The 71,787-nt window shown below is 42.5% G+C and overlaps 2 protein-coding genes across 8 annotated transcripts; one reads left to right on the top strand and one right to left on the bottom strand.

The window, feature by feature from the left end:
* Positions 1-15,694: 15,694 nt before the first annotated feature.
* FAM199X (family with sequence similarity 199, X-linked) lies at positions 15,695-39,716 on the bottom strand. Of its 7 annotated transcripts, none has more exons than XR_005704334.2 (8): positions 39,529-39,716; positions 31,869-32,088; positions 28,038-28,187; positions 27,556-27,717; positions 23,259-23,519; positions 20,759-20,934; positions 18,248-18,323; positions 15,695-18,077 (listed from the first exon to the last, which is right to left on the bottom strand). XR_005704334.2 is itself a non-coding variant. In XM_040089130.2 (6 exons), the coding sequence occupies exons 1-6, from the start codon at positions 39,714-39,716 to the stop codon at positions 20,764-20,766; spliced, it is 1,152 nt and encodes a 383-aa protein (XP_039945064.1). In that variant the 3' UTR covers positions 15,695-20,763. The 7 variants fall into 7 exon arrangements, 1 of the variants encoding a protein (XP_039945064.1); XR_005704335.2 differs by having other exon boundaries at positions 15,695-18,074; XR_005704330.2 differs by having other exon boundaries at positions 15,695-17,819; positions 17,929-20,934.
* A 158-nt stretch (positions 39,717-39,874) lies between these two features.
* COMMD5 (COMM domain containing 5) lies at positions 39,875-65,900 on the top strand. Its single transcript, XM_040089182.1, is given in 8 exon segments — positions 39,875-40,016; positions 44,205-44,353; positions 45,458-45,486; positions 50,589-50,639; positions 58,692-58,787; positions 61,859-61,934; positions 65,800-65,869; positions 65,872-65,900. Coding segments are annotated over 8 exon segments (642 nt in total).
* Positions 65,901-71,787: the final 5,887 nt, after the last annotated feature.

Below are 71,787 nucleotides of genomic sequence, written 5' to 3'. Positions count from 1 at the left end.
GGTTGATGAAATAACAAAGATTTGGCAATCAGCTCCTGTAGCGGATAAGAAAAATCTTATAGCATAAGGGCCTTATAGGCCTCTGATCACTTCTGTTCCTTTCTTGTGTTCGGTTGTATCCCCGCTCCGGGTGGGCACCACCACACTTTCTGTCACTTTTGCTCACAGAGAAGAACTCTGGGAAAGCTTCGCTAGCAGGATAGTAAAAAACAAGTTATATAACCTAGAAAACAAGTTGTTGTGTTGGTTTAACACAGCCTGTTTTTTTTTTTTTTTGGTGGGGGCGGGGAAGCCACAGAGGCACCTTCTGAGAGAAGGTGCTCGAAGCTTCTACTATGCCTAGCCGAGCCAATCTCTGATGGCTCTGAAGACGGATATGCTGCTGGCCCAATTAGAGAAGCTGGTCATGCCTCTGTGATGACAAATTTAAGAAAGGAAAAAAATCCTGCACAGCTCTTCCGAGGGGTAGGGAGGCATCGCAGCTGGGACCATCCCACAGCATGGTGAGCAATTCCCTGATATGGAGCCCAAACGAAATCAACCTTTCAGTGCTGCAAAACCCTATAAGAACTATTCAATTGATAGGACTTGAGAACAAAAGAACCTATAGACAAAGATTTTCTTCTGAGTCAGAGAAAAGGAAAAGGTGAGGACACGTGAGGAGAACATGGTGACACTAAGGTCAGTGAAAGGAAGGAGGGGGAGGAGGTGCTCAAAATGTTGGACCTGAGATTCTTCTGCAAGCTGTGATGAAGACTATAATACAACAAACTGTCTCCCTGTAATTTATAAAGTCCATGGGGGGAAGCAGAGATCTACTCACAGCCCATGAGAAAAGATGCTCATGCTGGAGTGGGTGGATGCGGAAAAACTGTAATCTGGTGGGTTCCAGAGATAGAGCCCTTGCTTCCAAACTAGAGCAGCTTATCCTTAAAAGAATACACCCCATGAACTAAAATGACTCATGCCTTGGCAGTTTTGGGAGGACCGTTTGCCCGTGGGAGGGACTCACGTTACAGCAGGTTGGACAGGACTGCTACTCATGAAAATTAGAACCATGCTAGAAAAGTTCACACAGAAATGTCTCCCGTGGGAAGGACCCCACAGCATAGCAGAAGAGACTCCTCTCCCTAAGTGAACCGAGGAAAGATCTTGAGTGAAAAACTGACCAAAACTCTCATGCCCTGTCTCCCTGCACTGTCAGTGGGAAGGAAGGAGGGTCTGGAGGGGAGAAAGAAAGGTGTTCTAAAGGTTTATTTTAGTTCTCATTATCCTCTTTTAATTATGTTAATGAATTTTTTTCTTTATACATTTTAAGTTTAAGCCTGTTTTTCCTTTAGTGTTTTCTCCTAATCATTATCTCATGAGCCCTTCAGTTCTTCTTTCCCCCTCCTCTGCTCAACTATAGCAGAAGAGAATGAGCAATTGGGTTTTTTTCGTGGGTGCCTGGCTTTTAGCGAGTGTCAAACCACAACAGTTGTATAACCAAGTATGGTCACCTCGTGTTTTGGGTTCAGATTGGTCAAGGGTACATGTGAACACTGCATGATCAGAAAGCTGATTGGCTAGAAGTACACGTCAACAGCAACACCTGCAGTGGCAGGCAGTCAGTGCATATTGTTATCTTGTCACAAGAATGTAAATAGATAAGAACTTAGCATCTGAATACAGCATAAAATGGCCTAGATTCTTGCAATAAATTATTCTCTTTGGAACAAGAACCAACAGGGTTCATGTTTCATTGCTACAAGCTCCAACAGTGGTGAATACGGTCTATAGTTATTATAGCCCTGATGGTTTAATCATCCAGAACTAACCTTCCTGTACCTGAACAGAGATGCAGCAGGGTGCAGAGGCTGGGACACTCACCTGGGATTTGAAAGACTAATTCTACTTCTGACTCTGCCCCTGAACCTCCACGTGTCTTAGGCAAGACACTTCTCCATTTGCCACACTCTGCCCTGTCTGCAGAGCACAATGTCCTCAGGGAGAGGAGCACCAGTCACCCTGCTGTTTTGCACAGCACAAAGAAGTGACAAACACAACCCTCCAGCACAGCCCCAAAGGGAGTAACCAAGGTCTTACTGGACAAATAAATTTGTCAAGTTGATTTTTCCGGGTTATTTTACCTTTTTTCTGCTTTATACACATACATTCCTTTCATTGTATTCCCTCTTAATTGCATATCTTTACCAAAATCATCTTGGTTTTGGCCTCTCTTGGCTTTTCTCTTTTGTCTTGGGCCTGGTGACACCAGGTGACTTTATGATGCTTGTATCCCCAATTGTCTGTTCTGTTTGTGCTGTATATTGAATTCTGTGCCTTTAAGAGTGGTTCTAAGAGCAAGGAGAAGTGTGGAGTTTGTTTTGAGAAAACTGCCGGACTCCTCCACATTCTTCTTCGGACGGGGTGTTCGGCAGAGGCTTGGAGACACTGCAGGACAGAGATTTTTTTGCTTTTAGTTAGTTTTAGCTAGCTAGGGCAGAAAAGTTCCCAGGACTGTTTTTTTCTCGGGACTGTTTAAACCTGCTCTGGACAGAAAACCTAGGGGAGCACTGGGGCTTGCACCTGCAGCCCACCGGGGCCTGGACCTCGGCATTTTCCAGCAATGCCAGAGGGACTGGGACTGATAAAAGACTGAGAGAGCCGATCTACATCCACAGCAAGGCCTTGGGCCAGCTCCCTGCAAAGGGGGAGGGGGAAGAGCAGGCCCAGCTTGATGTTATCTGTCTCTCTCTCTGGCCAAAGGGAGAAGGACTGACCTGCAGGAAATCAGGGGTTTTTATATGGGTGCTGCCCAAAGTCGCAATTGACATTTTCAGTGGTCAAAGCAGATGCCAGTATTCCAACTAACCTTCTGATAGGTCCCTGTCCTTTCTAAAGCAATTCCCAGGTCCTGACCAGGAAATACATTCCACATTTCTCTATAACTAAAAACTAAACTGTCAACCTATGACACCTCTCTAAAATGAAAAGAGAAATTATCCAGGAATAAAATTGTTCCTATAACAGGAAGTGAAATGACTGCAGCTACCCAAACACAGCTTTGCTCTGCATCCTAGGGTCAAGTTGAATCTCCAGCCACCAAGAACGCTGCTTTATAACAAATTTTTCAGGGCATTCTGTGCTGAGCTTTTTTCCAGAGCATCTCTTTTTGTTCATTTGGCTGGTGTCACTTCCCTCTCAGGGAACTTTTTCAGTACATCAAAATATTTATCAGTGCTGAATGCTCTGTGAAGTAGAAGTGGGAAGATTCTCTTCAGTGGAAGATATTTAAAATATTTCTCTTTCCAAGTAGCTTTGTGAATACAGGGAAGGAATGCATAACTTAAGCACAAGGAGTTACTGACCCAGAAGTGATTAGCATTAGTGTAAAGCTTTCAGACCCTTTTTCATCTTATTGATTCTAAGCAGAATAAATCCAAAAATGATAATAGGGCTCAATTTAAATTACCTACAGCAAGTGCTGATTTTCAGCTCTCATCAGACAATCATGCTGTTCAATCAGCTCCATTCTGCATGTACAAAGCAAATTAATGTGTATAAAACAGTTGTAACTCAGGCCAGCTTTCAACAAAAGAATCTTTTACGTAGCACACAACTGCCTTTTATCGACATGCTTTTAATTGAACTTATAATGCTATACCCATATTCCACCTAATTATAGCAGAAAATTCATATATCTTTCAAAATACTGATTATACCTTTTCCTTTGTAAAGTTCCCAGAAACTTTACCAGTGTAGGGAATGGTATTCTCAGTTAAGCTCAGATTTGTTTAGAAACAATGAAAGGGCACACTAAGGCAAATCCTGAGCCTATGGCAGCCAAACAATGTCTCAAGGACAATTACACTGGTGCACTGAAACTGCAAGGCCAGCTCCTCACTCCTTGAATCCAGTCTGTAAACGTGCCTCCCAAAGCCAGGGAGAGAGCATTGCATATGAGGCATTGATAGAGAAGCCTCCAGTCTGTAAGAATTCTTTCTTTAGCAATTTGTTTCTGTTTCAAAAGGCATCTTTTGTGTATCTCACTTTCTTTACTTGTGTTGCTGAGTTTACCAGGGAACAGGTAGACAGGATACTACTTCTTTAAAGGGAGAATTCCTGGGACAACTGAAGCAGCAATGGCAGGAAACAGAATTAAAGATGGACTCTGGAAAATACTTCTGGGTCAATCCAAGACATTTGGCCTGTGGAATTATCTTTCAGAGGGCAGCAGTGCCAGTGATGGGGGAGATTCCTTGCACTTGTCTCTGCCATTTCAAGCAGGATGGCTTAGAGAGAGCTAGTGGGGGACTCTACAGAGATGAAGAAGGACAGAGCACGGGCCTTTTCTTTCCATTTCAATATCACCAAGTCCAGACTTTGCTGTGGGTAGGAAAAATCCTGTTGTTAACTTCCACAGCCTTTGCAATAAAGCCTCAAGCTAAGACAACAGCACATGTTCTTCTTTAAGAATTATGCATGCCATACCATGGTTACCAGCAGCAAAGAGCAAATAAAATCAAGGCTAAAATCAGCTAAACTGTTGACATTGATTTTAACATGGGTAGAAATCTGTCACTAGAGGACACGAAAAGAATCATACTCACGCAGTCAAGTTCAGAGCAAAAAGAAGGGCAGTTTATTTTCAACCTCGATTTATATAGATCCTGGACAATGACCAGGGATTGGAGAATGAGGTTGACACCTCTCCGACCCCACTGGTCAAACTAGAAGTCCATCAATTGTCCCTCCTCCAAGAAGGAATGTGAAAAAAATCACTTTGTTTATGTTAAAGTCCGTGAGAAAACTCCACTACAAAAATGCAAACATCAGAAGGCTGAAAGGAATAGAACAGAACTCCACCTCAAGGATATACATTGCAATTACTCAATTTTATTGCCAAGCTCTTCTGACAGGTCTGGTCTGCGTTGACACTACACATGGGACTCCCATTTAACATTTTGCTTTAAACATTTTTCTATTAACCAGTCACCCCAAACACAGATTAAGGTGGAGGACATGAATGCAGCCACTCTTAGGTGCACATAGATACAGCAAGTACCTAGGAACACCACGCAGAAAGGCAGGTTCTTCAGAAGAACACAAATGCTCCTCCTGATCAATATGTACAAAAGAAACCTGTAGTATAAATTATTCAGCTACACTTCCCACCACACAAACACACTTGCCTGGCACTCAGATGAGCAGGTGGAGCATGGCAGCCAGTGCTCCCACTCAGGGCAACAGCTCTCTTACAGGAGTGACCTTCTCTTCCTCTTTCTTCACTTCTCCTTTTCTCAGGAGTTTGTCAGGTACTGCAATTAAAAGACTGTGAGCACTAGTGGAGTTAAAGTAAATAGATGTTTAATCTCTCTGGTGAAATATTTAAAAAGTGTACCCAGATGCATTAACTGAAGATTTCACTAATTCAAATAAATCAAGTTAAAATTACAGACTAGACTGGCTATTGTCAATTTTCTGAAAACCTTTCAATTCAAAAAACCAAATGGAAATGGTAAGTTAATTTGTCCTTAGCTTTTTGACTGGGAGCAGAGCTGACATTGATGTGGCGAAAGACATTAGTATTTAACTACTTGAAGAAATTCACATTACCAGTGTCCTTTTAAATTGCTGTACTTATGTTTGCCATATAAGTTGCTATTAGCAACTCTAAAAAAAACCCCAAATAACAATCACCCCTTATATTACAGTCTTGAACGTAGCAAAGGTGTATTGTACTAAATTCTTTGGAGCTTTCTTCACTCAATATTTGAAATATAATTAAAATGCTATCCCTGGAAAAGAACTATTTCTTCTAACCTGTATATATCACTCACTGTAAAAACAGACTTTATAAACTAATATAGCTGACAAGTAATCTCCAAGTTTTATATCATAAAGTGTGGTGGTCCGTGGACCATCCACACAGGACAATTCACTCCCTTGGAGAGTGCGCAGCCCCTAGGCTGCATCAGTTAGCAGTGACTCCCCTTTGGGAAGCCCCATTGAGAGTTTTCCTTGTGGCTCAAGGTGAGAAAAAATACTTCAACCCATGAGCCTTTGCAGTTCTATGTTGTTTCATACCCCACTGGTTATACCCCTTGCTCTCGGTTTTTATCCCTCCTGATTGGTTATTTTTGGATCCTTCCCCTGATTGGTCCCTTTCCCAATTCCTTTCCCTGCTGGCCAAGTTGTGAAGCCCTGCCCCTGGCTACCCTATATAATCCCTCTACCCCAGGACCATTTGGCTCTTTTCCGCTCCAGACCTTGTGAAATAAAGAAGCTCTCCTGGAGATCGGAAAGACCCCTGTGGTGGTGTGAGAATTGTTTTATTAAGTTATTAAGTTATTTTTGTAAGATTTTTAAGTTATTTTTATAATGGTTTAGTTCACTGTATACCCCTGTGTTCTGCATTGGTTTTCCCTTCTGCATTGGTTGTTTTGTCTACTGTAAAACCAGACGTTTTCTGTCATTCATCCCTTCCCTGCACCTGTCGCTGTCAATCCCCCCCCCTCCTCGTGGTCGCCTGCCTGTCACTCAGAGACCCTTCCCTGGCTTCTAGAAAACTCCAGGAAGGGTGCTGAGTGATAGGCTGGGGCCCGGGAGACCCCCTCCCATCATTTTGTGGTTGGTCCCCAGTTCCATGGTTCACACCCCCGGTTAACCCCCCGATTCCTGTGACTGGCTGACCGGTTGTCGCCACCCCCGTTTCCACCCACCCTTAAAACCTGTCGCACGCCTGGCCTCAGGGTCTCTCCTGGGCAGCAGGTTGCAGCGTGCAGAGCCCCGCGCTTCCTCTGCCGCAATAAACCTACATTACATCCTGCTCGGGAGAGTCCGCCTTTCATTCAGCTGCCGAGGTCGCGTACGTCATCAACGTGCCCGTCGCTGAGGGTGAGATCCAAGCTCCCACAGAGAGGAAGCGGCGCGCTTCGTCCGCTGCTCCGATCATACCACGTTGCCACAGTGAAACTCTGAGCTAGCCTGTGGACGCGCGGGTCAGCGCGAATTGGACACGGTGACAGCGGTTGGCGCCCAGCTCGGGGCCCTCACCCTCAGGACACGAGGCGGACCCCGCAGCACGGATTTAGGCTGTCGGACAGCCGAAGAAATCTTTGGACGCTCCGCTACCCCTGGCTGCAGCGGCTCTCACCACGCTCCCGGGGGAGAAGTGGTCAACCCGGAGCACCCACCGGGTCCATTTCAGGCAGTTGATACTGACAACCCCAGGTTTCGTCTTGTTCCAGGAGGGGGTAAGTTTCTCTTCGTGAGGGCACTTACTTTTTGGGAAGGGTGCTTCGGGAAGAAGACCCTATTTCGGAAAGAGATCCCCCAGGAGTGGGGGGGATTTCAAGCCGCGCGGCTCGGGGGGGTGGTGGTTTGCCTCATTCCCCCGTGGGAACCTTCCTCGGAACTCTTTTACTTTCTCTTTCGTTTTTAAAATTTTAAGTTAAAAGCAGTAGTCGGGCGGGCGGCGATTCCCGAGAGTTTTAGAACACTGCATTTTAATTTCATCGCGGCTCCCCGGGACTGGTTTTGGGAAAAATTACCCGGTTTTAGGAGGTTTAATCCGCGGTTTGTTTTAAGTTTCATTTTGATTTTGCCTGGGTGTTAGTCGGTGAGCGGCAGAAACTAATTGTGAGAGACATGGGTGGTAGCCTCTCAGCCGCTCAGAAAGGATTGTATTATAGTTTTAATTCTGTTCTTCAATTTGCCCAGTTAAAAATTTCAAAAGGCGAGCTCAAAAGGTTTGTCAGGTGGGTGTTCCTGCACTTTCCTCATACGTCTCCAGAGCAAATTTACAGCTCCAAATTTTGGCAAGCTGTGATTAATAAAATTAATAATTTGGCTCTCTCAGGGGACAAACATGCTTCAAAATTTCTTAATTTGGCTTTGCAGCTTTCAGCTGCTGCTACAAAAATGAATAAGAAGGTGCAGAAACAGCCAGCCCCAAGACAAACTGCTCCCTGTTCTCCTTGTCCCCCTGCCCTTTCTCCTCGTCCCCAGAAGGGAGTCCTTAAGGGAGCAGCAGGGGTTCAGCCTGCCAGCTCAGGGCCCTTAAGGACCCCCCGATCCCCCCGCCCGGGCAGTCCTAGCCAGACTGCTAGGGGCTTCTCGGACAGCCCTGGCCAGGCTGCTCGAGAATTCCACCCTTCCCCATTTTCCCCAGTTAACAGACCCCGAGTTCGATTTAGTTTAGCTGAGGATTCCATATCACAAAATGGCGTCCCTACCCCTTATCCCCAAGATGGAGGAGACCGCATGGCACAGTCCTCCCCATCCCCCTATCCTCCTTCCTTCAATCCCTTTCTTCCCGCCCTTGATAAGCCCAACCCCTTCCTCTCCTCGGCCCCTCCTATCCCCCAAAAGACTCTGCCCATGCCTCCACCCTCTTCAAGGACTCTACCCTCAGCTCCTCCCAGCTACTCCTCCCACAGGAACGCCCACATGACATCATTGAGTTCCCAAACCACACCCCCTGCCAGAAGACCTGCCTCCTGGGCTTCTGGTTCCCACGCTCCCCCTGCTGGTTCCCACGCTCCCCCTTCCGGTTCCCACGGTCTGGGCCCAGAGGGGGCGGGGCCAGGGCCTGAGCCTGCAGGGATGCATCAGCCTTCCCCTGTTCCCTCAGTGTCCCCAGTTGTCTATAAGGTCTCCCGAGGAGGGCACAATGTTCGAGCAGTCCACCACCCATTTTCTCAGGCCACCATCAGAGACCTCTGCAAGGCTCATCGGGATTATGGGCGGGACAGCCCCTATTTTAGGGGCTTGCTCCGCTCTGATCTCGAAGCTGCTGTTGTCATCCCAGCTGACCTTAGGCAGCTGTTCTCCTGCCTCCTGGACTCCACTGAGTTCAAGCTATGGGAGGCAGCATGGAGACAGCTGCTTAGGGAGGCCTTGCCGAGTCTCTTCGCAGATCCAGAGACTGCAATTGATGAAAATGGGAATGCCCTCACCCTGGAACACCTCATGGGTGAGGGAAGGTGGACGGATCTGACAGACCAAGCGTCGAGCATCCCAACCAAAGCCCTGCAGACCATCAGGGAGCATGCGGTCACAGCCTTCTTCAGCATGGTGCCAGATGGCCCCATCATTCCATATTATAAGATCGTGCAGGGGACCAAAGAGGCTTTTACTAAGTTTGTGGAGCGGCTCACCCGAGCAATTGAAGTCCAAGTATCAGAAGTGGCCGTGAGAGAAGGGATCCTAAGGGAGATGGTGTTCGCAAATGCGAACAATTTGTGCAGGACTGCAATTCTTAGTTTCCCCTTGGACCCTCCTCCGACCCTTCAAGACATGCTTCGGGTGTGCCAACTCAAGGTCCCCTACATGCAGGGTAATGACTGGGATGCCAAATCAACACCACCAAGAGTGGCTGCAATATCTGGCACCCAGCAAGAACACATTCGCAGGCCGTATGCTCCCCAAAAAAACAAGTGTATCATCTGTCGGGAGCCGGGACACTGGGCCAATAATTGCCCACTGAGGGACGAGATTGAACTGTTGAAAAAGAAAAAAGGGGGAGGCGGGGGAAGTGGGAGAGTGGGAGGGACAGGAGATAACTCCCGTCAGTTAAACTGAGGGAGGAGCGCAGGTCCGCCCGGCACGGTGACACAAATAGGGCGGACCAGGCAGTGGGAGGGGGGAAAGAAAGAACAAGCGCCAATGATACGCTGCCCAAAACCGAAAATGACATTCTTACCGGACGTGACACACCTGACGTGACTTTCAAAACTGACCGTGACCTGTCAAAACATATTCTAATAACATCTTCCAAGAAGGAACCTTTCAGGTTGGAGCTCACCAAAGCCTTGCACCTGAAAAGCGTGGATTGGACCTTCCTGTCAGTAAACCTAAAGGAACAAAGCACCTGGCCAGTCCAAGGAAAGGAACTTGTCGTCATCGGGGATTGTAAGTACACCCCGCAAGAGATCAAGATTCTCCCGGGGATTTTAGTCAACAACCCTGAGAATCTCGTTCTCTGGCTGCAATGCACCCATCCACCGACCTTTCTCCCAAAAGGTCAAATAATCGCACAGATCATCCCTGCCCGAGGGCCAAACAACACATCAATGGTCCCGATGGCTTGCCCTGTGCAAGCCATCACTGAAGAAAGGCCCCGGGTAGAATGCGAATTCACGGTGGGCGGGGAAACACTTAACATCACAGCTCTTTTGGACACCGGGGCATATGTGACGATCGTGCCAGCCCAAGATTGGCCGTCACATTGGGCTTTGCAGGATGTGGCTGGACACGTCCAGGGTGTTGGAGGGCTTCAATTGGCAGGACAGTCAAAGAGCGTGGTACAAATTAAGGGGCCAAAGGGGCAATTGGCAAATATCCGCCCTTTTGTTTTAAATTATAAGGAACCCTTGCTTGGAAGGGATCTCATGGCTCAATGGGGGGTCAAGATTGACATACCCGACCCCTCAGTGGACATTTCCACAGCGACCATTGAAGAGCGTCCCACCAAAAAACTTAATTGGCTCACTGATAATCCAGTTTGGGTGGAGCAATGGCCGCTTTCTAAACAAAAATTAAAAGCGCTCGAGGAGCTCGTGGAGGAGCAGTTAAGAAAAGGACACATAGTAGAAACAGATAGCCCTTGGAATTCTCCGGTTTTTGTGATCCAAAAGCCGGGGAAAGGCAAGTGGCGCCTCCTCCAGGACCTCCGTCAAATTAACAATGTGATTGAGGACATGGGATCTCTCCAACCAGGAATGCCTTCCCCAACTATGCTCCCCGAAAATTGGAAATTAGCTATCATTGACATCAAGGATTGCTTTTTCCAAATTCCTCTTCACCCGGATGATGCCCCACGTTTTGCATTCTCGGTTCCCACCATCAACCGAGAAGCCCCAAGGAAGCGCTATCACTGGCGGGTACTCCCTCAGGGGATGAAAAACAGCCCAGTCATCTGCCAGTGGTATGTTGCCTCCTTGTTGTCCCCTGTCCGCGCAGCCGCAGGACAGGCCATCATCCATCATTATATGGATGATGTCCTGGTGTGCGTCCCGACTGACGATGTGCTCACACATGCGCTTGACCTGACAATCAATGCATTGATTGCTGCAGGTTTCGAGCTGCAGGAGGAGAAAGTTCAACAGATGCCACCCTGGAAGTACCTCGGGCTGGAAATCGGCAAGCGGACCATTGTTCCGCAGAAATTGGCCATCAAAACAAAGGTAAGTTCCCTCGCGGATGTCCACCAGCTGTGTGGGGCTTTGAATTGGGTAAGGCCCTGGCTAGGTTTGACCACCGAAGACCTAGCCCCCCTTTTCAATTTATTGAAAGGGGGAGAGGAGCTCAGTTCTCCTAGGGCCCTTACCCCAGAAGCGAAAAAGGCTCTGGAAGGAATTCAGGACGCTATGTCCTCAAGGCAAGCTCATCGATTTGACCCCGAGCTGCCTTTCAAATTTATTATTCTAGGGAAGTTGCCGCACCTCCACGGGATGATATTTCAGTGGAAAGACATCCCGAAAAAGGACCGAGACGGGAAAGATCCACTCTCCATCATAGAGTGGGTCTTCCTGAGCCATCAGAGGTCCAAAAGGATGACCCGGCCGCAGGAGTTGGTGGCTGAGCTGATCCGGAAAGCAAGGTTCCGGATCAGAGAATTGGCCGGTTGTGACTTTGTGTGTATTCAAATCCCAATCGGGTTGAGATCGGGCCAAATTTCAAAGTCAATGTTGGAACACCTGCTTCAAGAAAATGAAGCTTTACAGTTCGCACTGGATTCCTTTACTGGGCAAATTTCAATTCATCGGCCTGCCCACAAAATTTTTAATCAGGACGTCAAATTTGTATTATCATTAAAAGAGGTTCACAGCAGAAGGCCACTCAAAGCCTTAACAATTTTTACTGACACGTCCGGAAGGTCCCACAAGTCAGTTTTGACTTGGAAGGACCCTCAAACTCAGCAGTGGGAGGCTGATGTAGCTGAAGTGGAAGGATCACCTCAGGTCGCTGCGTTGGCCGCAGTCGTTAGGGCCTTTGAGAGGTTTCCCGAACCTTTCAATTTGGTTACAGACTCCGCATATGTAGCGGGGGTGGTGTCCAGAGCGGAACAGGCCATCCTTCAAGAGGTGTCCAACATTGCGTTGTATGAATTGCTCTCGAAATTAGTCAAGTTAGTTTCCCACCGAGAGCAACCATTTTTTGTGATGCACACCAGGTCACACACCAAATTGCTGGGGTTCATCGCGGAGGGAAACAGGAAGGCAGATGCCCTCGCTGCCCCTGCCGAGATGGCCCCCCTGCCGAACATCTTTGAGCAGGCAAAACTCAGCCATCAACTGTTCCATCAGAATGCGCCTGGCCTTGTTCGCCGTTTCCACCTAACACGGGAACAGGCCAAGGCAATTGTGGCCATGTGTCCGTCCTGCTCTCAGCATGCAGTGCCAACCTTGCATGCGGGGGTTAATCCCCAGGGACTGAGGAGCTGTGAGGTGTGGCAAACCGATGTTACCCATTTCCCTGAATTCGGCCGCCAAAAGTACATACATGTGTCTATAGACACATTCTCCGGAGCTGTGTTCGCTTCTGCCCACACAGGGGAAAAAGCAGGGGATGTCATTAAACACCTCATCCACGCTTTCTCCTTCCTGGGCATCCCGAAGGAACTCAAAACTGACAACGGCCCGGCGTACAAGTCCAGAGAGCTCTGCAGCTTCCTGCAGCAATGGGGGGTGGATCACAAGACCGGCATCCCCCACTCCCCCACAGGTCAAGCCATGGTCAAGAGGACCCATGGTACCATCAAGAGAGTTTTACATCAACAGCAGAGGGTCCTCAAAGCAGAAACACCAGCGATCAGACTGGCCAGGGCACTTTTCACCATCAACTTTCTTAATTGTTCCTTTGAAGGTCTCAATCCACCAATCATAAGGCACTTTGGGGTGAGCTCCTTGTTCTCCATCCGAGAAAGGCCCCCGGTCATGGTCAGGGATCCTGAGTCCAGAAGGACAGAAGGGCCACATGACCTGGTCACGTGGGGACGTGGATACGCATGCGTGTCCACCCCCAAAGGACCAAGGTGGATTCCATCCAAGTGGGTGAAGCCCTACGTCCCTAAGGGCTCAGGATCCAAAACAGTCATCAGTCCGCAGGTGGCAGACGCAGCGTGGAGGCGGAAGAGGAAACAGGGGCAACATCATTGGGCGGAGTTTCCTTTCCCCTACTGTTCCTACCCTGAATAACTGTGTTTAGTGTTTTTTAGTTTTAACATAGCAATCACCCAGACCGGATTCCCCGCTCCGAGGAAATTCCACCTACCCCTCGGAGCCCTGATATCGCTCAGCCTGTGTCTCTCAGTTGTCGGATGGCTGCTCCCACAACCAAAAGCAAACGTGTGGGCCACCCTGGCAAACTGGTCATCGAAAGCCGAGGACGTCCACACTGCCATCCGACAGATGCGAGAGATGGTGACAGATGACTGGCTGAGCAGACTCTTTACTAACTGGGGAATCTCCGGCTGGGCTTCATCCATCATAAAGACTGTTGCTGTGTTTGTTTATTTTGTTATTAATTATGCTTGCGTTCAGTTTACTTAAAAGGATATTGTATAATTTAATTTCTGCCACCACACACTCCCCCTCAGTCAACCATAGGAGAGCCCTGAGGAGGAAGGACTGGAGTTGGAGGAAGTGCTGGAACCTCCCTCCTCCGTTCCAGTCCCACTCCTCTTGAAAAAACAAAAAAGGGGGAGATGTGGTGGTGTGAGAATTGTTTTATTAAGTTATTAAGTTATTTTTGTAAGATTTTTAAGTTATTTTTATAATGGTTTAGTTCACTGTATACCCCTGTGTTCTGCATTGGTTTTCCCTTCTGCATTGGTTGTTTTGTCTATTGTAAAACCAGACGTTTTCTGTCATTCATCCCTTCCCTGCACCTGTCGCTGTCAATCCCCCCCCCTCCTCGTGGTCGCCTGCCTGTCACTCAGAGACCCTTCCCTGGCTTCTAGAAAACTCCAGGAAGGGTGCTGAGTGATAGGCTGGGGCCCGGGAGACCCCCTCCCATCATTTTGTGGTTGGTCCCCAGTTCTATGGTTCACACCCCCGGTTAACCCCCCGATTCCTGTGACTGGCTGACCGGTTGTCGCCACCCCCGTTTCCACCCACCCTTAAAACCTGTCGCACGCCTGGCCTCAGGGTCTCTCCTGGGCAGCAGGTTGCAGCGTGCAGAGCCCCGCGCTTCCTCTGCCGCAATAAACCTACATTACATCCTGCTCGGGAGAGTCCGCCTTTCATTCAGTTGCCGAGGTTGCTTATGTCATCAACGTGCCCATCGCTGAGGGTGAGATCCAAGCTCCCACAGAGAGGAAGCGGCGCGCTTCGTCCGCTGCTCCGATCATACCACGTTGTCACAGTGAAACTCTGAGCTAGCCTGTGGACGCGCGGGTCAGCGCGAATTGGACACGGTGACAGACCCCGTCTCGCTGCTTCTACTCCTGCGTTGCTCAGGGTGGCAAATGTGGCTCTGCTGCTCAGGCAGCCATACAAAGAGCTAATTACTGTGCACCTGAGAGTGCCTCAATAGTGTTTGGCCATCGATGCAGTGAAACTGGCTACACTTGAGAGAGAAATGAAGAAATGCTAAAGGATGGCTAATAAGAGATTCATAACATCATTGGTTGTGCCCATGTAACCCTGGTGACAGGCAGCTGTTGGCCAGCAGATCAGACTCACCTGTGCAACTGGCACCTTGATAATGAACTGCTGCAACAAGACAGACTGGCAAAGTTCCTGGGAAAGCATAAGCATCAACTTCCCTACAGCTTCTGGATGCTATCCAAGGAAACATCAGCCCTTACAAGAAGCAAACATACCAATGGGTCAAGGTCCTTGGAAACATTTCAATTTGGTTTTTGTTGCAAAACCTTCCACACTGTCACTCACCTTTAGATGAAAACAGAAAAAGCACACAAGCAGGCTGCTCAGGTGAAGGCATAGCACCACATGAGCAAGAGCTTCCACAGTTCTGTTAACAACAATTAAAGATCTCTCACAGTTTGACAAGATTTGCTGTGATATGCAGCATTTTTCACCCTGTTCTTCTCCATCACTTTGACATCTACAGAAACTGGGATAGCAACACTTGGTCAGTTTTAACTTCTGTCAGTGTTTGATGAGCCATAGCCAAGACAAAGAAGGCAGTTTTAGATCCCTGAGATGCTGCAGGAAACTTTCTGAATGCTGAGGAATACATCCCTATGCCAGCTATCTTCTCAGGTTTTCAGGATTTTTTTTAACGTATTCCAAGGGGAAAAAGGAGTTTTTGCAATATTACACTTCAAACTTCAGTATTGCAGAAGGCAAATTTTGTTCAGGGACACAACTTATTCAAGCTGGCAAGTGTCTTCACTCTTGCCTATTCAAAGACAGCTGTGTCCTTGCTGGTGCTGAGCATATAGATAAAAAAATACCTCTGGCACAGAAATCAAAACAAAGGACAGACCGCTTTAAGTACATGACCTTGGGTTATACAATTCACAACAATTAATTGCTTTCCTATGAAACAATTCTTGGCAGATTTTGTGGTTAACAAACACCTTCAGCTAAGGGGGGACCAGTTTGCTTTCTGCCATCAAGAACAGTTAAGATGTGCCACTTTATTTGTATTTTCTGCCTGAAGAGTGACTCCGCAGGTCCTGTATACGAATCCCCCTGCTCTGAAGAAGATACCATATCATTTCATAAGAATATTTGCTGTATCATTAATTTTAATTCCAACCTGTACTTCAATATGCACATAACTATTTTCAAATACAATGAAAACTTGAATTCAACAGCATCAGAGCTTTCAGTAAATCCTTCACAACTTCAGAAAAATCTCTATAAACATTATGCAAAGTAGATACAGAATGTACAGAGAACGGTTTTCTATACAAAAGTGCATTTTAGCAATACAATTAGCAGAGAACCTGGGGAAAAAAATCCTCAGTTTAAGCAATATCATATAGTCTTATCTATACCCTCATCTCTCCCCCCTACAAAAAGGAAAAAAAAAAAAATCAACCTCCCCACCTTCCCCTTGCTTTGGTTATTAACTATATTCAAGGCTTCAATATTACAATTGGGTTTTTTTTACATTGAAGAATTTATTTGTCATTTGGAAATGTTTTAAAGTTAGCCAGATGAGAGAGAATGCAAATATGATTCATCAGAGTTAACAGTCAAAATAGACAAACTTTGAATATTACTTAGATTTGCCCTTGATAGATTAATAAACTAGTCTTTGCAATCCTTAAATGGACAACTGTTGACTTTTCTGTGCCCAAGAATTGCAAGATCAGTAAGCTTAAGAACATTAGACCAATAAATCTAACATTTGCCATGAAAATCTGGCTTATATGAATGAACTTTAAAAGCTCCCAAAACAGTCAGGTTTATTAATATTTATAGACCAATGCATCAACTGATTTCAAAGTTGAGAGTGTTAGGAGAAAAGAAATGGCTTCAGGCCATTCAGCGTAGATGAACAGTAAATATTGCCATTTTTATCTTTCTGTATTGTATATGCACTCTGATGTAAATGCATGTAAGTTCAAGCAGGTTGGTTGGTTTGTTTTCTCCCCCAGAGAATGATCTTCACAGGTTTCAAACGACAATATAAGACCTAAAATTTGAGCCCTGGAAAGTCTTGCAAAGACTTTTCCTGCTCTTCCAAGTAAGCGCCCCATACTGAGCATATTGTAACCATCTTTTTATCAGCTTCCCAGATTAAAAAAAAAAAAAAAAAAAAATAGGTATTTTAACAAAAGATTACATTAGATACACAGAAATCAGCCAAGTTTGTCAGGCAGCTTTTTTTGTCATATTTAAAATCATATTAGAAAATAATGTTCTCTCTTGTTTAGTCCTATTGCAATCAGACTTTCAGTGCTCCTTCTAAGCTGTTTTAAAGAAAAAGTTACCATGGAAGCAATCTTATTGTTACAGAGTGTAAATCGATTATATTCACATTGTAGTGGGTACAAAGTTCCTACAGACAGTTTCGATACCATGAAGCCATGTAACTATGAGCTTTTTCCTGTGTCTCTGTGTTCCTTTTAAGCTTGACATTTTTTCCTCTATTAATAAAAAGCAGGGATTTGATTTATTTTTTTAAGAAAAAAACACAATAAGGATGCATTATTTTAGCGGTCTGTTACTCTTCTTCATCAAAACCCAGTAGTTACACCTGTGGCTAGAAACTTAACTTAAACCAATGGCCAAATTTAAATCAGCAAGACCAGATTTCACTGACATTCCAACTGTTTCACTAATACCATGGGTATTTCACAAAAATTCATAGATTTATATTGGAAAAGTCCTTTTAAGATCATCAACTCCAACCCTAAATCTAACACTGCCAAGCCCACCACTAAACCGTGTCTCTAAGTGCCACATTTACATGTCTTTTAAAACTGCCATGAATGGGGTCTTCCTGAGTAAGCATTGAGCGTGCTGCAAGGAAAAACATGAATCTAACAAAAAAACTTCCCCCACCACAAAATGAGTGTCACTGGAACTACAGAGGCTGAGAAAGCAAAAGGAAAAGAAACCCAAATGTGTAGAAGTATGTGAGAACTCTTGAATCCCACAGTCACTTCAGGCCTGATTCTCTGAGATCAGGAAAAGACAACATTATATCTGATTACTTGGCAAAGAACATTAAAGGTAAGCAAGATGTTATTCTGCATTCTTACCAGAATGTTCACAGTTTTATATTCTTTGTATTTTTAGGAGCATCCTGGATCTACGAGATCACAGAACTATAAATTATTAGCATGGAATCCCTGGAAATCCACTCTCTTCTATTTTAAGTGTCACAACACATGACTGAAGTACCTGCTGGAGACAACACAGCACAATCAGCTATTCTGGCACCCAGGACCTTTTTGTCCAATGTAACAGATGAGCAACTGGACCCATCTAATCACTTAGAATAATTTATACTTACATCTTCACACTATGATAGAAATACTAGCCTCCCTCACTTCATGATCTCTGGAAGCTAGTAGACAGGTGACCAGAATGAATTGCACCTCATCAAAATGATGGGGTCTTCTCTCAACAAAATCCTGAGGCATTTTAAATTCTGAATAACTGCTGAAACAGAATAAAGTGACACACTTTCATGCTCCACACTGAGATATTGCACCTTTCTTACAATTCACTTCAGAGTTTCAATTCTCTACAGTACAAATTGTGCATTTTTCTTCAGAACAAAAATTCAATCACATTTCAAAGTCACTGCAGAAAATAAAGGTTGTACTGACCTGTGACAGTGTACACATGGTGAAGTATTTCATGATGAATTGTTCCATTACCATGGAAGAGTTTAACAACCACACCCTGAAATTCGCCAAATTGATAGCAATTAAATTTTATCTTTCATACAAGATATTTAAAAGAAGCTCCAGATTTAAGCCAGTCTAAATTTTCAGTAAAGTGTATAGTGTTAAAAAGATTTCAGTATTCATTATACAGGAGGGATGCATCAACCAGCAACAGCGCAGTACAAGCAAATACTGACAGGTCACAGACACTTGTGGTTAGTGGACAAATAACTGGCCATATGGGATAGCTAACATGAGCTTAAAATGACATTACCTGGCTTTTAGTCAGTCAGTGGTCAAGCCTAGGGACCTGTTGTAGAGCAGCACTAAGTTCAAACATATTCGTTTGATTATGGACCTCATTTATTTCTTATCAAAACCCTCTCAGAGGCCATTGTTCAGATAATTTACTGGTCAGTTTATTCTGAGGCTAAAAGGAATGCCACTTCTGAAAGAAAAATACTTCAGCCATCAGGGCTAGTAAGTCTGTGCAGGACATGGAACATTAATGTCAGTAGTCCTAAAACTGATCATGCATTTTGCAGGATTGGGTTATAGCCTGCAATTACAGACATCCGTGGCCACACTAAACTGGCAAACTCCTTAATTCAAGAGCAAAATTAAAGTAATGAAGCATCAACATAATTAAAAATTATTTCCTAAACTCAGAACTCAAAAACACTTTTATAAACTTTTAAATTTCACATTAAAATTTAGAACTATCATTTTTATCCCAGCCGTGGGGGGGAGGAGTTCTATAAAAATTTTTCCAAGATAAAGACTAAAATCAGCTTAAAGATTGTCAGAATTAAGAAAAAGGTTGAAACTACTACTACTTCCCTACCTGAAAGCCACAATTTTACCTTATTTTCTTATCATGAGAAATTTCAAAAGCTGATAGACAACAAAAGAATTCTGATACATGTAATGGTGTAACGACCCACACAGAAGACAATCTCAGCTAAATATACAATTTAAAAAGTACAGCTGCATTAAGTTCTCCTGTCAACAATATGAATCTATTTAGATATGCTTCTAGGGAAGAAAACCACTGAAGTTGTGTGCCACTTTATCGCCAGGGCCAGAAACTCCGTGCTAGCTCTGATTTTCGGCACAGGCGATATTGTGTGGGACGCCTCCTCCCGAGCTGAGCTGTGGGCGGGCGTCTCTGAGCTTTTTGGCTCAGCGGCTCAAATATCTTTCTTCGGCGCAGGCAGAGGCAAGGGTATGAAAGGGAGATCTCTTGCCTTGAATCCAGAGAGTTTATTTCCCGAATTGCCGGCGGCAGACAGACCATGAGTGCCGGGCACAACAAGATATATACAGAGGGGTTTGGGCGAGCAATGTCTTCCGTCCAATCGCGGGGAAGCGAAGAAGGTAAACAAAGGTTTTTGGGACTAATAGGGAACCAGTGAAAGGAAAACAAATTATACAGATGAATGAAAATTGGTTTGGGGAAAGATTGGCTTAGAATCTTCAGGAAAAAGTACCGAGGTCTGGGTAACTGACAGCTCTGGGGGAGTAAACAGCTTTTGAGACAGAACCCCAGACTCAGACCAAACAAAGGGTACAGAACCGTTCAGCAACTTTAAAACTTGAACAAACTGCAACACCACTTGTTTGCACTTTGGTTTCCAGTAGTGTTTTTAACTATTTTAAGTAGTGTCCTAGACAACTTAATTGCAGATTAGTGTATTTTCAATGCATAAATGTGTTTTTATTTAAATGCTTTCACAGAAATACTAGGGATGTACTGGTGAACCATTAGTAACAATCGTAAGATACTGAGCAGCAAAATAACCTTCTGAAGACTAAGCCTGCAATTATTTTGAGGGGGTATTTTAAATTTTAGTTGGTTCCTAAGCACTATATTAGGCAGTATTCGTATTACAGATTCTATGCATTAAATGTCCTGCTTCTTGTTTTCTGTGTAGTTTGAGTTAAATCACAACTTTTAGAAAAGAATCAACAGCAATTTGATTTTGTACAAATCAAGAGCAAGGTTGAAGAAAGACCCATAGAGCAAAAGATTTTTCCTCATGCTAAACAATCTTCCTAATAATGGGAAAAGAAGACAGAAAAAGTCAAGTGTAATACTAACTCTAAGTTGGAAAAAAAACGGAAAAAGCTGAAGGATAGTAATGCATGCTGTGTGTCATCCAAAAGCACCCCTAGACTTACATGCAAGTAGGTTAGCATGTTAGCTAAGTTCAAATTTCCTTAAAATCATATCTATTCAGCAGCTTTTCAGAAGACAGATAAGTTTCTGAATTCTTTGTTGCAAAATTAGTATCAAAAAGCTGGTTACTCAATACTTAGACCTTATTAGCAAAATTATACTTGAGAAAAGATCTGGTTTGTATTGTGAATACTAATCAAAATTTTGTCAAGAAATATATGTAAACAATAAGGATAATACATTTAAGGCTTAGAAAGAACTGATAAATTCACCCCTGTCACATTAAAACATCCACATCTCCTTCATGGTCCTCCTCAGTCACTTTTAAAGACAGCACTTCTTCGTTAAGAAATAATCCACTCAGTCTTTCCTTACGAGCTTGTCTTTGTTCTTTCAGTTGTCTCTTCCGTATGGCCTTTTGCTGGAGTTTCCGTTGCTTGGAACGTTTCTGTCAAAATACAGAAGAGACAAAACATAAGATTTTGTTCTGTAAACTAGAAAAAACACCTCTAAAAGTGGGAAATATAAATTAACCTCTAAAATAACATCTGCTCTGAAAAACAACAAATACAAATTCTCAGAGGTGGTATAAACATTCATCCAAAATCATGCCTAATATTAAAATATCAAGACCATTTACCACAACTGAATTATGAGGCACAACATTACCCTGTGATGTTGCATAGTCAAGTCTGTGATTGGAGGAATCTATATTGCTGGAGAAATGTCAGTCTTACATTAACAAACACAAGATGCTTGTGAAAAGTGCATATTATATGGCTCTATGCAAGATATTTCCTTTATGTATTATGTTGCATTGATTGTTAATGTTGTATTAATATTTTGATAGTATGGTAAATGTAGTTTTGTAGTTAAAATGTAGTTTTTATGTACCAACCACAGGAAAACGTAAATCTTTCAGAGAAAAAAGAATTTACTACTTCCTTATCAGAAGAGACCAACTTCTGCCTTGCTCAGCCCTGAAGACGCCATAGAGATTAAAGGAAAAAAAGTGACACTAACCAGAGACAAATCTTTGTTTGAATGGCATTTATGCATCATGTATGAAATGTATGAATATTCAACAGGCTATTGCTTTTAAGAGATAATCCTTTGTTAACAGGGGTCCTTCTCCGGAGCTTTTTTTGCTCGGGGAGGCACCCAGACGTCTGTAACTTTGTTTTTATTGTCTTGTATTGTCCTAACCCTAATTGTTCCATTTTTTTACTCTAATTCTATTTTCATAACTGTTACCCTGGTTTTTCTGAGTTTTTTATAGCCTTTTGATTTTTCATAAATGGAGTCAGATCTTTTTAGTTACTTTACAATATTAAAAGCAGTTCTACCTTTTTCCCACATATGTAACATAAACAAATCCTTTGTTTTTCATTCTCTGTCCTTTGTTTGCATATTTCTAACCTGAAAACAATTGTATCTGATGGCTGGTCTGGCCAGTTGGCTTGAGAGGTGAAAACTCTAAAAGCCAATCTTCTGCTAGACCTACAAATGTATAAAAAGTAAGAAATAAAACAAAGAGGTACTCTCTCCGCCGGGATTCAGCCTTGAGCTGGATCGGAGAAGGACCTCTGCCTTGAGAAACCTCTCTCTCCGTGTGACTGCTTTGTGTGTCTTGGTAACACATAACCATCTTATTTACTATTAAACTTTCAAAATTTTAAAAACAAGTGATTGGCGTTTTTCACAATATTGAAGAGCAAGAAAGAACTGCTCCTCTCCTTCACACTTGAAATTAAAATTATGGGGACAGAAGGAGTGCCACAGTACTACTTTAAATGAAACATACTCCAGAGGGTCCCTTCTCTCACCAAGGAATCTCATGAGACATGCTCAAAAAATAAAGAAGATTCAAAAATCCTGATGAAACTTCTAGATGAGAAAAAACCCAAAAACAGTCAAGGGTGTCCCCACTGTCCAGAAATTATGCCTAGATTAGGGTTGTGGAGGCTGTTAAGCCAGACAATATTATAAACATGCTCCCATGGAGAGAGAGCAGCCCTTAGGCTCGAGCTTGTTGCAATCCCCCTAAGGGAGAAACCCTGGCAGATAGCTCTCTTTGTCATGGTCAGAAAGTGTGTTACTCCCAACAGGCTTTGTGGCAACTATGTAAATCTTTTGTACCCCGTAGGCCCTTCCCCTTTGCTCCTTCCCTGAGCCCTCAGATGATTTGCCCTGATGTTCTACCCCACCCCCTGCCTTTCCCATATAAACCCATTCCCTCTGACTCTCCGGCTCTCTGGCTCTTCGTCACTGGACCCCTCCGAAGAAGCTGAAGAAAGTCTCCTGTGGAACTTCATACGAAGGCTCCATCTCTTCCTTCAGCATCGCCCCAAAGAGCTGATTTCACTGAATAGCTTGAAATCACTCAGCAGCAGCGGACACTCCTTTGCCTCTGGGACATCCTTCTAAGGACGCTTCTCTGGGAATGTTGTGGCACTCTGACCACCACTGCCCGCCATGACATAGGGTGATCGTTCTTAAACAAATTTTTCTTAAGTAAGATGCATAAGCCCTTATTCAAGCCCACTCAACTTATCCTAAACAAAAGGAATTAGAATATCTACTACATACAAACATCAGGCTTTCGGTTAGATGGGAAGAACACAAGTTTAAACTCCTTATCATCATTGGTTTAGCTAGATAACTCAATTACTCTGTTTCTTAAGGACAAACATACCAGGTAAGATCCCAAGAGCAAGCTTCAGGAGTTAAGGCAGCTTAATTAAAACAGATATACATAATTAGAAACTTTACTTTTGAATCTCGGATTCTTTCGGCAGCACTTGTAGACAAATTACTGTCGCTGTGCGCTCGACTCACGTTGGCACTGGAGTTTGAAGCAGAGTTGGCAACGCTGGAGCCACTGCTGCTTGCTGAGCTGACCACGCTGGCACTGCTGCTGCTGACAGTGGCACCACTCATACCACTGGTACTCGCACAGCTGTAGCTGCTCCTCTTCCAGCTCTCCCTTGCAGACCGCATGCGAAGTCCATGTTCCTTGATATAGTTTCTCACCTTTAGAACAGAGGCAGCAAAATTACTATAGCTTGATAAATGCTGCACTGAGATACTCCTTTTCATGGAAAAAAACACAATCTGCCTATTAATAATAATGAAGTTACTGGGTCAGTTCAGTTAGGCTTTTAAAATATTTTCCTATGGCTGTTTAATTCCCAAGTGATCTGGAGTCACCCAGAGAACTTAACTAAGTTAACATTTGTGACATTTCACTCTGGAAGGAAGAAAAAAAAGTAGTAAGGGCTGGGGGGGTTCTTGTTTTTTCTGCCTGTCAGGTTTGTGACTATGTAACAATATGTTAATCTTTTAACACCAAACAGGAATATCAGACAAGTTTAAATTAACTAAGTTGTTTACCTAATGTATCAGACCTCTTTATTTTGCTAGGAATATGTAGTGGTTTCACGTTCGCTAAATTCTGGTTGCCAAATTTAGTGTAGTGGTCTTAGTGTTTATTCTCTTTTTGTGGGAGAAGATCAGGAGAAAAAGTAAAACAGGCATAAGCTTAAAAATGAACAAATAGTTTTACTAACACACACTAAAAGAATAGAAAAAGAAAGTTGGAAAAAAACTAAAACAAAACACCATGAAACTCCAAAACACTCTTCCCTCCCCCTACAAACTGCTAACTTTCCTACAAAACAACATAAAGAGACAAAACCTGTGATTTTTCAGTCAGTTTCACCATTTGAAAATAGTCTTTCACCAATCTTTAGGGGAGGAGTCTTAGTCATGGATCCCACTGACAACCTAGAACAGATTCTCTTGTGGGGTTTAACTGTCACAAAAACAGCCGCCTGGGGAAACCTGCTTTCGTGACCCTTCCCATTAGCAGTTTCCCAAGCTGCTTATGGGTCATAGGTCTTATGGGATTAATATCACTTAGTCCATCACAAACACCTTTGCTCAAATCCACACACAAATCTAAACAATCATCTCCCCAAATGCATATCTTTCTGTGGTGGGTTAGCACAGTTTGGTTTTTAGTTAGGGAGGAATGTAAAGTATTTTTTCCCTGTCAGGACCTGGGAATTGCTTTAGAAAGGACAGGGACATATCAGAAGGTTAGTTTGGGATATTGGCATCTGTTTTGACCACCGAGAATGTCAAATACGACTTTGGGAAGTACCCATATATAAAAACCCTGATTTCCCGCAGGCCAGCCTTTTCCTCCTGGTTGGCTCAACAGGTATCATCGAGTTGGGCCTGCTGCTTCCCCCCTTTGGGGGGCTCCATCGGCTCCTGGCAGGGGGGAGGAGATGTTGCAGCTTTACACCAACTACTTTCTCCAAACTTCCCCAGAGCAGGGAGAGATCTCTGCCAGGCCCCTGATAAGAGCTATGGGCCCCGTTTAGGCCAAGGCCGCCCTGATTTACACTGAGGGGTGAGCAAAAAAGGCATTTATGATCCTGCCTGTATTTTTGATTCCAGACTGCCTGGGTGCTCTGATCTTTCTGCGTGAGTTCTTCCCCCCCCCCCCACTCACCAGCGCAGCCTTGAAATTCTAACACCATGAGCTGCAGTGAGAGAGAAAAAGACTCTGGGCAGATTTAGCCCTTTCCTGGCAAAATGAAGCTTCCAAGGCTTAACCCTTCCCTGAGAGAGAAAAGAAAGGGACAGAGTGAACATAGAGAAGATACAGCATGAAGTCAGTGGAGCGAGAGTGAAAGGACTATTGGGACAGGGGGTTGAGGAGTTTGTCATTCCATCCTTATTGAGCCATGGAAATGAACTTTATATGTAGATTATCCCTTTAAATCATGGAAAGATATGCATTTGGGGAGATGATTGCTTAGATTTGTGTGTGGATTTGAGCAAAGGTGTTTGTGATGGACTAAGTGATATTAATCCTATAAGATGCTTGAACAGAGCTAGAGATGGGAAGCACTCTGCGCCAGTGAAGAAGTGAGATCTCTGTTCCTTGAGATGAAGAATCCTTTGCCTTTGGAGTTATTCATCTTTAAAAGGTGACACCCCAGCCTGCAAGAGTCTAAGACCCATGACCCATAAGCAGCTTGGGAAACTGCTAATGGGAGGGGTCACGAAAGCAGGTTTCCCCAGGCGGCTGTTTTTGTGACAGTTAAACCCCACAAGAGAATCTGTTCTAGGTTGTCAGTGGGATCCATGACTAAGACTCCTCCCCTAAAGACTGGTGAAAGACTATTTTCAAATGATGAAACTGACTGAAAAATCACAGGTTTTGTCTCTTTATGTTGTTTTGTAGGAAAGTTAGCAGTTTGTAGGGGGAGGGAAGAGTGTTTTGGAGTTTCATGGTGTTTTGTTTTAGTTTTTTTCCAACTTTCTTTTTCTATTCTTTTAGTGTGTGTTAGTAAAACTATTTGTTCATTTTTTAGCTTAAGCCTGCTTTGCTTTTCTCCTAATCTTTCTCCCAAAGAAAGAGAATAAACACTAAGACCACTACACTAAATTTGGCAACCAGAATTTGGCGAATGTGAAACCACTACACTTTCCCATGATTTAAAGGGATAATCTACATATAGAGTTCATTTCCATGGCTCAATAAGAAGTCCAGCCTAAAATGGAATGGCAAACTCCTCAACCCCTTGTCCCAATAGTCCTTTCACTCTCGCTCCTCTGACTTCATGCTGTGTCTTTTCTATGTTCACTCTGTCCCTTTCTTCTCTCTCTCAGGGAAAGGTTAGGCCTTGGAAGCTTCATTTTGCCAGGAAAGGGTTAAATCTGCCCAGGCCTGCAGTGGCCATGTGACCTCTGCTGGCAACAGTCTCTCTCTCTCTCTCCCCCGAACAGCTGGGTTTCCTCCCTCCACTCTTTTCGTTCTCCATCTGGAATCACCAGGGGGGTGGGGCAGGGGGGGAAGCTCTGCCCACCCCTCGATGACAATCAGGGTGGTCTTGGCCTAAACAGCAGGCCCATAGCTGTTATCAGGGGCCCTGTGGAGATCCCTCCCTGCTCTGAAGGCTCCAAGGCTCTGGGGAAGTTGAAAAAAGTAGTTGCTGTTAAGCTGCAACCTCTCCTCCCCCGCTGGGAGCCGATGGAGCTCGGGCCAGGCCTCGGGGCAAACTTCCCCCCCAAAAGCGGGGGAGGGAGGAATCAGCAGGCCCCACCTCGGTTCAGCTGACCAGGAGGAAAGAGGGCTGACCTGCAGGAAGTCAGGGTTTATATGGGTACTTCCCAAAGTTGCATTTGACATTCTCAGTGGTCAAAACAGATGCCAATATGCCAAACTAGCCTTCTGATAGGTCCCTGTCCTTTCTAAAGCAATTCCAAGGTCCTGACAGGGAAAAACACTCTACATTCCTCCCTAACTAAAAATCAAACTGTGCCAACCAATGACAGTATACTCAAACTAAAGTGTGTGCAAATAAAGAAGCACTTTTCTACTTTAAGATAGCACAAAATGATGAAGTATGAAATGGACCAAGCCAATAAAAGCAGTGAATGTTTTCCATTTTCAACTTTATCTTCATCATTATCAGAGCAACACTGAAGAGTTCAGCTTGTTTGGACACTGCATCTCTACCCAACAATACGTCTCAATAATTCAGTGACTGAGAAGACAGTAGCATGTATCTACCCTATCAGCCAGGCACCCTTCTTGGTTATAACTTGCATCTTGTAACATTTTTAAAATGCATTATTCTCTATCCCTTTCTACATGAAATTTATAGTCTTCCCCAATAAATTCCAATCTTTTGGAGTTTTAAATGCTAACTTACATTCAGTGAGCAAATGAAGACTCTCAGCTAGCTGATGGTCATGAAGTGGAAGTACAGTGCCATAAGTAGCACCAGGTCCACAACATAACTCATTACACACTCACCAGCTCTGGCTTAACACAGTGAGAATATACAACTAGTCTTTTATGTAAAGGCTTAATACATATAATATTCTTTTGAACTCTATTTTCTGTCACTGACAGTATTGTGCTCTAGTGTCTCTCTCACTCTACATCTAATGATTATGCATAAAAATCGATCACAAGTCCACAAGATTTTGCAAGACATAATCAGATGCTGAAAGCTTAAAGTCAAATGGACAAACCTTAACTCACCTGTTTCAGTTTTTCATCTGTGAGACAGTTCAATTCAATAATGAATTCACTATCTGTAGGTGAGATCTGAGCAGTAGGATCAATAATTTTAATAATATCAAGTTGCTCTCGAAGGCCCATCTCTATACTGACTTTGCGACTCAAATATTCAATATATTCAACCTAGGACCCAAAGAAAGGCAGGTCATCTTGAAGTATTATTGATTCTAAATGACAGACAGAAAAAAGAAAGAACCGACAGAATTAAACATGCACAAATATCATGGTTCTAGCCTTGAGTATCCTTAAAAACTTAGAGTAAAAACTTGAGTAGGCATTAAACTGCCTCCTATAGATGCAAAGGAAATGGTTTAGTTGTAAGAATCAAATAGTATAGCACAGGTCTGCATTTACACCCACAACAAACAGGATGGCCTTTAAGTTGTGTCTTTTAATTGGAAGTTTTTCCATACAGTGCAGTTCTCACATAGGAAAAAAGTCACCTGTTCATCATTTGTCATTGCACTCCATGGAAGTTCATCAAGATTCCTATGCTTGTTTTTCTTTTTGGGAAGCAGACAGGGAGAGCTTGGAATACTTGATATAACATCCGAAAGCACATCACTCCCACTTGTAATGTCGCTGCCAGGCAACTTGTAACATGCAAAAGGAAGAACAAAGCTTTAGAATAGAGTAGGGCAGATTGTAAATCATTCTAATACTATTAACAATTCAAAACATACCATCAAATTAGCAAAGCATTGATTATCTCTGTACATTAAGAAACTCTTTATAATTACTCATAAAGCTGCAATACTCCCTTAAATCTTCCCACAAACAAGTGCAGCAAACTCAATCCACACTATTCTGTACTTATCAATCCTATTTTTAAAAATTTGTGTTTAGGAAAACAGCAGATTAAAGTGGCATTTCAACTATTTCCCTTCTCCATCAGTGGAAATTGTCCATTACAATCCAAACCTAAATCTAAACCTCCCATTTTGGAGCATAAGTCTAGTTTGAGGAAGATAATTTTAAAGTAGGTCTCTAATTCCTAACAATCTTCATAATTACACAAGACAGTTCAATTAAAATCACTGTCGTTTGACTGGAAGCAACTGAAAACTCCAGCTAGCTTCATTTATACAACTGCTGTGATTTCTGCACTTCCAGTTAAAGTGGGACAGTTGGATTACTTGTGCTCAAATTCTGTCAAATACCACCATGAAGAGCTACAAAAGAGTCTTTCCAAAATCCTACAAATCCAATCAAATCTCTTAAGAAAAACTTGTTTTAAAAAACAGAGTAATAAAAAAGCTAGTTACCAATCAAACACACTGTCAGCTAGTTAAGGCATAGGAAATGGCTTCTTTTCAAAAGAATTGCCAAGTTTATCAGGCAATTGAAATTTCATAACTAAGTGAAGCTCTGAATCTTTGGGATCCAACCTGAGCTGTTCCTACAGCCTGCATTATACGCACACACTTGTAACTTCAGTGATATAACACATTGAGACCAGCAGCTGGACTAAACCAGTCAGAAATTCAAAGCTGATCTCAGTACATATCTCAATTTCATTTGCATCTTCTGAAACGGGATTTGAGCTTTCTTGAAATCAGTTTCCAGTTCTTGTACTGTCCTTAGAAGAGTTTCTACATGCTCTGACTAAGCTTTATGACAAAATTTTAAAGTATTCCCCAATAAATTCTGAAGCCCTATGTCACCTATTTCAGTTATGTATACATTCATAGTTGATTTAAGTCTTTAATATAAAAAGTCAATTTAGGTTTGTCATGGCACAGTTTGGTTTTTAGTTGGGAAGGAATGTGGAATGTTGCCCTGTCAGGACTTTGGAATTGTTTTGGAAAGGACAGGGACCTATCAGAAGCTAGTTTTGGATATTGGCATCTGCTTTGACCACTGAGAATGTTGAGTGTGACTTTAGGAAGTACCCATATAAATCCTGATTTTTGTTCGAGCCAGCCCTTTTTCCTCCTGGCCAATTGGACAGGTAACATCGAGTCGAGACGTCCTGTTGGCCAGCTGAGCCTGCCGCTCCCCCCCCTTGGGGGGAGCTGGCCATGAGGCCTAGCCGGGCTCCATCAGCTCCCGGCAGGGGAGGAGAGGTTGCAGCTTAACATCAACTGCTTTTAAAATCTCCCCAGAGCAGGGAGGGATCTCTGACGGGCCCCTGATAACAAGCTATGGGCCCGGTTGGGCTGGGGCTGCCCCGATTGTCACTGAGGGGTGGGCAGAGCTCTCCTCCCCCCCCATCCAGTGATTCCCAGGCAGAGAAGAAAAGAGTGGAGGGGGGGAAAAAACCAGCCGATCTGAGATGCAGTGGGGGAGAGACTGCTGGCTGGCAAAAACCACATGACTACTGCAGGCCTAGGCAGATTTAACCCTTTCCTAGCAACATGAAGCTTCCAAGGCCTAACCTTTCCCTGAGAGAGAGAAGAAAGAGATAGCGTGGACATAGGAAAAACACAGCATGAAGTCAGTGGAGGAAGAGTGAAAGAACTGATAAAGATTATTAGAAGAAGGGATTGAGGATGTGGACATTTTTAACCGAACTTCTCTGGTGTAAACTATGGAGAAATAGACTATTTCTTGTATTATCTTAATGTTGTTTGGGGGAATATTGGATCTAGTCAAAAGTTAAGGATTGATATAATTGAGATTTAATTAAGAATCTTAAACAGAGTAAGCCCCTTGCTCCTGGGGTAAAAAGGAGGCCTCAGCCTTTCAGACGAAGATGATTTTAGAAATTGATCTAAGGCCCTCAGCTCCTGGGGTAAAAGGAGGTCTCTATTTCTTTTAAGATAGACGATTTTAGAGATAGAAGAAGAGAATCCTTGTTTTATACTAGAAGAAGCATTCTTAAACAGTACCCCAAATACGCTGAGAGGCCCATAAGTAGCCAAGTGAAAGGCTGCTAATAAGTGAGACTGCACAATCTGCAAAAACTTTGAGCAGTTGCAGATTTGTGACATTAAGAGCCACAAGACTGCTTTTGTCTTTTGACGAATGTCTCCATAGGACTCTAGAGACTCCTCTCCTAAAGTGATGAAAGATTATGTTTAAATGGTGAAACTGACTGAAAATCACAGGTTGTGTCTCTCTATGTTGTTTGTAAGAAAGTTAACAGTTTGTAAGGGGAGGGAAGAGTGTTTTGAAATTTCATTTTGGTTTTTTTTCAACTTTTTTTCTTTTCCATTCTTTTAGTGTGTGTTAATAAAACTATTTGCTTATTTTTAAGCTTAAGCCTGCTTTGCTTCTCCTAATCCTCTTCCACAAGAAAAAAAAGAGAATAAACCCTAAGACCACTACACTAAATTTAGTAAACAAAATTTGGCGAACGCAAAACCACTACAAGGTCTATAATATATTAAAAATGCATATCACATTTGAAAAACTGCTGAACAGGGAAGACTATCACAAACTAGAAATACCCAACAAGGACTGCACAAACTAAGGAAAAGGATGTGATTCACCTTCCCATTCTGGTGAGACAAAATGAGCTCTGTACTCTTACTAGCATAGAAAAAAATAGGATAGAAATAAGCTATGGCAAGAGTTTGTACAGTTTGTACACTTTACCTAGAAAGTTTCAGTAGGACCAGATATCTATAACCAGATTTCATTAGAAGGGCAGATCCTCAGTACAAAGGGTCTAAGCTCATGGCTACAAGAAACATATGCTGGTCCCTAAAACCAAATGACCATAATAGGTAAGCATCCTTCTTTGGAGAGATGACCTTCAGTCTCTCCTCCTGATTAATGAGGTTGGAATAAAATGAAACAAAACATTTTTTCTATCGTTCAAGATTCAGATATGCTCTCCTATGTTCAGTAGCTACAAAGAAACAAGTGCTGAGGTCACTTGGTTTGTTCAGAAGAGGAGACTGAGGAGAGACTTCATAGCTGTCTACAGCTTCCTCAAGAGGGGAAGAAGAGGGGGAGGCACTGATCTCTCCTCTCTGGTGACCAATTACAGGATACAAGGGAACAGCAGGATGCTAGGTCAGGAGAAGTTAAGGTTAGGTACTAGGAAAAGGTTCTTCCCCCACAGGCTGGTCAGGAACTGAACAGGCTCCCCAGGGCAGTGGTCACAGCACCAAGCCTGACAGAGTTCAAGGAGTGTTTGGGCAATGCTCTCAGACACAGGGTGTAATTCCTGGGCTTATCCAGTGCAGGACCAGGAGCTGGACTTCAGTGATCCTTGTGGGTCCCTTCCAACTCAGGATATTCTATTCTATTATTTTTCAACTACAGCTAAATCCAGCATGCAATAGTCCACACAAAAATTTACATTTCCAGTGGAACCAGTTTACCTGCCATTCAAACTCACTGTCTGACCAATCCCAGTATGTGCTAATAGAAGAGGAGACATCACTGCAGACACTACCCTCGGGGAACAGATCAAAAGAGGTGAACTCCTGGTCATCCAGCAGAGAGTAACAATCATCCTGATCCCCCACTGACACTGATGAGAATAGCTCTTCGCTGCACTCCGAGCTGGCCACGCTCGTCCCACAAGATGTCAAGTTCCACCTGCAAAACAGGACAACACAATTAGAAAGCAGCAAACCTTGGCATCATGTGTACTAAGAAATTCCTTTAAGCCTGGTAAAACTATCTCCACTTTGCTACTCAGTGATATTATACATTGATTTTATTGAAATAAGTCATAATTATGTAAATGGAAGTATTCTTAAAGAATTTTTAAATATTTTTAAAAATACATAACACCAAAGGGAACACAGTATTACAAATATCAAGGTAAAAATCCATTTACAGTTAGTATAATTACACCTTTATTTTGATATATTATCAGTTTCTACCCCAGAGCTATGACTCCTGTAGTATGGAAATTGCCCCTTTTTTTGCTGCTAGTTGGGTTATTAAAACACTGATCTAAAAATAATTTTTTCCATATTGGGATGTGAGAATACAGCTTGGAAGCAGGACTCAAAGTACTGCTAAACTCATTACAGAAGTAGATGTGCTAGAGGGCTACAAGCCCTGGCAAGTCAAGGCAAGAGCCTGAAGAAGGAAAAGATCAAGGTGCATGTATATATGTTTGCGTGCAAGCCAGTACAGGCCTGTACAAGTCTGTACTAGCCCATAGTTAAGCAATGTTACTAAGAAACATAGATATGGTTGTTATGCTTGAAAAGTATATAAACCAGCATTGTGTTCAATAAAGGCTTCATGATGCAAAGCATGGAGACCCCATCTCTTCAATTGCCCAACAATTGGTGCCCCATGTGAGGATAGTGATGTCTGCCTAGCTGAGTGGCTGTCAGTGAGCCCTGCAGGACTAAGTGCCCCTGAAAGGAAGGGGAAAGCTGGCCAGCGATGACTAAATCCCTCTGGAAAGGTGAGCTGCAGGGGACGATGGAGCAGGGGATGTCTGCTCAGGAAAGAGACCTTTTTGAACTTATGACCAAGCTGTTACACCAGCATGGCAAATCCTTGCCTTCACATGACTTGAAAGCTCTATTGAGATGGACAGCAGTTAAGCTACCAGGATATACCAAGTCCACAATCTTTACAACAGATCTGTGGGACAAGGTCAGAGTGAAACTGTGGGATTGTGTAATGAAGGGGAACAAAACAGTTGCAGGAATGCGCCCCTCCTGGTGGGTGATTTTAAGGTCCTGAAAGCCCAAGAAAACGCCCATGCTAAAGAGAAAGGGGATGCCTCCTGCCTTCCCTTTGCAGAGAAGCCTCAGAGTTCTTTACAATCTGGAAAGACTGCATTCTTCTCTACACAGCACACAGCCCCCCCTCTTACAAGTGAGAGGGAGAGGGGCCCCTTGCGATCCATAGGGGCATTTGCTGCTGGCTACTGTCCTAACGACAGTGACAGTGACGGAGAGTACCCCTTTGACCCTGGACCTGCCGACCCTGAAAAAGAACCAGATCTTTGCCCCCCTGCACAGTGCCGGTCAGGAGCCACGGCTGTGACTGTTGCTGCTGCTGCTTTGAGGGGGTATGGCCCCTCTGCCTGGCGCTGGCCAGCATGGCCATAGCCTGTATGGCATGCTGAAGCTATAGCACATCAAAATACCAAATGACGCTATGTACTGACTGAAACTCTGTTAAAATTTAACCTGTCATTTATGATTTGTAACAGGATTGTCACTGGAAAAATTCAAAGGTGTTTGTGTGGATGTGGTGTTTTCCTACATATCGATAACACAGCAAGACTGCATGATTCACTGGGAGTAATTGGCTAAGTCATAAATTTAACATTTTTTTTCTCACATTTAAGACAAACTTAGAACCTTATCTGTAGTAATTATTTGAGACTTAGCTATGATTAGTACATAAAACTCCACTGTCAGCTTTACCAGTTGTTTGCTTTTTACTCCATAGTTTCAACAAGGTAATTTTATTGTGAATTTTTTAGTATAGCTATTTAGTGATTCAAGTATAATTATTGTTCCTTGCAACATTTAAATTAAAATTAGACTTGATATCAAAACAGTTTAAGTATATTGATAGACCATAAATACAATATTAGGCTATTTTTTGGAATAATTTGAACCCCCAACTTTGCAACTGTTTATATGTAAGTGTTAGTTTTACAAACCCACTAACCTAACCAAGTTACTTGGGTAAAACTTATAGCACTATTATATAACCAAATTCTTATTGTTTTAGTCTTTAATATTTATATCCCATTACTTTTATTAGGCCAAACTCAAATCTATCGTATAGGCAATTTAAAAAAGCTGCAGCAGTTTAATCTCTTTGATAAATTTATGTTGCTGCTATTTCAGTACAATTGTTTACCTGCATGTTTTTTACCTTGATGCTTAACTGCTGTATGACAAATTTTTAGTAACTTTTTTGTAATGATAGAATTTAAATAAGTTCATTTCTGTTAAAATTAATTTTTGTTTAGTTTTAATAATGTTGACCTTAAGTTTTTAAAGCATATTTTCTGTTATGTTTTAGTGAAGTTAAGTTTTAGTAATGTTGGTTTTAAGTTTTGTTGAAATATATTTGTTTAAATTATAAGATATAATTCTTTTGCTATACAAACAAATTACATAAAGCCTAAATGATTTTTTGTTAAAATTTGCTTATTTAAATTGAGATACAACTATTTTGTTATAGACATAAGAATAATTTTTACTGGTTTATTTTCCATAAGTAGCACAGAAAAATGAGCAACAATTCGATATTATAATTGTTATTAGTTGTCAGCAGATTAATGTCCTTTTTTGATTTTATTATTACTTAGCTAAAGATAAATGACAAAGCTGACTGCTTTACAAACCTTCACATACTGTTGTATAGCTATTTACAAGACGTATTATTTTAAGAAACTTTCCTAACTACTATTACTAAAAGGCTTTTAGAATATATTAGGGAAACTCTTCTAGTTAAGGCCTGGGCCGTGGCCAAGTCCTAGCCTTGGCTGATTGAGAAGTATGCCAATAAACCTAGGTGTTTTCTGCACTAAAACTGTACTCAGGTCCTTTTGACTTGCTGAATTTGGACCCATAATAGCTAGACCTCCTTTTGAAGCGAACTTAGAAACCTCTACCCGGGAATGGTTCTCCAAGCCCTCACTCTAAAATGAAGTTTACTAGCTATTGCAGACTCTGGTTAATGGTATAGTATTTAAGGAATTGATAATGCATTGTTTTAAATTACCGTTTTATTTTTCATATACTACTAATTGCATATATTATTTGAATTATTTTCATTTAGTGTAAGTTTGCTTTGTCACATATTGTTTTGCTTTTTATATTACCTTCATGTTCGTAGCAAGAGACATACATATTGTTAAAAAACAAAAGAAGAGGGAGTATAGCTCTTTAAGAACATTTACATTAATATTTACACTAGAAATTTTGAAATCAAATCAAATTTGATTCCTAGCAGAGCGATACTGTTTTAAAGATTTGCATGTGCAGAGGCAATTCTTAAAAGTTTTTATGTAAAGATCTTTAATTGAGTGTACAGTGATAAAGCCTAGCTAATTTATTAACCTAGGGAGAAGGTATGCATGTCTTTTATCACCAACAGGTCCAAAGTGCTTACCTGCTAATTTAGACAAACATCAATCGCCTTTAAGACAATGAGGCCCAGAGAAAAAAAAAAAAATTACCTAATTGTCTGTTCTAGTGTATTATTTGGGTTTATATTGTATTTCATTTTTATATTGGGTTTTGTAATGGTTTCTTCTGTACTCCCCTGTTCCCCTGGAAAATGTAACATCCCAAGGTTTGTCCCTGCCCATTCTCCCATACTGGAATGTAATCCAACTCTGTTCCACTCCCACCTTACCCCTGATTGGGCAGTGGCTTCTCCCCGCCTTTAGCCCCTTCCCCTGGATATAAGCCAGAAAAGCACGTGGAAACTTCCTCTTGGCTGGGGGACAGGGACCAGGCTCCTGACCCAGGCAGGGGCAGGGCCACAGAAGAAAGACTGAATAAAGCCCTGATTTCCCCCCAGACCAAGTGCAGACCTTCCTTTGCCATCCACGGGAACCTAATCTCTCTCTAAAGGAAAAGGTTCACAGCTACTCCTGGGATCTTTGGGGCCCTGAGGAAAAATCCTTCCAACTGTGGTTTGTCTCTCAAGCTAGCCGAGGCAAAAACAGAGCCGGGGCTCCGAGAGAGAGAGACTAGCCACAATTATCAATCAGCCCTCGTGACTAAGATATAGTTACAAAGATTTTGAAGGCTTGTATTACATGAATCTGTCTGACCACTCTCAGTCTATTCATGCTAGCATACAGGCCCTCACAGAAAGTGTTACCATACTAAGGGTTGTAGATGACAGTGATTGGCTTGGACACATGCTTGGGAGATAGGGGCTTACTGGCTGACTTAAGCATTTAGTCAAAACAGGAATTTATGTTTTAAACGTATTGTTGTTTATGATGATTTGCTTGCCATGTGTCTTGCAATGTCATCAAAGATTAATCGATAAATCCACAAAAAAGATCTTAATAGTGAAAAAAGAAGGGGGAAATGTGGGAATACAGCTTGGAAGCAGGACTCAAAGTACTGCTGAACTCATTACAGAAGTAGATGTGCTAGAGGGCTACAAGCCCTGGCAAGTCAAGGCAAGAGCCTGAAGAAGGAAAAGATCAAGGTGCATGTATATATGTTTGCGTGCAAGCCAGTACAGGCCTGTACAAGTCTGTACTAGCCCATAGTTAAGCAATGTTACTAAGAAACATATTGTTGTTATGCTTGAAAGGTATATAAACTAGCAGTGTGTTCAATAAAATTGGCTTCATGATGCAAAGCATGGAGACCCCATCTCTTCAATCGTCCAACACTGGGATATTTAAACTTCCATATAAACTGGAATAAACAGAACTAAGTAATTAATCAATTTGACTTCAGAACAAATAGAAGTCAAAAAGAAATTTCAGCTTGATAGTCCCCCACAAAATTAAGGCTTAATAAGGAAACACATTATGGATCTATTATTCTCAACTCTGAATGTCAAAAACATTGGACATGACATTGGAATGAGACAGCGCAGGATGGGGAAGTGACCTGTGTGAAAATGATATCATGCCAAAACTAAACACTTTTTTCACCTCATTATTTCATTACAAAGCTAGTTGAAATTGTTGCTAAAGGAAAGTTATTGCGAACTCAATTTTCACAGAACAGATTGTTTACTCTTAATGAGAGTAAGCCAGAATATAACGAGCTCATGAAATCAGTCTCCATATCTGGACTTATTTTACATATTGGAGAAAAGTAGGTTGAGACAAATATGAGTCAGCACAGCACTGCAATATGGCCAAAACAATTTGAAACAGGCTTCTAAAATGCACCACACAAACCCACACAATCAACTCCTGTTCTATCAGCCTGTCCACTTCAGCTTGGCTAACTAGAAAAACACTCATCTATCCAACAGAGCAATCCTATCACCAGAAAGGCTGGTCCTCAATCTCATTAAGCTGCATAGCAGGCTGGCTAAATATGTTTGATGGATTCACTCCCACATATACTTGGCCAGATGTGAATTTAACCAATGTTAAAGACATTTCCAAAACTTTCCTTGTAGCAGATTCAGGAGTTCTTGCCCTGCCTCCCTTTCTGCATCCCTTATAGATGTGCAGTGCTTTGCTGGTACAGACTCTTTTGGGCAGGGCACTCCATTGGTAATGAGCAGAACAAGACTGTGGTGACACAGCATGTAACTCAACATGAATACAGTTTCAGAATCCATGAAATAATAATGAAAGGAAAGACAGAGTGGCCAAAGTTTCCAGACATATCAAAACAAAGGGTGAGGTACAGTGGATTTAGCACCAACAAACTACACAGGTACTCCAGGTACAGGCAGTCAGCGTCGCCTTCTCATAGCTGGGGGACTGCTGTGCTCCCTGGGATGAACTGGATTAACAACAAAGGGGAAGTACATTAAAATTACTCCTAACTTTAAAAAATAGAAAGCCTTATGTGAACACCACAGATTGAGCTGCACATCTGCAATGCCTTAATCAGCGCAAGTCAGGACATGTCCTTTTCCAGAGAAGTCAACCCCTCAAGATGAATGGGTTACAAACCTGGGCTCATAAAATGAGCAAACCTGAGCAACACACTTGAGAAGGCAACACAAAGAGAAATGTACAAAATTAATTAAATAAAAATTCAGTGACTATCACACATTTATTTACAGATATTCTAAGAATATATCTTACTGCTCATGTCTTAGGACTTAAGAACTATATTATGAAAGTATATTGTGTTTGATCAAGGCTCTTCATGCTGAATCATTTAAGAATGTACAATTAAGAGTTTGCCCTTGTGAATTACACTTTAAAGTGCAATTTCCATGACTTCATACAAATTCAGTGGAATTTCTTTGCAGAGGTGTATTTTCACTTCTAGAATAGACCTTTTCTACAAATTACAGGCAGAATTATTTGCACTTAATTAGTAGCATGGGGTGGAAATGTTTCTGCAGGAGTCAGTGCAGTCAGCAAGTTGCCTAACTCATTCTGAATCTCTAAAGGTCTGCCTGGTGTCCATGCAATGCCTACCTTTAAGTCTTATAAACATACCATTCTGTAGCTGCCTACAGCCCTCAAAAATAAGAAACTCAGAATGAGGCTAAGAGCAACCTGATCCTAGTGGAAGGTCTCCCTGCCCAGGGCAGGGGAGTTGGAACTAGATGACCTTTAGGGTCCCTTCCAACCGAAACCATTCTGTGATTCCATGAAAAAACACTGTAGCATTGTGGCAGGATTATTAAATGCTGCTACCTTCTCAAAGCGTCTCCTTCAGAAGCTGCTCAGAGCAGGCCACAGGAACAGCCATTTCAAGTCCATGCACACATACATGCCTAAGCAGAGGAAAGACAGGAAGGGTCTCCTGTATGATGTTTTCCAGCAAGGTTTATTTCAGCATGCCGAAGGGATCAGAGACAGAAGACACAAACCATGTGCTCTACACCGGCTTAAGTATGGGATCCAGTGGCCAATGATCCGAGGGCATAGGGGCAGTACAAAGAACAAGGCAACCTATAGAGGGGTATGAGGGATGAACAATTGGGGAGGGTAGGGTTAAGTGGCCAATGAAGGAAGCAATCCAGGGTAGATTGGCAGTAGTTCTGCAAAACACCATGAAGGAAGTCTTCTCTTTCAGCCTAGGCAGGGAACCTCTATGGTAAATCTTCCCAGGGCAAAGCCTGGAAGTTTCCCTGAGGGGATTTTTAGGGTTCACACAAAACACATCCTAAAAAACCGACCCAGCTCACACTGTCAACTGTAACGTGATGAGCCGAACCCAGACTAAGCCAAAGGGAAGGGTAAACCAGGAGGGCGTGCGGCGGACACGCGGGGCACCTGCAGCCCGGCCATGCCCGGCTCGTCCCGGTCAGGAGCAGGGGAAGGATGCGCGGCCCTGTCAGGGGCGGCCTCGACCCCCGCGCCGCCCGCCCCGGACCCTCAGCCTCCCCCGGCCCGGCCCCTCAGCCCCGACCCGCTGAGCGGACCTGTTGGAGTGGAAGCGGTGCAGAGGGTCGGTGCGGTGGCAGGAGGAGAGCTGGCAGCCGAAATCGCTGACGTCCAGGCAACCCTCCTCGCTCAGGCTCAAGCTGCCGCCCCGCGGCAGGTGCTGGTGCAAGAGCAGGGGCCACGGCTCCTCGGGGGCCAGGAACTTCTCGTACGACTCCTCGGTCATGGCGGCGGGCGTGGGGGCAGCGAGAGCGTCTCGGGCACACAGCGTCGGCGGCGCCGCCATCAGCGGCCGGTCCGGGACACGCCGCGCTGTCGCGGCGGCTTCTTCCGGCGCCGCGCCCCCACAGCGCCCCCTGTCGCGGGGAGGGCGGTGGCACGGCCATGGCGGCCGGGGGGGCGCAGGGGTTCGGCGAGGGCGGCGGCGGCCGCGGCTTCCTGGGCCCGCGCGTGCCGGTCGAGGTGGAGGCCATGTCTCGGGGCGTGCAGGACGTAGGCAAGGAGACCTTCCGGCGGCTCCCCAAAGGTAGGGCCCGTGCGGGGCCCGCGGGGCGCCGCCCCGGCACTGAAGGGCCGCGCTGCCCCCGTACAGGGACGCGGGGGGTTCCCAGCCAGAGCCCATGGGCAGGAACCGCGTTCCCCGAGGAAGCCGTGGATCCTCATGGGAAGGCAAGGACAACTATTAGAGAGCTTCCAAAGGAGACCAAATGTGATAAACGCCAATCACTTGTTTTAAAAGTTTAATAGTAAATAAGATGGTTATAAAAATAGAATTAGAGTAAAAAAATTGAACAGTTTTAGAGTTAGGACAATACAAGACTAAAAACAAAGTTACAGACGTCTGGGTGCCTCTCCCGAGCCACAAGCTTTGGAGAAGGACCCCTGTTAACAAAGGATTATCTCTTAAAAGCAATCGCCTGTTGAATATTCATACAATTCATATATAATGCATAAATTCCATTCTAACTAAGAATTGTCTCTGGTTAGTATCACTTTTTTCCTTTAATCTCTATGGCGTCCACCAGGCTGAGAGAAGCAGGAGGAGCTGGTCTCTTCTGATAAGAAAGTAGTAAATTCTTTCTTCTTTGAAAGATTTACATTTTCCTGTGGTTGGTACATAAAAACTACATTTTAACTACAAAACTACATTTACCATACTATCAAAATATTAATACCACATTAACAATTAGCACAACATAACACATATAGTAAATATCTTGCGTAGAGCCATATAATATACACTTTTCACACCAAAGAATGTGGTGAAAGGCTGTCATTGAAAACCGATATAGTCACAGACAAAGACCCTCTAACTAATTAAAGTTAGAAAGTGGTATGTTTATTCACCGGCGGGCGGCACGGGAGTCATCTCCGAAAGGTGTGGCTGCCCCGAACAAGGCTCTTTGCTCTCTATTTATTTTCCAAGATTTTACATACAATACATATGCATAACCCCAGCACCTCCCATTCCCGCTCTGTATTAAAATGAGGCTATCAGTCCTTCACGTGTGCGCAGTTCTTCTCTTGAATTGGGTCGGTGGTCTCGAATTGGGTCAGTGGTCTCAAAGGATGAAGTCAGGAGAGTCTTCATCAGGTCTCTGTGACCCTCTGGCAGTGTCCAAGGTCCCCTGCTTCGTGATTGATTGATACCAAGTCCAGGTGCTGGCCATTGTTCTTAGTGGTTTCAGTCTGTTCTTATGACGGTTCACTTACTCCACTTTTTCTATAAACAAGCTCATAATATAACAGTTAGCTCTAGCATGGGCATCTAATAATCATTAACCTACCATTTACTAATCTAACTTACATCTTGATCAATATAAATTGCTTCTAACCCTTAGCTAAAATCTTAACTCTTAAAAGTCATGTATCAAGGCCGTAGAGGGGAAGCCATACGGACTGAGGTCACTTGCTCTGTTTGGCCTGGAGGGGACTGAAGGGAGACCTCAAAGCTGGCTACAATTTCCTCACGAGAGGCTGCGGAGAGACAGACACTGATGCCGTCTCTGGTGACCAGTGACAGGACACGAGAGAACAGCATAATGCTGTGTCGGGGCACTTCAGGTTAGGTATCAGGAAAAGATTCTTTTCTAGAAGGTGTTGGACACTGGAACAGGCTCTCCAGGAAAGTGGTCACAGGACCAGCCTGACAGAATTCAAGGAGTGTTGGGACAATTCTCTCAGGCACATGGTGGGATTCTTGGGATGCCCTGTGCAGGGCTGAGTTGGATTTGATGATCCTTTTGGGTCCATTACAACTCAGAACATTCTGTGATTCTGTGATAGCTGGAGGGCTGCAGCTGCAAGGCTGCAGCTTCCTGAGGCACTTCCCATTGCTTTTCTCAACAGGAAGCTAGAGCTGAGCTTTAAATAAAATGAGGGGCTTGATTCATTGTATTCTATAATTCTGTGAAATCTGTGATAATGAGTGTGATATATGTCCTAAAGTTAATTCGTGTTAAATGTTATAATATGTAATTCATTCTCTGTAAGATGTAAGTTCATTTCTAATCGTGTATACCACGGGTTAACTGGGACTGAGACAGCACGAAGGGGGACACAAGGAATTCTTTTGCTAGAGATTGCAAGGGAGGGACATGAGAAAAGTATGCCAAGAATTACATGAAAAGGGACACGAGAAAACTGCTGGGAATCGTTAGAGGAGAACAAAACGACGGAAGAGGGAGATGGATGTTACCTCCGCTGAGGTGTAGCGACCTGGTTCAGGAACGACACGGCAGCCACACCCAGGCTGCTCGGTCCATCAGCTCACAGACACCAGTGTGGTGGACGGCTAATGGCGTTTATTAACTGGTTACATGGAGTTATAAAACCTCTGTTTGCTACATCACATCCGTCTGCTTACGTTACAAGTTAGGTATTGCTTACCTTATCAAGGACACTAACCAACTAAGAATTGAGGGAGGGGTTCTGTCTGCCCGTACAACGCGATATCTTCCGACCGCCTGTCCCTAATCTCCCACAGATGGAGAACCCGGAGAACCGAATGATTACATCAGATCAATATCTTATCCGTCCCCGCCCGACATTAACATCTTTGCACTGTATCCAGACACAGCAATTAAGACATTGTTCTCCTGAGAAGATCCTTTCAACCCCACCAGAACCCGACCATGAATATCTAATAAGGCTGCCTCGGAAGGGGGAGTCTTAGAGTCCCGATTTTTCCTCAGCAAACCAGTGTATAAAAATGGACCGCCTCAGACCGAAAATGTGAACTTGGGGGGTGACATACTGTCAGAGTGTGTTACCGTGTTCACCCAGTGCCGAAACCCGGGGTTCGACGCTGTCCTTTTAATTGTGGCTATCGGAGACTGTTGTTTTGTCTCAAAATAAAATACTAAATTTTGATTTACTAAATTTAGTCTATCGCGTTTATTACAATGAGGAATGGAGTTCTACAGCTGTGGATGGCCCCCAAAGTCAGCTGAGTGGTGTTAAAGTCATTCCTCTGTCATCCCTGTGTCCCAGAGCCAGCAGTCCCAGTCACTGTCAGGTTGTGTGGCAGTCAGAAGACCCCGTGGGCATCTACAGAACTTGCAGGAGACAATACAGCAACTCCAAGGTGCAGATGTCCTATTGAGGTTGAGGCTGTAAGATTGAAAATGACTGATTTCATTTTTGTCTGGGAGGCTTCTCCCTGTGGTGAGAATTTTCTCAAGGCACCTTTGACCATCAAAATCGAGAGTTACACAGTTGAGTAAATTAGAGTATATAAAACAATCATGGAATAATGGAGTAGTTGATTAGCAGAGAAAGCACAGCTTGCTGGAGAGTAGCTGCTGCCCAGAATGGTATGACACTGGCATGTTCTCTCAGCTAACATTTTGTCAAGGATTTCCTTTTTCATTTGAAGGACTCAAAACATCTGGTAGCTGGTTTGTCTCTAAAAGTGTTGCTGCACAGTAGCAGAAATGAGCAATGTATTCAGGGGTTCCTTGTAATACTTGAAATAATAAAGCTGTGTATAGGCAGAGACATTTGGGACAGAAGTAAATAGACGTTGAACCATATTTGCTGTCTAGTGCAGGGACATAGAGACAGAAAAGCCTTATCAGTGCCAGGAAGCCTGACTGTCTGGGTTTAATTTTGGTGTAAATTATCACCTGCTTTTGGGTATGTAATAAATGCTTCCTACCATAGCTGGGGCAGACAGTCCTTCAAACTGCCTGGAGCCAGAGCAGTGACCCCAGCACAGATCTCCCTGGAATGGATGGGCACAGCTTCCCTCCAGTTATGCAGAGCTGGCACAAATCTCCCATCACTGTCTGTTCTTGCTGACCTGTGACTCACAGTTTGCAGGGCTGCAGTTTTTCCTCTGAAGGTTTTGTAATCTTTGAAGATGTGATGGATTTCAGCACCGTATATCTACATTGCTCTTGCACTTGCACCAAGTTAGTTTTTCGAGGCTGTTGCTGTTACTCTATTGCTAAACAAAGACTAATGTAAAAAGTGAGATGCAGGTTCATATGCCTGGTCAGTTCACGATGTAAAAACTGCGTGTAACAGTATCTGAGGGTTATCTAGCCAGTATTATTGCAGGCTCTGCTACACTGTCTCAGTGATTGATTTAATTTTTGTCTGTGAGGTTTCTCCCTGTGGTGAGAATTTTCTCAATGCACCTTTGACCATCAAAATCAAGAGCTACACAGTTGAGTAAATTAAGGATCTTGCTTTGCTTTCTTATTCACAGTCACTGTTAATGCATTGGAAGGAAAAGACCACAAGGAATCTGTCAGGCTGACTGCAGAAAGTGATAATCTCTCAGAAGAGCAACTTGCTTTCCTCATTTCCAGCATGTACACCCTCCTCCGAGAAGCATTGAGACTCCCCTTATCAACTTTCAAATGAAGTCAGTTCTGGGAGTAGTTGGAAACCTGATAAGGTAAAAGCTGCTTCAGACACAAGTCACCATCTAAATTTCATTTGCCTGGGTGGGAAGCTGCACATAAAAATGATTCTCCAAGTTAAGGTTGTTGGAAGAAACTGTTAAAAATCTGGAACTTATTATTTCACTTGTTGGGTAGATTTAGAGTGAGCTTTTTGAAAAAATATTTAAGCTTTATGAAAAAGATTCCTGTATCTATTTCTGCTTCAGCATCTTGTTTACTGTGCATGTTTGCTTTCTCTCCTAAATTAAAACTGCCGAAGAAATCATAGCAAAGTGTTATTTTGTAGGCATCAACACTCACTCTAACTGAGTGTTCACACATACCACTCATTTTTGTCCATGTTTATAATTTCTCATTTTTGCTTGCCTCCTTTGTTTATATTTCTGCCATAGAGGAAGGAAGGTCTTATGGCCAGAACAATATAGTGGAATTTAGAAGAAAGTGCAATTTCCACTTAGGCTGTGGATGTTTGGTGTGAATATGTACACACCTGCCATGTTCCCAACCCCTATCCCTTCTTCATGGCTATTTTCTTAATTTTTCATGTTCCTTTACCTTACAATTTTCTTTTCTCATTTTTATGTGAGTGAACCACTTCTGGGTTTCCAGTACCTCTTGTTTAAGATACAGCTTCAAATTTACCCAGGCATACTGGGAAAGCTCCCATATTGCAGGAAATGTAGTGGAAGTATACTTTTAATATTCAGACCTTATCTTTTTCCATTTCCTTTTTCTTGTTATAGTTTAAACAAGTTACTGCAAAACGTATTTGGAAATAAGGGCACATAGTTACTCTAAAAGGTTTCTGAATAAAAAGAAGTGGCGGAGACGTTTTGAAAAATAAAGGCTTTCAAGATATTTAGGTCTTTAAATCACAACTTGATTGAAGACTTCTGAAAATTCTTTTCATTACCAGTCATTTCAAAGCTAGTGGCACTCAAGCCTAAAATTTTTGGGGAGAGATAACAAATAAGTAACCACTATTGTTTCAGTAGGTAAGAAAATATCATTTAAGGCTATATCATGTAAAATTTCATCTTCTTTATCTTTTTAGGTTTTTAAAGAAGACCTGAAGGAGTTCAGGTATGCCTGTTTACACCAGTTCTTTTAATGTTTATTTTTTCATGGCTTTTATGTAACTGCTTCCCCAAATTAAGTTTTTTACACAAAAAAAGTTGGTATAAAAATTACCTGTAAATACCTCATAATGCATCTGTTGCCAAATGTCACGCAAAGCCAGAGGAAAAAAACAGGTGTTGTGTAAGACTTGATTTAGCACTGAGCATGAGCAGTTTTATTTCACCTGCTGGGGAGAATGGTCTGATTTAGTCTGTAATGTAGGTTATGCAAATATGAGTGACCTTCTCTCTGCCATCCCCCACATTGCCCTGCAATATTTTTTTAAGTGTTTGGTAAGACTGTGGTAGCATTTCAAAAGCTAAGAACTGCCCTACTTCTTTCCTTCTTTGAAAGGTCAATGATATAATGCTCATGAAACCCTACCACCATGTTTAGCTATGATTTCTCCTTCCCATTACCCAAGAAATCATGACCTTTGTTACAGCCTTTCCCAAAATCTGTATGAGTCTTCCATGAGTATCTCTGAAGGGATCATTTCCTAAAAGCTAGATATCAGATGCTAGTAATATTTATAGGTTTTCCCTTATTTCTATATTCAGTAGCAATGAGAGAATAACAACAGTTGATGTTTTCTTCTGTAGTGAAACCTCTGCATCAAGGCTTAATTATTTTAAAACACTATTTTCGCACATTTCTTTTACATTCTGATTGCTACCTAGGAGAAATAGATTTTTCTAATTCTGTCTTTTTTCATCCTTATTTGTCTGTTAACCTGTACACTGGCTTTCTCCTCATAAGCAATTAAGTCATAAGCATGATTTACTTTATGAGCAACTTCAGGCAAACTAAAACTGCAGATGTAATCTGGGTGTAACCAATGAAAGGTGCCATTTGGGCCATAGTGAAAGGTGCCTTGCACAGTTTTGTCTGCAGCTCAGTGCTGGAGTTCAGCCTGCCTTTTGTCTTGACAGCTCAAATGCAAGCTGCTGCCTCTGCCATGTCATGGAGTTCACACCCAGGTTAAAGTAAGTCAGTAAGAAACTGACAAATTGCTTTTGACCCAGTAAGAGCTGGTGTTTTTTGAGGTGCACAGACAATGTGCCAAGTTTGATTACAGAATAACGAAGAATACTAAAAGCTCCATGCCAAATTCTCTGGGGCTGGGTGAATATTCTTCTAAGCAATGGAGAGAGTTGGTATAGGAGTGTCAGAAGTCACTCTCTGGGCTGACTGTGTCTAGAAATGCAGACTCCCAGGTCCCTGTCCTTGTCATTTGACCACACTTTAGGGATTTACACTTTTGTAGTTGGGTTTTTTTTCTCACTTAATGGTTTATTAATATATTTTACTCAGACACTTTTCAGTCTGGATGATCTTTTTTATATCTTGATACATCTTTTTATCTTATTGTTCTGGTTAATATGGCTGATCTAGCAGCAATAGTTAGGTAACTGCATTTCTGGTGCTTGCAGACTTGAGTGTTTCATGTGCTGCTAGTTGCCGCTATCCTCCCATTATTCTCACAGTATTGGGACTCTTCCTAACTTCCATCTCTGAGTCTTACTTCCTGTGAGTAGCTCTCCACCTTGTGGCTAAACTTTTAGAAGACTAAATAGCTTATTCTACTCTCAAGCTGTGATAGTTAGAAATTTGGTAGCACCTTTAGCGCCTTCAGTTCCTCTGGGAAATATATTTTCCTATGTTTCTGAATGAGCTTGGGTTTGGAGATGAAATACTTGCTTGTTTTCAAAGCACTTACTAATTACATTCAGACACTTAGCCTGCTGCAGTGGCCATCCTGTCAAGAGCACAAAGAACATGACATTGGTTGAACAGTGATGCCTTGGCATTACTGGCATCCAGTGTTTGGGCAGGTATTTTGCCTTTTAAGGCAGAAAAAGGTCCTATAGCCCTCTTTTTTGTTGTCTTCTTTGTGCTGGCCTGAAAGCAAAACCAGCAAGAGACTCCAAGTCAGGAAAACAATTTAATAGGAGAAAAAAAAAAAAAAAAAAAAAGGTAAAATAAAATAAATGCAATAGTACAAAAGATCACTGACAGAATCAGAATACAACCTGACACCCTGTTAGTTAGGATGGTGGTAGCAGTCCAGATGAAGTAGTCTTGTTGAAGCAGTGTTCCTGCAGAAAGGTCTTGTAGCTCTTGTCCTCTGGGAATCCAGTGGATAAGGCTGCCTCTGCTGTCCCAAATCCCAGATTATATCCAGGTGGGAATGTTTGGCTCCTCCCCCTGGGTGGAGCATCTCACAATGGGATAGCATTCTATGAGTCATGCAATGGGTCCTTGATTGCCCATTAAACAGAGATAGCTCCTGGAGGGAGTTATCTATGAGACATGCTGTAAGGCACTGATGGGCCATTAACAGAAGATAGTCTGGAGGGAGGGGGCAAGGGAAACACTGCCCAACCTAGTTTCAACAGCTCATGTAGATGGTGATAGAATACATACTTTGGACACATCTTACATTGTAACCTAGGACATTCTTTTAAAAGGTTTGAACTCTGTGCCATGTAACTTTTTATTTTTCCCACTTGCAGAACACAAGTTTTGTTTCTTTCAGTGAATCTGAAGCTTGAGCTAATTCTGCCCATATAATATCTTGCAATTCTCAGTTTTCTGGTGAGGTACTTGATCTTGGCTTCTAGTTTTGATGAAGAGAGAGGCTGGAATACATGCCCTCTTCTGATTAACTAGATTAATATTACTAGTTTAAGAGTTGTAATTCCCTATTTCTTAGCCTGAGTGGCTGAGCCAGTGGGAATAAATTCACACAAAATTATGGGTGCTTTTTTTTCCTTCCCCTCACAGATTATTTAATAACTTTATGACTCAGGCGAATAACATGGGATTGAGACATCTTCACACATTTCTTGCCCTCTGAGTCCCTTCCTCAGAATGTTCCACTGACAAGTGATTGCCATCTGTAATTCAGGCTGAACTGTGCCATGTTCTATCTTATCTGTGTCGTGTGTGACTGGCCTAATGTGTGCTGCTTGAGCCAGTGTTTGGGGTTAAGTTTGGTTTTGTTTTGTTTTTTTTTTTTCTTTCCCTATAGAATTTTTCCCCACCAGAAGTTGCTAAGAGACTAAATACTAATGCTTAAAGGGTACTTGACCCACACAAAAGAAGTGGTGAGGGTGGTAGATCACTTAGTTTGGGGGAGGGAAAGGCTCAGGGGCTCCAGGAGCTGAGGGTGCCCTCCTCCTGCTCTCGGCTTCGGAGAGGACGGTCGGGCAACTGCTGGCTGCGTGAGGAGTCCACTGTTAACGGAGGGTCCGGTCCTGGGAATTCTATCATCTGCTGGAGCGCCCAGGAATTCGGAGCTCCTCGCCTGCTCTGCTGGAGCTGGGTCAGCTTCGTCCAGCCATCGCGGCTTCTTCAGCACTGCTCACTTTGCCTGCCGAGACACCCCCCTTCCTGCTGGGACAACCCACCATTTCCAGTCATCAGCCCCAGAGTTTTCTACCATTTTGGCTTGGTGCTCTCAGGGTCCCAAGAGATCAGACTGCCCAGGGCTTGTGAGACAAAGCCCCTCAGGGTTCTTGGTTCTGTTTATTATTATTATTATTGCTGTTGTTGTTGTTTGTTTGTCCTGTTATATTTACTAGTAAAGGACTGTTATTCCTTTTTCCCCATAGCTCTGACTGAAAAGCCTTTTTAGTCTTCTAAATTATAATAACTTGGAGGGAAGGGATTGGAATTCCCCATTCCTAGAGAGGCCCCGCCTCTCCCTAGCAGATACCTGTCTTTCAAACCAAGACAGCCAGGAACAGAATTTTCATCAAAATCATTGACTGCACAGCAAAAATAATGCAAATTCAAAGGTAGTGTTAATGCTTCTGTTTTAGTAATGCTCTTGGGTCAAGCAAGTGTTGTGGTAGGTATCATCGTAATCATATTACAGCCCCCTGTCTCCAGCTATTCCACTACATAGGATGTCCAGTCAGTGTCAGGATGGGCTAAATGATAGACTTGCATGAAACTGTAAGTAATGTTTGCAGAAATAGTCTTGTCTCCTCTGAAAGACAGACTCTTGCAGCCAAAAAAGCACTGTTCTAGTGCTTGCTAAAATGAATTTCTTTTTATCCAAGCACTATTTTAAAATGTGGTCTAACCCCACTTATTTCTTTATGAATTCAAGCTGTAGTGACTGCTGTTTTATCTTCCCGCTGTGTGAGTTGATGAGTTGTTTTTTCTCTGGTCATTAGACACTGTAAGCTCTTTAGGACAGATAACTTCCTTGTTTGCTTTGATTTTTCTTTGATACACTGCTGTGTGTCTCAAGCCACCGGTGAGTAATGTCTCTGGGCACTGATTCATGGGGAGTGCTGGATTTAACTGTAGCAGCAGCAATAGTGACTTCTTCCACTTGTCCAACCTGCCTCTCTGTAGGTTACTGTCCCTGTCGCAAAGGCAGCTGAATGGATAGTATTTGCTCTGTGGTCTTTTCAATTCACAGCCTGATTTATTGAACTGAGAATCAACAATAGCTTGTTTGCAAGGCAACAGCAGTGTCGGAGGAATGGTGAAGGAGTGGAGAGGTGTAGGGTAGATGGAGTGTGTTAGTCTCTTCAACCAGTACCCATGTATGCTCCTTTTATAAGTAGCCTTGGCTACAAGGGCCTCTGTTTGAATTTTGAGGGGGAAATTCCTTCTGTCTTCATTACACTTGAGGTGAAAATGAAATGAAATGTGTAAGTTTGGGATTTTTGAAATCATGCATTGCTGGCCTGCCTTCTACACTTGTCAGAGCCATCAGTAAAATTTTTCTTGACTTTACTGAGAGAAGTTAAGCAAATATTGGGTTCTTTTGAAATTCACTGTTGCCATACAAGGTAGGACAGGAAGATGTAGTACAGTTTTTAGGATTCTTGATATATAAACATAGGTTGTCCTTTTGAGAGCCCTGACTGAATCAATACTGAAGTGCTTACGTAAGAGCTGGAAATTTTAAGCAATGGAAGATGGAAAATGTTGACACATCTTTTGTGTTCTGTAATAGATTTAGGGGGTTTTTTTCGGATAAGGCCCTATAACTGTGGTTATAAAAAAAAACCTAACTGTTTTGTCTTGCTCTTCTCTTTCAGAATACCAGAAGATTTAATTGTGGACTTTTCCAGTGTAGTCTTTGGTAACAGGTTAGTGTCTTCATTGTGCAGACAGCAGGGCTGCACAGAGCTCTGCTGACACAAATCCTTGGTGTATCAAAGGACCAACAATATTTCCCAAATTAATGAGAACAAGACTTGTCTCATTATTTTGATTCAGCGCAGTATGATGTCCATCATGCATGGCAATACATGCATTAAGCAGCTTTCTTGCCAATTTTCAGTTTTTCTGTGTTCAGCAGTTTTTATAATGTTCTATAGACTGTGAGGTGGATCAATACCTACAAATGAAAAATGCAGTGCAAAATTATTCACTTTTGCCCTCATTATCATTAGCAAGTTATAGCAAAAGAGGCAGGCTACATAAGCCCTCTACATGCTCTGGTTCATGGCAACTTTCTCAGATAGCATTTCTCAAGTCTTAATGTACAGTTCAGTTGAGAATTCACACTGACTTGATGACAACACATATGAGATATCAAGTGCTCTGCCTGCTGCAATTCACGTTTTAGGCAACATTCCTCAGTAACTCTAGAGAAAGTTCTAAATTGAGAGCTTTTTGAACAGCCTGTCTCTATTGTCCATTCTTGGGATTCCCTTTTTCTAGAAGTTTCTCTGCTCAACCATATTTAGTCTATTCTACATCTAGATATTCAAAATCTTGAACATTTTGAATATGCAAACTTGTGCAGGGCCAGGAGTTGGACTCTGATAATCATTATGGGCCCCTTCCAACTCAGGATACTCTGTGATTCCAATTTTCCTTCTTGAAACTTGAGGTCACACAGCATGTGATATCACTAACCTAATGCTGCTCCAGATTCTCTGCATGGAAGCCCAATAATCATAGTTTCGGTTTTTCAGTTACCCTCAAGGGTCTGAGTGCTGCTACCAAAGCTAAAAATATTTTTAATTTCTTTGATTAAGAGCTTGGCTTACAGCTAAAGGTTCTTAGAGTAAAAATAAATTCAGTCTTCTTATCTTTTCTTTGCTCTTCTGTTTGAACTATAGGTGTTAAGAATGCAAAATTCATGGTTGCAAAGTGGAAATATTGTTTGCAGTAGGGAAGGAAGATAAATTTAGATGTAATTTGAAGCATGCATGATTGTCTGTTGCCCTGATTTTCAGCCTTCTGATGTTTTGCATTTTTGTAGTGGAGTTTCTCACGGATTGTAACATAAACAAAGTGATTGTTTTCGCATTCCTCTCTGGAGGAGGGGCAACTGATGGACTTCTAGTTTGACCAGTGGGGTCGGAGAGGTGGAAACCTCATTCTCCAATCCCTGGTCATTGTCCAGAATCTATATAAATTGAGGTCGAGAAATAAATGCCTCTTTTTGCTCTGACAACCTGACTGCGTGAGTGTCGTTCTTTTTGTGTTCGTCTAGCAACAATTGTCTGTTTTCTACTGTGAAATCATGATGCTGAAAAATTTAGCTTTTTCTCATTTTGAAAGCTGTGATTATCCAGTGTAATCTTGCTCTGTGTTTTGAGACCAGAGAACACCACCTCAGGTTTGATTTTTAGACAGATCTGCTTCTACAATCTTAAATGTAACATTGAACCATACATATGCATATTGAATTGTAAATATATATGTTTGTGATGGTAAGAGATGAATTAGCATGTGATCAAAAATTCAGTAATTCAGTATGAGCTAGATAACCCAGAAAAATCCATTTTTAATACTTTTGCTGTCATCTTATTTTTGGAGTTCTTTTCACTAAACAACAGCTCTGAAGTATTTGGCATTTGTATTTGTGTCCCCACAGTTCCACCAAACTATGTAGACTGAAAGAAAAACTTGCCACATTGACACCATCAAGTAACTACATGAAATTAAAACTGTTGTGTAAGGGAAAGGATAACACTAACTTCCCCCTCTCTGAATGTTTATAATAAATGTACTGATTTTGGGGTGTTTTTTTTCTAATGATGTAGCTTTAGTTTCTACCAGGAGGGTGCATTCTGTGTCCCATTTGTCAGCATTTCACATGTACAAGTTTGTTCAGCCTTCCAGTTCAGTGGCCTGCTAGGCATGTCTTGTTATGTGCATAGGGAACGATCCAGAATTTTTCTTTAGTTTTGATATTGGTAGATCAGCTGCTGCTCCAAATTCTCTAATCTTTCATTTTCGAGTCATATCCTTTAGCAGGTGATGTTCTTGTCACCAGGTGTATCATCCTTTCCACCATAGCTTGTATGGTCTCTACCTGATCCATGGTCTTTTACTTGTTCTGAATTCTGCCTTCTGCACAATGTGCTGACAGTATATTGCAGCTGCTGGCACAGAGTGTGATATGTGACCTAAAGTTAATTCGTGTTCGGTCTTGTGATATGTAATATAAAGTTAATTCGCGTTCGGTCTGAATTAAGCTCTGTAAAATATGAAGTGTATTTAGGGTTAAAAATTGAACTGTGAGAGGGGGACATGAGGGTTGAGAGACAGAGAGGGTCTCTGCTGGGAAAAGCCTCAGGACAACCATTCACTCAGTGAATCGAAGAGATGATGAGATAAACCATGTCTCCCCCGGAGATGGACCTGCTAACGACCCAGTGATAAATGCCAGATGGATATCTTATCTGTTCCAGCCCAGTTTACCATTTCTAAACACCTCTCCAGAGCAAGCAATCACGACATTGTTTTACCTCAAGAACCTATTCAACCAACCGGAGACATAGACATGAATACCTGATGAAGCAACAGAGGGACTGGAAGCACTACGGTCACCCTCCACTCTCAGTGGAGGACTGTATAAAAACCAGCGGCTCAGGACACACTTCGTGAACAGGGCAGATTTGGAGTGATAGAGTCCGTTTCTGTGTTCACCCAGTGCTGAAACCCGGGGTTCGACGCTGTTCCTTTTAATTGTAGCTCTTAGAGACTGAATTTAAGTCTCGAAATAAAATTCTATATTTTGATTTACGAAATTGGGCTTGATCATTTATTACACAGAGTGTTTACAAAATGTAATTATAGGCTATAGGTTTTGGATGTAAGATTCATTGAGTCTTTTCTGCTCCATTTTGCTATTCCTCTCAGAAATCAATGGCTTGATTAGCAGCCTGTGTAATTTCTGTAAGCATGTTGGCCACTATGCACATTCTGTAATCTTTACAGGATTCTTGCAGTTCCCGTTGTGGTCTTGTCCAAGCTGGGAAGGTCCTGACAGAAGCTTAAACTAAGCTATAGAAGCTGTGACTCTTCCTGGGAGAATAGTACAGAAGTGCAGTCCTGACCAGAAATAAAGCTTTGTATTTGACCACAGAAATGCCATCTCTCAACAATATTCAGAAGCTTCCCCTCAGGGAGGTCACCATTTATGACCTTTCCCACCACTTCTAAGTAGAGTATCTCTGTTTTTAAAACTCCTTTCTTCCCCCAGAGTGCTGGTGCTGCACTGAATGGACTGACTTCCATTGATGTGAGTTAACATGTCTTAAGGAAACGGTAGCAGTGTGGCTATTTTTAGGGAGTCTCCAACTTAAGCAATATTCTGGCAGCAGCTCTCCACTGAGGGAAAGGCCTGTTCTTATTTTTTAATCCTGCTAATGACTGTTCTAGACTCCAGCTCCTCATGGCTGCACCCAGCTATGGTGACCTACTTCCTATCCAGGATCTGACAATGAGTAAGAACCAGATGATGTACTTTTTTTGCTCGTTCCTTTACCACGGTATTAGGAATGTGTGTCACTTTCTGACACCACCCAACTCCCCCCCTCACCAAAGAGATAAATTCTTTCTTAAATCACCTTTGCAAAATGCAGGACACTTGGAGGATCTCAGCCTGTGAGTCCCATGTACCTTATCAGATCATTAATCTTTCTGGGCAGTTTCTAAAGTCCCAGCTAATTTGCAGACAAGAATCTGAGTAGTGATGTTAGACTGCCATTCCTACAGTGCTTGATTTGTTCAGAGAGGATTCCTTTCTGATGCAAAGTCTGTAATTAGACTATGTCTAGCACCATGGATAAAGGATGTAATGTTTCTTATCCTGCCCTTAGTGGAAGTACTAGAGTAGCCTTGAAATGTACCATAAATAAATTCCAGGGACATGGGATGCTTAGAGAAAAAAGAAAAAAAAAAAGGAACACAAAGTCCAGAAGTCCAGTTTCTGAATGGACCAGCTCAGTGACCTCATTATGAAATTATTTCTGCATATATATCTAAAAGTGAATGGTTATTATGTATTTGTATCAGTTTTATTGTTTAGTTATCCAGAACTTAAGATACTGTTAATTTTTTTTAAATTGTCATCTATCTGAAGTTTAATTACTATTAACTGTATTTCCACACAGGAATAAACTAGGGATTGATCAGCCTGATTCTTCCTGCAATATGAATAACAAATGAAAAGCTTGGCTTCTTACACATTAGGCTATGCAAAAATCTTGAAGGCTGTGCTGGGGTTGGCAGTGTACATTATATAAGGAACTTAAAACTTGTAAATTATGTTGGATCAACAAGAACCACTGTGGGTCTTTTTAGGTATGCTTCAAAATATACTCTGTTGTTGTGTATTATTTGGGTTTATATTGTATTTCATTTATATATTGGGTTTTGTAATGGTTTCTTCTGTACTCCCCTGTTCCCCTGGAAAATGTATCATCCCGAGGTTTGTCCCTGCTCCTTTTCCCCGCCCATTCTCCCATACTGGAATGTAATCCAACTCTGTTCCACTCCCACCTTATCCCTGATTGGGTAGTGGCTTGTCCCCACCTTTAGCCCCTTCCCCCTGGATAAAAGCCAGGAAAAGCACATGGATCTGTCACCCTGGTTTTTCTGAGTTTTTTTAAAGCCTTCTGATTGTTCATAAGATGGGGTCCATCTCTTTAGCTTCTGTACAATATTAGGAGTAGTTTTCGCTTTTTCTCACACATGTAACATAAACAAACCTTTTGGTTTTCATTCCCTGTCCTTTGTTTACATATTTCTAACCTGAAAACAACTGTAACTGACAGCTGGTCTGGCCATTCGGCTGGGAGGTGAAAACCCCAGAAGCCAATCCACAACCAGACCCACAAATGTATAAAAAGTAAGAAATAAACGTGCAGGGGGCTCTCAGCCTGGGCTCGGCCTTGGGCTCTCTCACTGAGAAGCATCTCTGCCCTGCAAATCTCTGGTCTTCGTGTGATTGCTTTGCATGTTGCGATCACATGGATCGGTCTCTTGGCTGGGGGACAGGGACCAGGATCCTGACCCAGGCGGGGGCAGGGCCACAGGAGAAAGACTGAATAAAGCCCTGATTCCCCCCGGATCAAGTGCAGAGCCCCTTCCTTTTGCCATTGACGGGTTCCTGCTCTCTCTAAAGGAAAAGGTTCACAGCTGCTCTGGGATCTTTGGGGCCCTGAGGAAAAATCCTTCCAACTGTGGTTTGTCTCTCAAGCTAGCCGAGGCAAAAACAGAGCCGCGGGGGCTGTGAGAGAGAGAGAGACACCACAACACTCAATACACTAATATTATTATGTTTTAAAACATTACTGCTTGCCAATACTAGATGGTTTCTGCTGAAGAAGAAATGACCTTATGAAACTGTTTTGCCTAAGTCATCTGTCTTGTCTCTGCTTGCTTGTTCCTGTTGGATTTGCATGAAGGTAAAGATATTGCAATGGTTTTAATTTAATAAAACCGGGCAGAAACACTAATTAATGTAGAGGTTTTAGTGTTAATATTTTTGTGGGAGGGAGAGATTAGGAGAAAAATAAACAAAGCAGGCTTAAGCTTAAAAATAAACAAAAAATGGTTTTATTAACACACACTAAAAGAATAGAGAAAAAAAACCTAAAACAGAATGAAACTTTAAAAACACACTTCTTTCCTCTTACAAACTATTAACTTTCTTATTGAACAACATAGAAAGACACAACTTAGGATTTTTAGTCAGTTTCACTACTTAGACATAACTACACATTATTTTAGGAGAAGAGTCCTTCTAAGATTTTTTATGAAGAGGTTTGCTTACACACACATCCGCTGCCGCCCGGAGTTTTCGCAGACTGTGGTGTTCTATCCGTAGAGCTTCTCAGTGTATCTGGGGTATTATTTACGAATACTTCTTCTGATCTAAAATTATCTTTGTCTCAAAAGGCTGAGACCTCCTTTTCGACCCAGGAGTGGGGGTTTCAAATTTCCCAAATAAATCTCTATTACACCAGTCCTTAATTTTGATTAGAATAGCATTCAACCCAAAATAATACTAAGAATGCTGCAAAGAACAGTTCATTTCTTCATAATTTACCTTAGAAGAGTCCGGTTAAAAATGTCCACTTCTTCAATCCTATTCCAATATTATTAGTTTTTTCACTTCTCATCTAACTGACTTCATGCAGTGTCTGTTCCATGTACTTTCTGTTTTCTTCTTTCTTCTTTCTCTCAAGGAAGAATTGTGCTTTATAAGTTCTGTATTGCTAAGAAAGGGTTAAATCTTTTGCCTGGGTTTGCAAAGCCACGTGCACACACCGAGCTGGTAAAAGAAACCGGCAAATGTCTCTTTTTCCACCCCTCGGTCTCATCTAAGGCAGTCCAGCTCAAAGTTGTTATGGAGCTGCAGGCTTGCTTTCTCCGCTGCCAGCGGTGATTAAGCTGGGCCATGTTTTGGTCCCTTCTGCCGTGGTCTGAGCACATGGGCCCGCACTGCTGAGCTGCAGCTGCCCCTCTCCCCTGCTCGCAAGCAAGGGAGTGGGGCTCAGCCAGCCTAAGCCTTCCCTGTGCAGGCAGTGGCCCCCAGACCCCCGGCCAGGCCCGGCCCGGCCACCCAGAGAGGCAGCAGAGCCCGACCCGGGCCGGGCCCGGGCCCGGACTGGACCACCTTTTTACCTCATGGCAAATCACTGAAGCAAGAGAGTGGGCAGTCAGCTGCAGATAAGTTTTAAATGTTCCTTCCAAAGTCGCACTGACACTTCTCATTGGTCAACTTAGCTGACAGTATCCCAGCCTGCTTTCTAATAGGTCCTTGTCCTCCTCCCCCCAACCTACGCCACAGTTAGGGCAGGGAAACAACATTTTACATTTCTCTATACCTAGAAAACAAAATTGTGCTAACCTATGATAGATATATTTGCAGATCCCTTTCTATGCCTCACAGTTGCATATAATTGAAATAATAGGTATGCCAGACACCACAATGACTCTTACTAAACTTTATAGTGACATCAGTTTACTAGAATTACACAGTCACTTGGTCTCTTTTTTTTTAACATGGACCACAGTTAAGCATAGAAAAAGAGGATAATCTGAGCACAGCTGTCTGTCCTAGGGTAACTTTATGATGCTTGTATCCCCAATCGTCTGTTCTGTTTGTGCTGTATATTGAGTCCTGTGCTTTTAAGACTGGTTCTAAGAGCAAGGAGAAGCGCAGAGTTTGTTTTGAGAAAACTGCCTGACTCCTACACATTCTGCTGCGGACAGCGTGTTCGGCAGAGGCTTAGAGAGACTGCAGGACAGAGATCTTTTTTTTTTGCTTTTAGTTAGTTTCAGCTAGCTAAGGCAGAGAAGTTCCCTGGACTGTTTTTTTTCCTTTTTCTTAGAACTGTTTAAACCTGCTCTGGACTGAAAACCCAGGGGAGCACTGGGGGCTGCACCTGCAGCCCACCGGGGCCTGGACCTCGGCATTTTCCAGCAGCGCCGGAGGGACTGGGACTGAGAGTCTGAGAGAAAGCCGAGCTACACCCACGGCAAGGACTTTCTCAATTTGCCATCTCACTTCAGAAGGAGAGGTTTTATTGTTTCATATTATTCATTCTTTATACTTGTATACACTTCATTTGTTTAGTAAAATAGTTTTTTCCACTTTTCTCCAAAAAAGTTTTTTTTTTTTACCGGACCAGTTAGAGGAAAGGGCCACTTGAGCTTGCTTCCTTAGAGGAATCCTCTACAGTGGTTTTCTCCCAAGTTTGTCCCAAACCAAGACACTATCTTAAATCCAGAAAAACTCCACTTGTTCAGACCTCTTTAAGTGAGGACAGATGTAGGAGAGAAACAAATTTCAGACAGGCTTGTACTGAGGAATCCTATTTTCTCTTTAGATTGTTTCTTCTTGTATGAATTTTGCATTCCAGTCTCATTTCTGATTCACTCTTCAGGCGTCCTACTTCCGAATGCACAGCTCTGATACGAAAAAGTCTGCTACCAAGTATCTAGGACTTCAAGTGGAGAGTGAATGTGGCTATATCCATAAGGTATAAAAGAGAATCATGACATCCCTGGAATTCCCTAAGATTAAACCAATTTCTTGTGCTGCTTAAACATTTTAATGGCGTCAAAATGTGCCTTGCTATTAGAGATTGGCAGGTAGCATTAAACAGTAAGATAAAGGTGGAATTTTCTGAACAGTGTAGAAAGCGTATATACACTTTACTGCTGGTAACATTTCACTCAAAGTTTGAGTCTCTTCTTTTAAAACTTAATAGAGCTGATACAAATCCACAGGTCATGGTGATGATGGCATAAATTAGTCAGATTGAGCCTCAGCTAGACAAGCTCTTAGTTTTACTGGAACAGGGGGGGGCATTCATCTATTCAACTTCTCAAGCAGACCATCATTTGTTGCTTGTACTCTGCTTCTACAAAGAGAGGTTTCAGGACAGCACCTTTTCACTGCCATAGTTATGTAACTGGTTATTGAACTACCTCCTAGTTTCTTTCACAACAGGAGTAAAAGCCTTTGAGATCATCTTGCCTGTGCCTGCAGTGAACAGCTTCTTACCATCTGCCACAACAGTGGCATGTGGGGGATGGATCTTTGGCTATAGCCAGAAGCAAACAGAAACCTGTTGTCGGTGCTGTTTGGTCTCTGTCTAGTTCTAACCAAGACAGACCAAGCTGAAAGAAATTAGATGATCCAGTCTTTGTTAGTAGTGTAAATTGTTAGCATGAGTGGCTTCATGTTGCGTGTCTGAATACCTGCATCTGGGAGAGAGTGCTGTCTTTGCTGCCAGAGGCCTGTGGCTGATCAGGGATTGCTTCCTGAAATAAAAAAAAAAAAAAGGCTCCTAAGAGAAAATTGGAATGGCCACAAGCTACTAGTTCAAGTGACTTTCTGATGAGCAGTACTGTAAGCACCACACAGGTATCACTCTGTAGAAGAAGAATCTATACTGATAAGAGAGCAAAATGTCCAGATAAACATCCTCAGGCACAATGCTTGCAAGCTGAAAGCATATCCTCTGACTTGTTTTCCAAACAACATGGGAACAATACATCACCGGGTTGTTTTCCTTCCTTTTACTTTTGTTTTCAGTTAATCTTCCCCCTGGGATTTTTTGTTTATCATCCAGCAACAGCCTCTGCAGGGAGGTATGGCAGCTTTGGGCTGTAGTGCCTGTCTGTACCTGAGCAGGCTTTGGCAATGTCAGTTGATGGAAGCTACACAAGAATGACTCATTTCCCTTCTTGGGGTCATCAAATAAAATAACACACAAATTTAGGATGAAGCCCGGAAGAGGTTGCTTGTCTTGGGTTGCAATGCAAGATGTATTCTATTCTCATCTGTTGAAACTACTTGGGGAGGTGTTTTTCTTTGTCTTCTATGACCCATTCCTCATAACTCTAGGGGGGAGGGGGCGAGTGTCTTCTGTTAATGGGCCAGCTGTTAAAACCAGGTGGGGCAGTGTTCTTTATCTCTTCCAGACCCATCCTCCCTCCAGGGGGATATCTGCTGTTAATGGGCCATTAAGGCTCACAGCATGACTGATAAAATTACATCATCCCATTGTGAGATGCTCCACCCAGTGGGAGGAGCCAAGCATTCCTAAAGCCTGAGATTCAGAACACCAGGACAGCCTGTTTCTACTGGGTTTCCCAGAGGAAGACTGGATCCATCTCTTCACCACTGGACCTTCAGAAGGAAACTACAAGCTTCTACAGGGTCATCTCTGCTCCAACAGAACCACGTCTGTCACTTCAGGAGGACTTAATTGGACTGCTACCAACACCCTGGCCAACAAGGTGTCAGATTGTATTCTGACTCTGACAGTGGTGGTTTTTTTTTTGTTCTGTTTGGTTTTTTTTTACCACTACATTTTTATTTTTTAATATTCCTAGTAAAGAACTGTTATTCCTATTCCCATATCTTCACACAAAAGCCCCTTAATTTCAAAATTATAATTGTCCTGGTTTGGGACAAATTTGGGAGAAAACCCCTGTATAGGATCCCTCTGGGAAGCAAACCCAAGTGGCCCCTCCCTCCAACCAGTCCGAAAAAAAACCTCTTTGGAGAAAAGTGGAAAAAACTATTTTACTAAACAAATGAAGTGCATACAAGTATAAAGAATGAATAATATGAAACAATAAAACCTCTCCTTCTGAAGTGAGATGGCAAATTGAGAAAGTCCTTGCCATGGGTGTATCTCGGCTCTCTCTCTCAGTCTCTCCTCAGTCCCAGTCTCTCCGACGCTGCTGGAAAATGCCGAGGTCCAGGCCCCGGTGGGCCACAGGTGCAGCCCCCAGTGCTCCCCTGGGTTTTCTGTCCAGAGCAGGTTTAAACAGTTCCAAGGAAAAGGAAAAAAAAAAACAGTCCAGGGAACTTCTCTGCCCTAGCTAGCTGAAACTAACTAAAAGCAAAAAAAGATCTCTGTCCTGCAGTCTCTCCAAGCCTCTGCCGAACACCCCGTCTGCCGAAGAATGTGGAGGAGTCAGGCAGTTTTCTCAAAACAAACTCCGCGCTTCTCCTTGCTCTTAGAACCAGTCTTAAAGGCACAGGACTCAATATACAGCACAAACAGAACAGACGATTGGGGATACAAGCATCATAAAGTTACCCTAGGACAATAATAATTCAGAGGGAGGGGGTTTACATTCTCCATTCCAAGGGAAGCTCTGGCTTTTCCGGGCAGATACCTGTCTTCCAAAACCAAGACATTGATTCCCCAAATGAGGTGGCAATTGAACGTATGAAGAGACAGAAATTATTAATGCAACATGGTAAACTGCATAAGAAAACTGTGCATTATTATTAGCAGTACTTGGTCAGCTCTTATCCCTATCATAGTTCCACTAAACCAATTATGTAAAAATGAAAATGCTCCTAAACTTGCCGTCACTAAACTATTCATGAAATGTTAAGTCTCAATACTGAGGTAAATTGGACAGAACTGTTGTATTCATGAGATTCCAGCCAGATTCTGTGACTGAAATTACTCGTGTTCTGTGTAAAGCCTACATGAACATCTGAAATTGTTAATGTGCAATGCTGTACTCATTACACTGCAGATCTCTACTGCTGTAATACTAATGATGTCAATAATTTCAGTTCACTGGCCCGTACACTCCAGCCATCCATTCTGATGATGATGAAGCTTTCAGATGGGACAGCTCATCACTTTGAAGTCAGATTGCCATAATAAATAGTAAGGAAACCACTTCTAGTTTTATTTAGAAAGCTGAATTATTACTTAAAATACTAAAGCTTTTGTAAGCGATGTGTTACCATTGGTTGGTTTGCTTTGGAATCCTTCATGTTCAGTGTAGCCACATAAAATATTTAATGAAATACCAATCAAAATCAATTCATATCTTGTTCCTACACATGTTCTGCTGAACTGCAATTTGTTAGAAGAATTTTAATTACTGGAAAGCACTATTACATAATATCTGGTTTGAGTAAATTTTATGGGGTTGTTATGAACTGTAATCTTCAGATCTGATGGTGGCTCTTGAGGGAAGGAAAATTATTGGGTAGTTTATATAATCTATGATACACTTCTAAACCTTCTGCGAGAGAATGGTAACATTCTTTTCTGTGGCAGAGGTAGTTTTATTCTTTTTCTTCAAAACTGTTCTGGCTGCTAGAAAGTAAAAAAACCCTCTTTGCTTGTTACAGGATTAGTCAGTGGCAGTATTTATGACACTGTACCTAAAGGCTTGCCAGAAGATGGCATAAACTCTTCCACAGTTTTAACCTTTGAAAAAGAAAGCTATTTGTTCTACTAATAACATGGTGGTGTATGCAGGAATTCAATGGACAGCAGGCATTGTAACATTTGAATTCTGTACAGATTTTGGCTTCAGTTCTCTCATTAGTAGTAGTCTGGAAGAAGAACCAAAGCCCTGTGGGTTGAAAGAGGTGGACTGATTTTACTGTTAAATTGTTTTGCAAGAAAGCATCTGTTGAGGAAGGCATAAATTCTGTGCTACATTGAAAACTGTTGAGGGTGTCTTCACAGGAGATCAAATTTACCCCTCTGGACAGTCCAGCTCAGAGCATCCCATACACTGTATTTGAGGGCTTCCATGGAACTTAAATGATGCCATGGACTTCCGGTTAACCCTTGTATTGGATTATGTAACCTAAAACGTGTATTCTATTTCATCTGTTGAAAGCTGTTTTTTGGGAGATGTTTTATCCTTCTCTTTTAACCCCAGGAGGAGGGGGGCAGACGCCTTCTGATAATGGTCCAGCCATTAAACCAGGTGGGGCAGTGTTTCTTATGTCTTTCACCACCCCTCCATCCTCCAGGTGGACATCTGATAATGGGCCATTAGAGCCCACCAATGACATGACACATTACATCATCTCATTGTGAGATGCTCCACCCAGTGGGGGAGGAGCCAGCTGTTCCTAGCTAGATAAAAACTGGGACTGAAGGACACAAGGTATCTGGTTTTTCCACTGGATTCCTGGGGGAAGACCGGACCCATCTCGTCACCACTGGACTTTCTACAGGACCATCTCTACTCCACCGAACCACATCTGTTACTCCAGGAGGATTTATTTGGACTGCTTCCAACACCCTGACCAACAAGGTGCCAGGTCATATCCCTGACTCTGTCAGGGTTTTTCCAGGATTTTTGTTTGCTTCCTTGCTTGATTTTTTGTACTACTACATTTGTATTTTCCTTTTTTTTTAATATCCTGTCCTAGGTTGCAATGTAAGATGTGCCCAAAGTATGTATTCTATCACCATCTACATGAGCTGTTGAAACTAGGTTGGGCAGTGTTTCCCTTGCCCCCTCCCTCCAGACTATCTTCTGTTAATGGCCCATCAATGCCTTGCTGCATGACTCATAGATAACTCCCTCTGGGAGCTATCTCTGTTTAATGGGCAATCAAGGACCCATTGCAAGACTCATAGAATGATATCAGCCCATTGTGAGATGCTCCGCCCAGGGGGAGGAGCCAAGCATTCCCACCTGGATATAATCTGGGATTTGGGATAGCACAGGTAGCTTTACCCACTGGATTCCCAGTGGACAAGAGCTACCAGACCTTTCTGCAGGAACACTGCTTCAACAAGGCCACTTCATCTGGACTGCTACTACCATCACGGTTTCAGGTTGTATTCTGACTCTGTCAGTGATCTTTTGTAATATTGCATGTGTTTTGTTTTATTTTATTTACCTTTTTTTTTTTTCTCTCCTATTAAATTGTTTTTTGTGGCTTGGAGTCTCTTGCTGGTTTTGCCTGCAAGCCAGCACATATCCCTAGTAAAGAACTGTTACTCCTATTCCCATATCTTTGCCTGAAAGCCCCTAATTGCAAAATTATAATAATTTGGAGGGAAGGGGGTTTACATTCTCCATTCCAAGGGAGGCTCTAGCTTTCCTTGGCAGACAACTGTCTTTCAAAATCAAGACAACCCTTTACAGCAGGATAACTTTCACTTGTGAGAATAAAATGTAGTTTATACTCTATTCCCACTTTATTTCCTGGCATGTAATGTCAAGTGTTGGTCTTGGTGCCATTGTTTCTGACTGTTTTGGCTTGATTTTAGGGGTTTGTTTTGTTTTGAGGGTTTTTTTGTTATGTTTTTGTGGGTTTTTTTGTTTGTTTTTTTTCTTTATGAGTCTGTGGAAGACCTTTTGTTGTTCTGCAGTGGATGAGTTTGTCCAGCACATGCAGGAGTTCAGATATCTGATAACAAACAGTGTACTTCTCTTAGAATGAGCTCTTTGCTGTTGCTGCTGCTTGGATCTGAATGGGTGTGACTGCAAACAGGATTTCTATATCTGATGAGTGGTCTTCCCACAGTTAGTAGCTCTTTGGGATAAACTTGTGTTTTGGTTCAAGATACCATATGCAAGTAAATATAGTCCTCAGATCTTCAGTTTTCCTTTATTTGAACATGTTCAAAATGTCCTGCTAACTAACAGGGCTTATGTAAGATGGTAAGTCCAGAAAATAATTCTGTTGTGAACAGTTTTGAAATGTGTATAGCACAGGGAGAAGTTACACTCTTTGGTCTCCATTTGGTGTTTTAATCACAGTGTGACTTCTGACTGAAGTGGGTTTTTTTGTTTTTTGTTTTTTTTTTTAAGCAGTGGGAATTGCAGCATTTTGAGTCTTGTATATATGTCAAAAGGGAAAAGGACGTGGTGCCTTTTTATGCATTTCTGATGTGTGTGGAAAATGCAAATCAGGTGTTGGATTCCTCTTATATAATTGGTACCTGTGCTAGAGTGGGCAGAAGGATGACAAGGATCTCTGCCAAAAGAACTGCTGTCTTCATTGCAGTCAAAGGAGTAAATTAGGCAGTGCTGGGCAGACTGTGTGGGGCCAGCCAGACTGCACTGGGCACTTGTGTGAGCATGTGTTTGTCTGCTGCACTGATGCCACCAGTCTGTGCCACCAGTCTGCCTGCACTCAGCTGGGGGTCTCTGTCTTCATAGATAAGATTTCCATCCACTTGGCTTCTCAGACTTGAAATGGTAAAGGAGAGGCCATGAGTCTCCTGCACAGTTGAAAATGTTTTGTATGTTTAACCCTAAATCTTTTGCCTTCCACATGTAGTGCCCAGTGCTGTTTGCTCTTGAGGTTGCTGTCAAGTCTCTTGCCTCAAGTCTCAATTTCTTTCTCTTGCAAGTTTGGACAAGCAGAATATCTTGAATTTGCTGCTTGAGAATTCTGTAGTCTCCATTACCTTCCAGATGTCTTTCCTTCCAGTCCATGACTTATATCACTCAAGCAGCTCTCAGTTTACATCCTTGAGTATTTCCTTTTTCTCATCAGGCAGTACAGAAAATGTACCATGTAGGTGTTATTTCTGCTTTTTCCCACTCTCCTTTTCCACGTGGATTTAGTTGAATTAACTGAATTTTATTAACCTTAAATCTTTTGTCTTAAGTCTGCAAAAAAAAAAAAAGTATTTTAAGAGAGATTTGCCTTACACTGCAGAATGTTCCATATCCATCGGCATGCCCTAATCAAGGTGCCTGAGATGTCTTGTGTTTTCTTACCTGAGTATTCTGTTTCAGGTGCCAGTTGCAGAGTTTCAAGAACTGAGATACAATGTTGCCCTTATACTAAAGGAAATGAATGATTTGGAGAAAGGAGCATACTGAAGATCCAAGACTGAACAATTTTGAATTGGGAGTTTATGGAAGAGATCTGAAACCCTCAGCATGTTTTGTTAATGCAGAACAGGGGACTGTCACCCCTTTGCCTCTATGAACTTCAATGTGGCATTTATGATGTCTGCTGTAAATATTTTTTTCAATTCAAGTGTTAAAATAACAAGCTCTTTTTGTAAGACTTAGGAAAACCAAAACATTTATCTATGAAAAAGTATAATGTTGTTTGTGAACATTTTTGCATGATTCATCAAAATGTTTTTTTAAAAAAACCTCTTAATAGATGCAAGAGTCATTTATTTCTGATTATGATTTATAACTCTAATTTTTTTTTGAAAGTGTGCTACTGGAAACCCTATCAATGTGTATGTATCATAAGAAAGCTCTGCAATATTTCAAATAAAAAATAAAATAACAAACCCACAACTGCCTTCTAGTATGACAGATGTGATCTTGAGTTTTGCATAAAATTGTTGCCTTGTTTCTTACTAAGTGACTAAGGTTTAGCTATGGATATTTAAAGGCTAATTTGGAAGAAAATTGGAACTCGATGGATCAAGAAAGAAGTATCATCTGGGCTTCCAGGACTCATTCCATGGAATAACTGCAGTGGAAAGGTGAAATCTATTTCTTTACCTGGTTGATCAGAATGGGCTAAATAGCAGTAATCTCATAGTTTTGTAACTGGAAATGCCTGTCTCTTGTTTCATGTGTTGCCTGTATGTTTGATTCCATGAAATCAGCTGACATGATGCCCTGGTTTAGGGCAAATTTGGGAGAAAACCTCCGAATGGGGTCCTTCTGGATAGCAAACCCAAATGGCCTCTCCCCCCAACTGGTCCAGGAAAGAATTTCCTTGGAGAAAAGTGGAAAAAACTATTTATTTAACAAAGTGCCCACAAGTATTAAAAAAAAAAAAAAAAAAAAAAAAAATGAAACAATAGAACCTCTCACTGTTCTGAAGAGAGATGACAAAATTGAGAAAGTCCTTGCTGTAGGTTGTAGCTCAGCTCACTCAGTCTCTTATCAGTCTCTCTGGTGCTGGAAAATGCCAAGGCCTAGCCCCTGGTGGGCCACAGGTATGAGCTCCTGGTGCTCTTCTTGGTTTTCAGTCCAGAGCAGGTTCAAACAGTTCCAAGAAAAAGGAAAAAAACAGTCCAGGGATCTTCTCTGCCTCAGCTAGCTAAAAACTAACTAAAAGCAAAAGAGATCTCCGTCCTGCTATCTGTCCGTGCTGCAGACAACACAGTCCAGGAGCAGAATGTGGAGGAGTGAGTGCAGTTTCTGAAAACAAACTCTGTGCTTCTTTTTTCTCCCTGCTTTGCTCTCAGAATCAGTCTTAAAGGTACAGAACATAATATCCAGCATAAACAACAGACGATTGGGGATATAAGCATCATAAAGTCACCCTAGGACACATGACTAGGCAGAAACCTCTGGCCTTGCAGTGGTGGTGAGCAGCAAGAGGCAGTGATCTTGTAATCCAGTACAGCTCATGAGTTGTGCAGGCCAGACCCCAGGATGAAGGGTCTGCCTACAACCTCTGGGATGGAAGTCACAGGTATGAGGATATCCAAGCCCCCAGGCTGAAAAAGCATTTAGGCACAGGCTGAAGCTTCCTGAGTTGCTCAGGCAGTTGGACTGGATGGTCATTGTAGGTCTCTCCCTTTGTACTGGAATAGTCTATTCTAAGTTACTCCTTTGGCCCATGAGTTTACCTTGGAAGGACTCCCTTAATGTTAAACATGTTTCAAGTCTCATTTAAATGCTGTGGGACCACATATATCTGTAGCAGGGCATTTTTACACCTAAGCAAATGATTCTATTTAAAGAAAAAAGTTTCGGTTTACCTCTGGACATATAAGGAAGCCAAACTAGAAAGTTCTGTGCCTTTTTCATTGGCATTGGCCCAGTGCCAGCACCGGGGCACTGATTGGGCTTTGGAAATGTTTCTCAAAACCTGTAGCTGCTTCTTTTGGCAGCAAGCCAAATTATTCCTCCTTAATTGTTGTGTACTTAGAAGACTGCACAGAGATGCTGTCATGGTTTAGTACAGTTTGGTTTTTTAGTTATAGAAAAATGTAAAATAATTCTCCAGGTCAGGACCTGGGAATTGCTTTGGAAGAGACAGAGACCTATCAGAGAGTTAGTTAGAATATTGACATCTATTCTGACCACTGAAATTGTTGGCTGCGACTTTGGGAAGTACCATATAAAACCCCGTGAATTGCCTGTAGGGGGTCCTTTTTTTTCTTCTTTGGCCAGAGAGAGACAGGTAACATCGAGCTGGGCCTGCTGCTACCCCCTTTTGGGGGGGAGCTGGCCTGAGGCCTGGCTGGATTCCATCAGCTCCCGGGTTGGGGGGAAAGGAGAGGTTGCTGTTTTGTAACAGCTACTTTCTTCAGACTTCCCCGGAGCAGGGAGAGATCTCTGCTAGGCCCTGATAAGAGCTATGGGCACCATTTGGGCTGAGGCCACCCCAATTTACACTGAGGGGTAGGCTGAGAAGGCATTTATGATCCTGCCTGGGGTTTTTTGTGATTCCAGACTGCCTGAGTGCTCTAATCTCTGATGTTTCTGTGAGTTCTTCCTCCCTCATCAGCTCAGCCTTGAACATCTAACACCAGGAGCTACAGAGAGAGAGACAAAGACTCAGAGCAGATTTAACTCTTTCTTAGCAACATGAAGCTTCCAGAGCTTAGCCCTTGTCCTAGGGTAACTTTATGATGCTTGTATCCCCAATCGTCTGTTCTGTTTGTGCTGTATATTGAGTCCTGTGCCTTTAAGACTGGTTCTAAGAGCAAGGAGAAGCGCGGAGTTTGTTTTGAGAAAACTGCCTGACTCCTCCACATTCTGCTGCGGACAGCGTGTTCGGCGGAGGCTTGGAGAGACTGCAGGACAGAGATCTTGTTTTGCTTTTAGTTAGTTTCAGCTAGCTAGGGCAGAAAAGTTCCCTGGACTGGTCTTTTTTCCTTTTTCTTGGAACTGTTTAAACCTGCTCTGGACTGAAAACCCAGGGGAGCACTGGGGGCTGCACCTGTGGCCCACCGGGGCCTGGACCTCGGCATTTTCCAGCAGCGCCGGAGGGACTGGGACTGAGGAGAGGCACTGAGAGAGAGAGCCCAGCTACACCCACGGCAAGGACTTTCTCAATTTGCCATCTCACTTCAGAAGAAGAGGTTTTATTGTTTCATATTATTCATTCTTTATACTTGTATGCACTTCATTTGTTTAGTAAAATAGTTTTTTCCACTTTTCTCCAAAGAGTTTTTTTTTTTACCGGACCGGTTGGAGGGAGGGGCCACTTGGGTTTGCTTCCTTAGAGGGATCCTATACAGGGGTTTTCTCCCAAATTTGTCCCAAACCAGGACAGCCCTTCTCTGAGAGAGTAAGAAAGGACAGAGTGAACATAAAGAGAAAAACAGCATGAAGTCAGTAGAGCAAGAGTGAAAAGACTATTGGGACAGAGGGTTAAAGAGTTGGTTGTTCTATTCTTACTTGAGCCATGGAAATGAACTCTATATTTAGGTCATTCCTTTAAATCATGGGAAAGATATGCATTTGGGGAGATGATTGTTTTAATTTGTGTGTAGATTTATTTAAGCAAAGGTGTTTGTGATGAACTAAGTAATATCCTATAAGGTGCTTGAACAGAGATAAAGATGAGAAGCCCCCTGCGCCAGTGAAGTGAGAAGATATCTCTGTACCTTGAGGTGAAGAATCCTTTGCTTTAAAGTTATTCATCTTTAAAAAGTGACACCCCAGTATGCAAAATTCTAAGACCCATGACCCATAAGCAGCTTGGGAAACTGCTCCTGGGAGGGTCACAAAAGCAGGTTTCTCCGGGCGGTTGTTTTTGTGACAGTTTAAAACCCACAAGAGAACTGTTCTAGGTTGTCAGTGGGATCCATGACTCTAAAAGATACTCTTCCCCTAATGAATTGATGAAAAACTATTGTCAGATAGTGAAACTAACTGAAAATTACAAGTTTTGTCTCTTTATGTTGTTTTGTAAGAAAGTAAACAGTTTGTAAGGGGAGGGAAAAGTGTTTTTGAAGTTTCATTCCATTTTAGGTTTTTTTCCAACTTTCTTTTTTTCTATTCTTTTAGTGTATGTTAATAAACTATTTGTTAATTTTAAAATTAAGCCTGCTTTGTTTTTCTCCTAGTCTCTCTCCCACAGAAAGAGTAAGTACCAAGACCAAAATTTAGTGAACGTGAAACCACTACAGATGCTTAACTGATTTTTTGGACTGCCTTAGCAGTATAAGAGTGTTCTCTACACTGTGGTCAACTTATATTTCTTTTATTTGATAATGTTTGTTATTTTTATCATTATTAAAACCTTTTCTTTTACAAAGCATGTCCAGAGAAGTTGCCTCACTATTATTTTAAGCCATTTTCTTTGAAGTGCTGGACACCCTCAGAGGTATTGAACCCTTGCAGAGCTAAATACATCTGGATCTTCGAGAAATTCAATATATGTCCCTAAGAGCTTTGCCGAAAACAGACAAATTCCTCACTCCTTGCCAGAAGGAATTTTCCCCAGCAGCAAAGACAGAGGTTGTGAGTAATTGCCCAAAGACAGCAGGCTGTGGCTCTAGAACTCAGTTTGTCAGAAGTCAGATGTACTTTAGAAAGCATATGCTACTGCTACTGTTCAGCATTGGCTTATTCCAGCTAATTGCAGTGCTTCTATCACAGTAATAACAACCATACTTGTCTCTTTCATGTTTTATCTCACTCCCTGCAGAAAACTACTGAAATTAAAATTGTGGATTAAGGAGGCCTTTTACACTTCCACAGATGTTTGTGTGGGAAAGGATGACTTGCCTTTTGGATTTAAAAAATCATAACAAGCATAGTAAGACTTATTTGTCTTACTTCTAAAGAGGAGACTTCTTTGACAGCAGTCCATACCCATCTAAAGATAGCTGAATAGCTGCGGTCCAGAAAGCTTTTAAAACCCGTGCAAGAATGTGTCTTGTAGTTTCAAATAAACCATTAGCCAGGATTTCAAATTGTTCAAAAGCTTCCTGTTCCATTTGCTTTGTAGCAGACTCATCAATAACTTCCAACTTTGATCCATACTGCATCTTAGTCTTTTAACTTCCAAGTGGACTGTAGACTGTGTTAATTGCTCTATGAAGCTTGTTCATCTTCCTTCTATATTACCACAGGCTGTGAAACAAAACATACATCCCTTGTTCCTTGTTACATTTCCCTTCTGACTGTTTAGGTTTACATTGTGTCATGGGTTAGTACAGTTTAGTATTTTAGTCATAGAGGAATGTAGAGTGATTTTCCGGGTCAAGACTTAGGAATTGCTTTAGAAAGGACAGGGATCTATCAGAGGGTTAGTTAGAATATTAGTATCTGTTTTGAACACTGAAAATTGTCGGCTACGACTTTGGGAAGTACAATATAAAACCCCTTGATTTCCTGCAGGCTGGCCTTTTCCTTTTTTCCTTTGGCCAGAGAGAAACAGGTAACATTAAGTTGGGCCTGCTGCTACCCCCTTTTGGGGAGAAGCTGGCCTGAGGCCTGGCTGGATTCTATCGGCTCTCGGGTGGGGGGGGAGGAGAGGCTGCTGCTTTACAACAACTACTTTCTCCAAACTTCCCTGGAGCAGGGAGAGATCTCTGCTGGGCCCCTGATAAGAGCTATAGGCACCATTTAGGCTGAGGCCGCCTAGATTTACACCGAGGGGTGGGCCAAAAAGGCATTTATGATCTTGTCTAGCTTTTTTTTGTGATTCCGGACTGCCCGGGTGCTCTGTTCTCTAATGTTTCTGCGAGTTCTTCCTCCCTCACCAACACGGCCTTAAACATCTAATACCATGAGCTACCGAAGTAGAGAGAAAATTCTGGACAGATTTAACCCTTTCCTGGC

The sequence above is a fragment of the Hirundo rustica genome, chromosome W (assembly GCF_015227805.2).
Source record: "Hirundo rustica isolate bHirRus1 chromosome W, bHirRus1.pri.v3, whole genome shotgun sequence".
Taxonomy (NCBI): Eukaryota; Metazoa; Chordata; class Aves; order Passeriformes; family Hirundinidae; genus Hirundo; species Hirundo rustica.
Note: the sequence above shows the minus strand (reverse complement) of the source record. Positions and strands in the feature narration are given on the sequence as shown.

What these genes read in the sequence shown, in the direction of transcription:
- FAM199X (XM_040089130.2), bottom strand. Translation starts at nt 39,716, where the DNA reads ATGACCGAGGAGTCGTACGAGAAGTTCCTGGCCCCCGAGGAGCCGTGG. An exon ending in CACCGCTTCCACTCCAACAG is followed by an intron (nt 32,089 to 39,528) that starts GTCCGCTCAGCG and finishes CCTGTTTTGCAG; the next exon opens with GTGGAACTTGACATCTTGTG. An exon ending in ACAGTGAGTTTGAATGGCAG is followed by an intron (nt 28,188 to 31,868) that starts GTAAACTGGTTC and finishes GCATGTTACAAG; the next exon opens with TTGCCTGGCAGCGACATTAC.